The sequence below is a fragment of the Pyxicephalus adspersus genome, chromosome 1 (assembly GCF_032062135.1).
Source record: "Pyxicephalus adspersus chromosome 1, UCB_Pads_2.0, whole genome shotgun sequence".
NCBI lineage: Eukaryota > Metazoa > Chordata > Amphibia > Anura > Pyxicephalidae > Pyxicephalus > Pyxicephalus adspersus.
This window is the reverse complement of record NC_092858.1, coordinates 26373935-26446023: the sequence shown is the minus strand read 5'-3', so window position 1 is coordinate 26446023 and position 72089 is coordinate 26373935. Positions and strand designations below refer to the sequence as shown.

The 72089-nt window shown below is 39.7% G+C and overlaps 1 protein-coding gene across 1 annotated transcript; it reads left to right on the top strand.

Annotated features, from left to right (window-relative positions):
- The first annotated feature begins 47132 nt into the window (after positions 1–47132).
- On the top strand, positions 47133–63176 carry MEDAG (mesenteric estrogen dependent adipogenesis). Its single transcript, XM_072404438.1, has 5 exons — positions 47133–47521; positions 54898–55004; positions 57679–57791; positions 59206–59497; positions 60321–63176. Exons 1-5 carry the CDS (start codon positions 47214–47216, stop codon positions 60395–60397), a joined length of 897 nt encoding a protein of 298 aa, XP_072260539.1. The 5' UTR covers positions 47133–47213; the 3' UTR covers positions 60398–63176.
- Positions 63177–72089: the final 8913 nt, after the last annotated feature.

Genomic DNA, 72089 nt, shown 5'->3' with positions numbered 1-72089 from the left:
GCAAGGAGTAAAATTCACTTGTCAGTGAATTTCAGACTAATGGACAGGGGAATCATTCTGGAGTATGAAAATATTATTGATAATATGACAAATAAATCCTGATCCAAAATTCAGCCTCAGTTTATTATATCAATAGAAAAATGTTCTCTATGGCAAGTAATCAGATTCTAATACTGATGATGCACAAATCAGCATTCATGAATACGTCTTTATCGATAAAAATATTCCCCTAAATTAGGCTAAAGCTAGATGTCATATAAATGGCACCCGATGTCTTGAGTAAAAATCAGGCATGCATACAGCGGTTCTCTGATGCCACTTCTCAGTCCAACATGGCGGGTTGATGAATGATCACTTGGGAAAGACAGCTGTGATGTCCTATGGAGGAGAGAAGATTGGGGTGCCACTCACTCCTAACCCCCCCTCCATAAGACTGAATGGTGTTGTATGTACAGCGCTCGTTCATTCATCTGTCACCGGAAACAATCACAAAACATAATTTCTGGTGACAGTGATCTGACATCTATACAAGGATTTAGTATTGCTCCAGGTAGATATCTTTATTTGCTATGCAAATGTGTTTGGCTTTTGACTTTAGAAAAACTAGGGAGGAGGGAGGACAATAGAGAATAGATATTTATTTCACTCCAATACATGGACTATTGGAATATTGTTCCCTCACTTGTGGTCTGAGAAATATAACACTGAAAGAGTTTTGTGTTATGTCTTTTTAATAAGGGCATATATATATATAGCTTTGATCAAAAGAGATATTTAGGATTTTTTTCTACATTTTAAAACAAGATATACACATTGCATAATGTCCTGTAGGAATAGGCTCAAAGACAGAAGTATCATTTCTGCAGTACAGAAGGCTGCTCTAAGATTTGTAGGCTGATTTACGATATGTTGGTCCATTAGGTCCTGCTCATTTGTATGTCTGGTGATAAACAAAATTTAAAATATATATTTATACAGTGGTACCTTGGTATAAGTCCTAAATCCGTTCCAGATCCTTGGACTTATACCAAACAAATATTTCCCATAAGAAATAAAAGGAAAATGATTAATCTGTTCCCATAAAAAAAATCCTATTGTTATTGGCATATTATACATTGATAAGGCTGTATGAAATAATTTAAACACTGCCTAATACTGAAATACATAAATACAAAAGCAATTAGATGAAATAAATTAAAATTTTCCTCACTTTACCTTGCTAAGAAGAGTCGAGTGCCTACTAGGATGGTGCTGAGAATGGAGGAGGAGGAGATGTTATGTAATTCACAGAGAGTTATAGCGCGGGCTGTTCACTGAATGGTAGCAACTGGCGTACTGACGCTCGTGGGCAGTCGTGGCTTTGTCTCAAGAGAGGTAAATAAGGGGAGCGCGCGGTGTTATGACTCATTTTGACCCATACAAGTTCTAGCGCAAAGGTTGTATACCAAGCAAAGGTTGTATACTAAGCAAAATTTTTTGTGTACAAACAAGACTTATACCGAGTTAGACTTATTCCAAAGCAGACTTATACCGAGGTACCATTGTATATATATATATATATATATATATATATATATATTGCAGCACTGGATCCCAGGTTCGAATCTTGGCCAGGACATTATTTGCGTGGAGTTTGCAGGTTCACCCCGTGTTTGCGTGGCTTTCCTCAAGGTACTCCATTTTTGTAAAAACACATTCCAAAAACATGCAGTTAGGTTAATTGGCTTCCTCCTAAAATTGACCTTAGACTGTATTAAAGACATTTGATTATGGTAGGGACTTTGGATTATGAGCACCTTTGAGGGACTGCTAATGACATGACCATGGACTTTTGTAAAGTGCTGCTTTATATGTTGGTGATATATAAATACCATGTAGTAATACTAATAATGATAAAAAAACATGGATAAGAGCTTCAAAAATATTATCTCATAGGGAGACTTGTCATTGTATAATAATTTTGAAGGTAATGAGAAACAGCCATGTGAGGAAAATTCAGTGACAACTTAAGGTCCAAAAGACCCTCAAGCTTCAGACAAATTGATTCTTCACACAACAATGTAGTAATATCAGAAAACAGCTGCTTACAAAATCCTGCAGTGGTGACACCAGGCACATCAGTAACAGACCTGCTAAAACATTTTTATATTTGTCTAACATGTTTGCAATATTTCTGTGAAGATTCTCATTTATCCACGTCAATCTATATCTAGTAGTAGTAGTCACATTCAACTGGACTTGTTCTTGTAATGTTAAAAGCATTTTACAGCTTATCAAAACTTCAAAACAGAAGAAGCAGCTTGGATAAGCTGCGAAACGTTTCCATGTTTTATTATTGAAGAATGGAAAATATTGTGGTGGCCAACAGGTGGCGCCATAAGAGGGTAAATGTACAAAGATGATTTTCATTAAATTTTGCAATAAACAGTAACAAAAAACATAAAGACTAGACCTGAATAATGACAAATTGATGACCCTGACAAACGTACATACAGTATAGCAGACCTTACACAAAAATACACTTGAAGGACACAGTGCAGAATAAACTGTAATGTAAAAAGTCTGTTAATTAATGGAGAAACAGGCTGCTGGCCAGAAAAATGTGTTAAAAATGGTATTTCTGATCACCAGATTTATTTAGTGTGCTGTCCACCACCTTTACTTTTCAAGCAGCATTCATCACCACCACCCTGATGTAGTAGCAGAAGTGGCCACAGGGGGCCGCTAATGTTACACGTAAGTATATGGTCTTATTAGAAGTCAATGGGCTCTGACACTCACTAGTTTTAGAAATTGCAATAAAGCTGAACATAATTGTGATTAATACTCCATTCAGCTGAATGTGATTTTAGATGGTCAATTTACAGTAATTACAGTATGGTGATTACTCACTGATGACCAAAAAATGATCTCCCTAATATATAGCATTATGAAAGTGAAGATCAGAAAACAATATGGGAAATGTGTCAATGTTTCATCCAATTGCCATTTTTAATAAAGAATATGGGTCACTAGGGTGAGTGCAGAAAATTCTGTTTGTTGTGCCCCCCCCCCCTCCCCCCACTGTGTCTTCTGCAAAAAAACTTACCTGCTTACCAATTTTTTCTATAATGTACACTAAGCTGCACATTCATGGATCAGAGTTAGATCCTGGCATAGCTGGGCAGGGGAATGAAAGATCTCCCATGTGTATGCACACAGGTTAGGTCATCTCAGCTTGGCCAGTTAAGATGGCTGAAGATCTTGAACCCAGATGAAGATCCTGACAACAGCAAAAAGTTTGGTTAACAAAATTTTGGACAGACAAGTAAGTTTATTTTATTGCAGAAGAGACATAGGCTGTCCGTTTTGTATAAAACCAACCTACTTGCCCCTGAGCATTTGATCTATTATGCGTCAAGGGGGAACCAGTTATACCCAGAAAAGGGCAAACTACGACCCGTGGGCCGTATACAGCCCAATGGGGATGTTTCTCTGGCCCTTTGGGTGTTTCACCGCTCTGGCCGGTGCCACCCCAAGCACGGTCAGGAGAAGGACCACGCTGAAACACGTCCCCAGATCTAGGCCTGCGATGGGAGAGTGCACGGGTTGTGTGCAGTGACACAGCCAGCCCGCTCTCCCATCGCAAGCTCAGATCTGCGATGGGAGAGTGGGCGGGGTTTTCGAATCATGATGTCACGTTCAGGAGTGTCATGATGGCATAACCCCGCCCACTCTATCATCGACCTGGCCCCTCTGGCAAATTGTTTTTCAGATTGTGGCCCCTGGGTAAAAAAATTTGCCCACCCCTGAGTTAGACACACGGTCTCCTATTTATATACAACTCCTAATGAGTCATGTTCCACAGACCAAATTAGGTACAGGAGGTTGTGGGAAGTGGCCTTGCAAACTGACTTCTCAGACACACAATGGCAAAATTTGTGTACAATTGCACACAAATGTTCAGTCAGTTCCAAAATTCAGGAAATCTCCTACAAGATCTCAACCTACTTGTATGCAACTCGTATTCGTACTCGTACTCGTACATAAATAGTACCCCGAATCTTCTTTTCGGTGTTGGAGATGCCAGGCAGCCCAGGGCACAATGCTTCATATCTGGTGGTCGTGTCAACAGACCTATTGGCAACAAATAGGCGAAATTGGTAGGCAAATAGTTAGACTCATATAAATCTTCACTAATGCTACATCTTCTCAATGAAGTCCATAGTGTAATAACATTGTATTGGAAGTCAGCCACAATTCCCCCTATTTGACGGTGGCTGGCCAGGGTGCAAGATAGGTACCTGATGGAGAAATCCAGATACATTTCCATTGATAGGTCGGATAAGTTCATGCAAACATGGGCCATGTGGGTAGAATTTTACTATTCAGATGTATACAAAGATCCAACATGTTAATTATCCTGAGGTCTCATTATCAGGTTAATGTGTTTTGAGTGATAATGTGGGTAGTCATGTACAATTTCTGCTACATAGTGTGCACTATGTTTATTGTTTTCTGTATGATACATTGTATTTGTTTATTTTCAACTGTTTATATTGTATTTTTGAATTTTTTTTTCAATAAAGCCTGAAGTGTGAAAAAAATTACCTGCATGCAATCTTTGTACTTTTAGGTTTCTTTCTGCTTAATATGGCTGAACCCTTGAAAAAACGTTCAGGTCTCAGTGAATTCTATTCTAATTTATTAATGATATCCTTGTATCCACAATCCTTATACCAAGTCAAAGATATAACAATAAAAATAAGGAATCAGGTGCACTTAGAATTAATGACAGCTGTGGCTACTTTATATGACAACATTATTTTTTATTATTAGTAAGGAAATTAAATAAAAAACATTAATGGCAAAAAAGAACTCAGACAGAGAATTGTGCAGTGGTGCCTCACATTGACATTCAATTGAAAAAAGACTCTTCACAATGATGGCCATTTTGGAAGTTTCCTCATGCACTGGTTGTCAAAGGTGGGCTCTACTAAGTAGGTAATGGGAAGAATGTCCCATACTTTGGTGATCAGTGGGAAGCATGCCCCCCTCCCTTTCATAATCAATATCTGAAAGGACCATTGGCATGGAGTGGCAGGCAACTGTCATTACTCCAGGATCCCGAAATCACCTCTGGTGGAACCTTAGAGTTCCATAGAAAACTGCTTCAGAAGGTGTGATGTATATTTTGTAGCAATGCAGGTACCCTGCTGTTCTTATGGATTGTTTTATTGCTTAACTTTTTGTAAATTTTGTAAAATTGTAAATACTTTCCTAAGAATGGCCACAGGATGGCAACAAAAGCAAACGCTACTATGGTTTATGCCATGAACACTGCAGAGTAATGAAGAAATATTTCACACAGTAAATATGAAGTAATAAAAACACAGTCACCTACAAAATATATTAAAATGTTTTATTTTCTTTTTTGTTTATGTTCAAGATTGTTGTAACACATAAAAAAAATGTGCACACTAGTTAGACCAGCTTTGACCATAATACCATGTAATTTTCAGATCTTAGAACCGGCGTAGTTACTAAATCCACAGCTTACAGTATATTGGTGTGGTGGTCAGTAGGAAGAATGCCTCTTGCATTGATGCCAATTGGGAGGAATGCCATCCTTACAAATAGCCATGAAGATCATTGGGGTCAGGTAAACTTACCTGTGGGTAACAAATTGCTCATTGTCAAGGAACCCCTAGGAATCTCTGGAGGAACCCTGGTTGGGACACAATGAGTTAGGCTAGGATCAGACTGGTGGTGAGTTTTAAGTACGGTTACGGCTTCCCCCATGCCAGTGAACTGCTGCATCAGAGAAGCCACTAAACGTAACTTCTATCCAAGGCAGTCTAACAGAAAATTTTAAAAATGGCAGTCAAAGCTGCCCACTCTCAAATCTACAAACCATGGTTCTTTAAGATCCAGTGCCGTGGTGCGAGTGGCCAAACAGCCAGCAATGTGCCAGCCACCGGGTGCTTTGTGGGAACGTTGCTCCTGGTTGCTCTGAAGCTGCATTTACAATGAATAAAGGACTGTACAACATAAGGGTAATGATTTCTGTTTCTAGCTTATTATGTATTTAAATCAGATAAGATAACATTATAAAGTAATTGTCTATGAGCAAAACAAAAAGAAACAAAACACAAACATATTTACCCTTCACTGTTAATTAGCATAAATGGCCCTCACTGTCCTTATAATTTTTTGGTTGTATTGTGGTAATTAGGATGACCCTCATCTGCTCTTAAACATTTGCAAGCTGATTTACCTGTATTAAATTTTGTCTGGGCCTGCAAATACCATCGCTTGTCCAGATCTGTTTTGTGTTCTCAGACAAAAAGCAGGGGTCTAGAAATGCCAGACTTTCCTAAACTTTATCATGCAAGGCATTGGTGCCAGCTGGCTTTCTGGTCCACCCTGAGCTTTGGAGAGCCTGCTTATCCAAACTCAATGCTTTGGCGGCCCTCCTATTCAGTAGTGATCCCCTACCCTATGCAGTTTACTAAACACATCTGGCCCGGTTGTAAGATTAAATATAAGGTAGCAATCCCTAAATCCTCCATGACCTATTCCTGTTAACAATTTCCAGACAATGGGCCTTATTTATTAAAGCTCTCCAAGGCTGCAGAGGATCCCGCAAACCAGGAATGGATTTCTTTAAAGTAATTTGCTATTTGCTAGCAAATGTTTTGAATCATGGACCAGATCTATTCCAGGTTTGCTGGATCACCCAGCTTCACTGATGAAAGTGTATCCTTTGTCTACAGGAATCCAGGAATTGCACCTTTTTTGAAATCAAGGTCACCAAGCTTATTTTTTTAGAAACTCGCTAATTGTGAACCACTAAACAAAAACTCTGGTGCTCAAAAACACACACCACAAAAAAAAATGCACTAGGGTGTTATTGTGATCCCTTCTCTAAAAAGGAAGGGCCATCCAGATTCCCCAGGGCGCAATGCTCCTGACAGGGGCTGGGTACTAAGACCACCCAGCCAAAGCCAAGTGGGCCTACTAGCCCACCTGACTGGAATCAGACAGGTTACATTCTCTGTGGGCTTGGGCTAAGCCTACCCACCAGATACTAGGCTGGGAGCTCTCCCAAAGAGAAATTTACAGTAAGGGAGAGCACTCGACCATAAGGCCAAAGCACTTCCCAGACTTCAGGGACAACCCATAGAGGAAAAGCACCCTCTATTGTCAGTGGCAAACAAAACCACACCAGTGACAGTGACAAAACATAAAATTACATAAAGAATAAGTTCTCAGTCCATAACACACTGGGCAAAGGGTAAAAATTTGCTCATCTGCACAAGCTAATGCAGAATGACAGCTGTGCTAATTCAGCATAAAAGTGACGTGCCTGTGTACCAAAAACATTCAGGGGGGACGAAACTTAGCAAGATACAACAGCTCTTCAGACCTGAGGGCCAGACCAAGGTTTCCCCCCTCCTAACCAGCGGGACGGACTGCTTTCTGTGAGCTCCTTATCAGGACAGGCCCCATGCCTCTCTCCCGCCCGGACCATACTAAACCAATTAGCATAGGACGGCCCCTTACAGAGCATCACCATCAAGCTCTCCATCCTAACCGGTGTACTAGTTCACTGCATTCTTTCCAGGAATACACTGCCGTTCCACTCCTGCACACTGGAAGGATTTGGTACCACACCTGGTCTTAGCCAAAAGGCTGAGAAGCAAAAGACCAGGTCACCCAGCTCATCCTTGTGCCAATTCCACTAGGTCCATTAACTCATTTACATTGGTCTTTCCCCACAGGGTCTTTCAAAGATGTAGGTTAAGTGTATTATACATATTTTGAGGGTTGCTAGGTATTTAAGGTACCCTTAATTGGAAGTCAACACAACCCCCTACAAGACTATCGCTATATAGACAGGTCAGAGATGTTCAACTAATGGAACAACCTACAGCTCAGCTCGATGACTTCATTATTTAGATAACCATAACAAGATTTTGCCATAATAGTACAAATACGTACTTAAGTATCCAGTTATGTGATAAAAGGGAGAGTCTATATTGATGTCATTATATTTGATATTGCCTTATACGTCCTCTGCTCCTGTTAAAGATTCCTGAGTGGACGTTAAGTAGAATAACTAAGATTTACCTCAAGTGCTCTTTACAGCATTTCTCTGTGTGTTTTTTCTTTCTTTCTTTTTTCTTTGTCCATTATTTCTAACCTTGTTATAGTTTACCAATCGATATCCAATGGAATCCTGTCTACATTCCCACAGTCATTGTAAATCAGGTTAACTGTATCAATAAAACTGTTTTATTTACATATACTGTGGGAATTTTCTGGCTTTTAGGTAAATCCTTTTCTTCTTGCTTTTTCAATGTATACAGATGTAATATTTTCAGTGTCGAGCATTGGGTTAAAGTCTATAGTATATTTGGGTCAGTTGCCAGCTTGTTTCAAGTCAGTTTGGGATCAGTGTTTATAGATAGAGAACTGAAACCTGGAACATACCCTTCATATTTTCAAGGGGAAAAATAAGTTTAGTCTGGAAACAAGTTTAGCCTGGATAGTTTAGCAATTTAAAAAAGAAAAAATACCAGATTGGTATGATATGCTGATGTATGATTTTCCCTTCGTTTGTTGACTTGTTTGTTCAAATCTTTATTTCTCCAAAGTTTACATTTATCTATATTGTACTTTTTTCATGTTTGTCCATAACGGATCAGTGTTATTAGGTGGAGGAGCATGGATGAGGATGACAACCCTGGAACATACCCCCTATAATTTCAAGAAGAAAAATAAGTTTAGCCTGGATAGTTCTGGGTCTAACACCACTTGGCAGAGTCAGCGACCATAAACCCATGATGTGTTTAGCTGCCTGTAAGGGTGGCATGCTGACTACCACTGTGGCAAGGACATTCTTCCCACTGATTAATTAATTAATTTAGCAATTTCCTCAACAATTCTGATGTCAGCAATTTCCTTCCTGACATCAATTTTCCAGGGGGTAAAGTTAAAAAATAGTTTCTGAAAATATCATCTAAAAATTTCCATGCTGAGCAGGTTTTGAGCATGTTTTGTAAAGTGTAGTTATGAAGGCACTCCTCTATTTCTTATCAACAGGAATCCCCCTGAAGCCTTCCCCAGGTAAATCTAAAAGAAGCCGCACATGTAGTCATCAAATAGTGAATGTGGAGTCTTAGTGGGAGCAAAGGTGTGTAAGGAACATGACAATTTCAAAAAGTAGCATACCGTATTTACACAAGTTGAGATCATAAACTCCTATAATTGGAAGGAGCCTATTCAGTTAGCTCTGGCCATGTACACTACTTTTATAAAGTGGCCATTGCACAAAAGGGCGGATCAGAGGGATATTAGTAGAGTGTACTAATCTCTGTTTTTTCCTATGGGAAGAGCTACTATCAAAATAGAGATGTCTGTAAGCCCTTATGTAGTGACAATTGTTGCTGTGATTGCAGTTATATAAATATGCCAGATTGTGAAGGTTTTGGAAAATAATAATAATCATTAACAATTTATTCACAATCTGAGAAGAAACTGGGGATATGCCACTAAGCTAAAGAACTTTAGCTTAGTGACATATCCTAAAAAACAGGGGTCAGAAAACTTTTTGGACTACTAGGCCATTTCAGGAGGTCAAGAAGACACACTAGGCCAGAAGAAACAAGGTGTCCAAGGAAAGGTTTTTTCCAACCGTTACTGCAAGCGAGCAGCCTCAGTCTTCCGCCCATCCGCGGTGTAGTCCCTGTACATGTGGGCGTGCTTGGAATCCAAATGCCCCTTGAGATTCCACCTCTTGAAAGTGCTGTTGGTGTCGTTGCATACCAAACACAGGGCTTTATTGCCGCGTTTGACAAAGAATAATTCGTCAGTCCATTCGAGGTTGAAGACACAACGTTCGAGGTCAACCTTCCGGAGACTGGTAGCTGCGCATTGCTTTTGCTCTTTAGGCATAGTAATTGGGGTTACTGTGCGGGAACTCGATGATATCATAGGAACTTGCGATAACGCAACAATTCAATTAGGCCAGATCCAACAATAAATAACTAGGGGAGTGTTAGGCCAGACTGGAATACTGGCTAGGCCGCATCCGTCCTAAAGGTCAGAGTTTGCCTACCTCTGCTTTAAAAGGTGAAAATTTACTTTGCTAAGAGTACAGCTTATATTCCAATAGAGCCATCTGTACTCTTGGGTCCTGGAATAAAGTTTACAGATCGATTTGTATGCTTCTTGAAAACATGAGAGGTAAATTATTGAAAAAGTCTGTTCAACTATCCACAGCATTGCATCAATTTTTCTCTTTGCATGTGAAAAAAATAACAAATTAAACTAATATTTATTAGCTCTTTAGTATCATAATTTGATAAAGGTATTATATTATTTAAGAACTATTCAACAAATAGTCACAAGGAAATTTATATTGGACTGTTGTTTGGTCTAAAAAATATCAACTTTCATTGCTTACCTGGGGTGGTAAAAGAAGCAGAATTCAAAAAGATACTCTCTATGTGCCTCGTTCTCATGGAGGCCTGGGAGTCCCTCATTTCTCCCACTAATACAGAGCAGCCCAACTGGCTTAAATCTTCCTGGGCAATATTATGGCTCCCAAGCCCCAGTAGATCGAATTGGTCTGGCGTGCCAACCAATCTTGCTATCTGGATTTCCAAAAAAATCCAGACCATTGATAGAATTCCCAACCCTAGCTCACTCTGCCTGTCTGGGACAAACTTAAAACTCATTCTCCCTGTCTGGGACAAACTTAAAACTCATTCTCCCTGTCTGGGACAAACTTAAAACTCATTTACCTCTATCTCCCCTATGGGATAACCCAGAACTCTCTCTGGGAAGAAACAAAGGAAGCTTTAGATGGTGGATAGACAAAGGCTTCATAAAAATAAAGGATGTCATAGATGTGAGGGCAATGTTCAGCTTCGAATACTTGGTATGAAAAAAATAAATTCCTACCACTGAATATTTCAGATATAGACAAATCAAATCTTTTGAATGTGCAAAACTCAGGCTGGTGGTGCCCCCATATAGATCCACATCCTTCGAGAGCTCTTGCTGCTCCATAGCAGACACTAAAGGTCAGATCTCCATGCTATATTTGGTACTAGCGGCTGCAGACAATAAACCTAAATAAATGGAACAATGGGGTCTGACTTAGCTATAAGCTGGGATCAGGGTGAATAGAATGAGGTATCCATGGCGCTCTCAAACGTTTCCCTAAACTCTGGAATAGTTGAAGCCAATTACAAATTTGTACCTGGTGGTACCTGGTCCTAGAGCATAGTGCTAAATACAAACCATCATCCTCTCCATTATGTTTCGGAGGTTGTATAGAAATACAAGGTACAATGAGGTACAATGAAACATATCTGGTGGTCCTGCCCAAAGGCACAAACTTTTGGAACAGCGGTTTTTAAATTATTCTCGGATGTGGTATCAACTAAGATGGATAAATTACCCGAAACAGCTCTATATAGTAAAAATGGATCAACCTCTTCCCTCTAATTCTAAAAAAATACTAGATTAATACAATTAGATGCAATTGGCAGAGTGAGTGAGCCTAAACCAACAATGTGCCTAGCCGCCTGTAGGGGTGGCATGCTGACTACCACTGTGAGAAGGACATTCTTCCCACTGACCTCCAATTAATTAATTTAGCAGTTTCATTAAAACTTGAAAATGATTTCAAGGGTTCCTCTGCAGTAAAAATGTTAAGAAAGACTGCCCTAGACTCACATAAAATTCAGTGTTGTTTCTTTCTAAGATTTTTTCCAGGGGGTAAAGGTAAAAAATAGTTTCAGAAATCGTCATCTAAAAATGTCCATGCTGAGCAGGTTTTGAGCATGTTTTGCAAAGGGTAAATATGAAGGCACTCATGTCTTTCTTATCAACAGGAATCCCCCTGCAGCTTTCCCTTGTTAAATCTAAAAGAAGCCGCACATATAGTCATAAAACAGTAAATGTCAAGAATCTTATTGGGAGCAAAGATGTGTAAGCATAGTGAACCTGGTATAGACCGTGCACTGATTAGGTCAGTTCTAGCCTCAAGTATCAAAACTCAGCGTAAGCAGAATATGTATTATTATTATCACCTTGTATTTACTTAGTGCCAACATATGTCACTAGCTGTTCCTCAAAGGAGCTCACAATCTAATGTCCCAACCATAGTCATATGTAATTAACACAGTCTAAGGAAAATTTTCAGGGAAAGCCAATTAACCAGAGCACCAGGAGAAAGCCCAAGCAAACTGACAATCATTCATAAATGGGAGGTTCAGTTAATTGGCTTTTGAACTGAAATGCACCATCATTTTAGAACAACTAACAGCACTTTCGTGGAAATTCACCAGATCACCTATTTATAGTGTTGACTGGGAAGCATTTTTCTAGTTAAGGAGGAAATATTACAATGGCATTCACAGAATGGACACCCAAGGCACTGGTGCTTTGTGCTTTGTAGGAGCAATTGGCCTAAAGACAGCGGGGTTGCCTTACTAAAGGAATATACATTGTTCACTTACCAAAGTGAACTTTTCCCTTGCAAGGGATATTTCACTTAGTTAAGTGAATGAGGTGGTGCTATGCTGACTTAATCATCCAAACATTTGCAAGAAAAATCCTGTTTGCATTAGATTTGGTATTCTTTGCAAGTGAATGTTTACCACATTTAGCTTAGAGAAATATTATTTCCAAGGTGAACATTCATTTAAGAGAACAGCTTATATTCCAATAGAGCAGTCTGTACTCCTTGGTCCTGGAATAAAGTTTAGAGATTGATTTGTGTGCTTCTTGTAACACGAAAGGTATAATAATAAAAAAGTTAATTTTTGCTATATTTAGCAAACAAATTTGCTATATTAGCTGTCAAGCCAAAACTAGCCCTAGCAGATTATTTTTCTATCCTAGTGACCTTCTGGGGAGGTTTCCCTTTTCTTCCTACTCTGAGCAGTGAGCAGAATTCCCATGTTATGTAGTCATCAAATTACAAGTCGGAAATTACATTACAAAACAAGAACTGATGGGAATTTTAGGGTACACATCAGACAATAAAGTAAATAATGTTTTGGCTGAATGGGTCTACAGGACACCAATCAGAACAATCTGGCAACCTCTACCCAATCATATATATTGGTGGAATCTCTCTCTTTACAAAGATTGCCAATTTTTATCTTTGTAATACAATGGAAAAAAGTTGGCTATTGTACACCTTAAAAATCAAATCTTTTTCCATTTAGGTATTCATATGTATAGTGGGGATGTGGTGCTGGAATTTTTATGGAGGGGACAGAATAAAGTTTTGTTACAATTTTGGACTCTAACATGCTGATTACAACACTCCCAGAACTTCCTGGTTTAGTCCAAATAAAACAGCCTTCTCTTGCCTCCTATGTTTGTATATTTGCCAATAGTTCTGCCCTGCCCAGAAAGGGTCAATATAAAGCTGTGGGTGGTGGCCACCCCAGAAAACGTTGGATGGTCCCCAGGGATGTTTCTAGTGAAATGTTACTAAAAGGTTATGCATTAAACAAAGTACAATTTTAAAATAAATTTTACCATTTGTCTGTTTTTATTACAAATAGTTGCAATGTAGTTATTAAAATAATCCATCAAACAGAAAGCCTTAAGTACTAGTCTAAAGGAAAGAATCATGGTAAATATTATTGTTGAGTGAACTGATGCACAGCAAAACTGGAAAATGAGATCTAACTGTAACTGTATAACTGTAGTTATATGACATTATGATAGCATATGAAATATTTTCAAAGCTATAAAATGTTAAACTTTAAAACAAATGTAAAAGCTAATTAAAAAATGACATACAGTTAAGCATGTAGCCAATAAAACGTGTATTTAATACAGTTAACCTTACAGTAGTAGGTTTCATTGCTATTTTAAAGGCCACCATAAGTATTAGAGTTGGGGAGAAATGTCTCAAATTTTTTGTTGTGTCATAGTGAGGAAAACCTTCCAAAATCAGGACATTGGAAGCCATAAAATGTTTCTCAATTTATTCCTATTCTATTTATAAAAATTCCAATGAAAATAATAGTACAGCTGAAATTAGGTTTTAAAGTAAACATGACTAATATGTTAACATTCATACATTAAAATATTCTTTAAAAGCAGTAGATAAGCTTTAGGAAAAGCCCTCTGTAATTGCAGGCACTGTGAAGAAATTCACTGTGAAGGCTCTGAGATGTTGGTGTAAGGAAAAAGGCAAAATATATAATAGCTTTATAACATGTAACTCAGAGGTTCCAAGACTCTGACCTGCTGCTTGGCTTAAAACTAAACAACCAAACCCCTTTATTTCCCTAAGGAGGAGGTGTAGCATTTGTGGGTCACAATGGCAATAGCAGCCATTTATTACAAACAGTGAACCTGAACAATAAGTACCATAGCAGCAGAACATAGTAAATTCATGAAACATACAATATCCCAGCATCAGATAACATTGGGGAATAATTTTGAACACATTTTTTGTTGACTTCAATTTTTAAGCCTATTTACACTAAAATAGGTATGTGTCACGGTCCCTTCTGTGACTGAGGTTAGAAGATCTGTGAGACAAGCTGCATGTGATGGTATCTGACAGTTTCTTTGTTTTTACTTGTTTTGTGTTGTTGTTTGTAAGGACCACACCTCTTGTCTCAGCTGCAGCTGGTGGTCATTAGTGCTCCTCTATTTAGCCTGGCCTCACACTTCATGCTATGCGGTTGATATTCACTACTTGGATGTGGAAGATCTGGTGTGTTGTCATCTGCAGAATTCCTGCTCCTCCATTTGCTATTTAGGATAAGTTGTACTGCTCTTGGTGTTTTGTTGTTCTCTTGTGTTGTTGTTTACTAGGCCTCAGGGAGACGCTGGTTCCTTCATCAGGGAAGGAAGCAGTAGTCTCAAGCCCAGTCACTATTCCTAGGGTAATTCAGGGCTACTAGGGCCTAGGTTCCAGTGTATGAATATTCCCACCCTCAAGGGATATTCATACTGACAGGAGTCAGGGCTAGGTTAGGGTGTGCGTAGGGTGTGACCATTTCCCTCTCCCTAGCCTTTGAAAGCCTAGTCCCCTGTTATTATCCTTATGTGTTCATTCTGGTGAACCTTCCCCCCTCCCCATATTTCATGACAGTTTGCTGACACTGAAAGTGCAGTTAGTTTTCTTCTATCACGTCAGGTTTTTTTTCTACCACTTATGTTAATGCAATTACTGTAGCGTGGATTTGTATAGACTATTCATTTATACACAAGACAGTGTGGTCAGAGGTTGTGCGCTGCTCTACATAGTGAATAAGCAAAATGTATTTTTCCCCTTACACACGTATTTATTTTCTTTCAGATCATGTCTGGCTCTGCTGTTTCTCGTTGTAAGTGCCTAAACAACCCTGATTCATTTTGTTATATCTGTGGCAGTTTCACCATTCCCAGTCAAGGGGCGAACATCAGCACATTTGTAGAGCAAGCCTATTTGGCATATTTCAAAGTTAAACTTTATGATTAGGATAAGTCTTGGGCCCCTTATAAGGTGTGCAAACAGTGTGTCGAGAGTTTACAGATGTGGACAAAGGGGACACGTGATAAGATGCCATTTGGTATACATAATGTTTTGGCGAGAGCCAGGAGATCATTTCAGGGACTGTTCCTTTTGTATAGTGAAAACTTCAGGATATAACAAGAAAAATAAATGTAACATAGAGTATCCTAGTCTACTATCGGCTATACGCCCAGTGGCTCATTCAGATGAAATCCCAGTGCCGGTTTTCGTTACACTACCCTCTATTGAAGAACATGATTATGGTGATGAACTAGATGAGATCAATGATAAGGAGTTTGAAGTTGAAGAGGACTCTGTTCGTAAGGGATTTGATCAGCTAGAGTTGAGTGAATTGGCATGTCATTTGGGACTATTGAAGAAGGCTTCAGAACTCCTAGCTTCAAGACTGCATGAGAAAAACTTACTTGAAGAAGGAACGAAGGTATCGTACTTTCGAACCAGAGAAATTGCATTTCTGCAGTACTACAGAACTGACAGTGGCTTTGTGTATTGCCATAACATACCTGGTTTAGGAATTGGGAGTTCCAATCTATAACTCAACCGAATGGCGACTATTCATTGATAGTTTAAAGCGGAGTTTAAAGTGTGCCCTCGTTCACAATGGCAATATATTTGCGTCAATCCCGACTGGCAATTCAGTTTCTCTTTGTTCATCTGTATTGACCTTAAAATGGTATGCTTCCTTCTTGGTCAGCAACACAGATACACCAATTATCCCTGTTATCTGTGCATGTGGGACAGCAGAGCTCGTCAGAGGCATTGGGGGGAAAGGATTTGGCCCCCAAGTTCTGCCCTAAAACCAGGTGATCCAAACATTCTACATAAGCCACTTGTTGATAGAAAGAATATTATATTTCTGCCTCAGCACATGAAACTGGGTCTAATGAAGCAGTTCGTTAAAGCTTTGCCAACTGAAAGAGACTGTTTCAAGTACCTCATTTTAGCATTTCCTAGCCTGTCATTTGAAAAAATAAAGGCCGGTGTGTTTGATGGCCCACAGATTCAGCAGCTCATCAAAGATAAACATTTCATCGGGACAATGTCAAAAGTCAGAAAGAATGCTTGGTTATCATTCAAAGCCATTGTTAAGGACTTTCTTGGAAACACACAAGCAAATGATTACACAGAAATTGTCCAGAAACTCTTGGAGAGCTACAAAATGCTTGGCTGCAATATGAGCATCAAGGTGCGTTTTCTGCATAGCCATCTTTCTAACTTCCCGGAAACCTTGGTGCAGCCAGTGATGAGCAAGGTGAACGATTCCACCAAGATTTGAATATCATGGAAGGACGGTATCGAGGTAGATGGGATGTACATATGATGGCTGACTAATGGAGCATTAATTTCAAATGCTTTACTGTAAAAAAAATGGCATAGCGTAACAATAAATCTTTTTTATAAACAAAAGAAAATTCAATAAACAGTACATTCAAACCATTATTACATTATTTTTTTATTGTATGTAAAATTTGTATGTTGTTTGACAAAAATGGAGGGTACCCTGAATCGTAAAATCTGGATGTGATAGCAAAACACTGGGGTCATTTCTGGATTCACCACCCAAAAATTTGTAAAAAAAACTAGTGTAAGATCTAACTCAACAAAAAATGTGTTCCCCAGTGTAATTGATGATGGGTGGTTCTTAGTGTGAGTATTTTTCATATATTCATTATAACATCAAACCAGGTCATAGTCACACATGAGGTATTGTATTATTTGAGAGCAGGAACCCAATCTCTCTAAACCCAACTAAATCCAAAACTGAACAAGGCCAATTCCTAAAGCAATGTTGATTAGTGCAAATGATAAGTATTATCTATGCTTGGTCGTAGCTGTCCTTCTACCCACACTGTTAAGATCTCTTGCTTTTAGTTTTCTATGACAGAGTTCAGACAATTCTTACCTCCTACTTTTTGTGACTACAATTCTTGCCTCCCCTCATATACACTATGGGGGGGGGGAGTCTGTAAAAGGAGACATTGCAGAGTGGACCTTACTTTTTAGTGCAATGATGATACTTGCCTGAGAAATGGAATTTTTCATTTCCCCAAAGCTTGCATATGTAAAAATATTTGGTTAGCCAACATTCTCTTCAACAACTTTTTCTGATAATGTCTATGATTAACACAGCACCACATAATACTACTAGCAGCTTCAGTTGAAACTTCTTTAAATGGATGTAGTGGGGAAGACATACAGACGCCTCCTAGATACGAATGGGGCTTCCCTGCTTGATCCTGTTTGCATGACTTACAGAAGAAATATTTTGCTAATCACAGCTGAGGTTGTGGGTAATCTTATAAGCTGAGATGATCTGTAACATCTTGTACCCTTTAATGACCACGACAAACTCTGCAGTTGTTTCTTTTTGCATATCAAAGCACAGCTTGCTCCAGAAGTTAATGAATGTCTAGGCTCCATAAAGATTTTTTTTTTGCTTTGTTTGTGATTAGCCCACGCTACTACTACTTACTACTACTTACTACATGCTCCTACTTACCTACAAATTCAACTTAAGAACAAACCTACAGTCCCTATCTCGTATGTAACCCGGGGACTGCCTGTAACAATAAGGTTACCTATGGTACCACATACCTAATTCATAAGACATTGGACCAAAAAACCTTAATGGGACTTTTTAGGTAGAAAGAATAAAATCATAATTTTTTAATTATTCCATCAAACACCCAAAAACAAAATCAATCAACATACAATAAACAAAATGACATATACATTAGTGACTAAATGAACATAATTAGGTATTTAAGAAGTACTAATTATATAAATTGTTCCCTGATACCTTATCCCTTTTCTCCCTACATGTGTAATCTGTACACTCATTTCCCATGAGATATATTGCCTTGTATAAATCCACAGGTTATTACCGTCCTTCTAGCTAGTCGATATGTCAGTTAGATAACAATCACTAATAATTATTTTTGCCACCAGCTCCAAAGCTGTTCTACTGTCAGCTTTTTTCACCAAATGAATAGACAGATTATACTGATAAAAATGCACATTTATAATAATTCCCATTCATTACAACCATGCGTCTGAAACCAAAATGCAATAAATCAATATTAAACTATCACACCGTTCCAGTATTTTTTGGATGATTTGTAAAGCTGCCAGGATATTCAATAAAAACAAGAGAAATCATCGACCCAAGTCAGAATACACGGATTTACTTGTTTGTGTTTTTTCTGCCTTTTGGATGCACATTGAAAATATGCTATTGTCACTATAAAAATAATTTTTTGGGCAGGCTTACAACAATCTAAAAGTATTGCCAAAGTTTACTGAAACATACTAAAACCTGTAAGTATTTTGTCAAAAAGTGACAGTCAGTGCCCATTGGGAACCTGTTTAACCTTTATTACTGGAGCAAAAAGGTTCTTTAACCACCTACTATTTCTGTTGCTGTTCAACATTTAAAAAAATTCTTGATCACACAGGTCATTATTTAGGAAAAGAACAAGCATTGCCGTTCTGCCATGGTTCCTTATATCTGTCTGATCATTCTGGGAAACTAACAAAATTGCGCACGTCAGGATACCCAGCAATCCCAGATTCCCTTGAACTCCAGCACGCTTGTGCCCTGGCTGATCCAGATAGCTGAAGATCGTTTCCAGGAATAGAAGGAAGAAAATGGCGGCTCCTTGAGATGGGACAGGTGAGTATATTTTTTTCAGCTTTTGACCTCAGCAATTGGGTCATGAGATAACGGTCTTCAATGGGTACAGAGCACAAGCCCGAACCCTGTGCACATTTTCTGATGGAATCTTCAAGCACTGATTGGTAAATGCCAGTATGTACCCACAAAAGCAAGTCAGTGTGTAAAAAGGGTTCTTGCAGAGAATGTCACTAAAAACACATCTATGAATGGCTTCATTATAGTTACTTCTTCATGTAGATCCTATAAATAAAAAAGTGCAGATGATGTCACTTAAAAAACCTTAAAAGATTATTTAGTTAGGTTAACTTTTGTACCCTTTAGTTAATCCCTAAAGCCCCAATCATTTCCTTCCCTACCTTCACACCTTAGCATTTATATTTCTACTTTTATACCATTTTTATACCACCTTTTATACCATTTTAATATTTTCCCAGTTTTATTACTTTTGTTTGTTAGTTTTTCCAGTGTCACATAACAAAAAATGTGCACAGACCTTGCCACACATTGTTACAGAAGCATCATTGTATTTTTCTTTTCATGTCATCTTGTCATCTGAATTTATTGACAAATTATAGACAAAATGTATACTTTTTATTTGCAGGAAAATTCCTTTTTTTGTAAATTGAACACTGCTCAAGCATAAAATCATTCAGTTTTGTAACATATTTTCATCTATAGTTTCCATGGCAAACAAAAAACATTTTTTTTTTTTTTACAAAACAATACTGTCAAAAGAAAGTCTGGTTTGAAAAAAATGCAGGTATTAATTTGCTATCCTCAATTATGAAAAATAATCATTAAAAAGGCCCATTGTGGGAATGTCTATAAAAGTTATACGGACACAAAAGTGGAACTTGGTAATTGCAGCCAAAAGCTTCTTGAAGCTGGCTGAAATCTTTGCTAAGCTTTCCGATGTCAATCCACAAAACAACCCACATTTTATATACTTAATAATATAAGGTAAATTATACTCAGTACAATATTGTTCCAGGATCATAATCCAATATACTGCCTTAAAGAACAACATGCAGAATGTACACTTATCACACCACACAATTATTAAACAGTATTTATATAGCGCTGACATATTACACAGAACTTTACAAAGTCCATAGTCATTTCACTAGCTGTCCCTCAATGGAGCTCACAATCTAATGTCCCTACCATAGTCATATGTCATTAATACAGTCTAAGTTCAACTTTGGGGGAAGCCAATTACCTAACTGCATGTGTTTGGAATGTGGGGGGAAACCCATGCAAGAGAGGGAGAACCTGCAAACTTTATGCAGGTTGAGATTCAAACCTTGGACCTAGCTAACCTCTGAGCCTCCATGCTGCACAATATAAATAATAAAGGGAAAGTGCTGCTGAGAAAGATTTGTAGGCTGCCATTGTAGCCTATGTGTAATGATGTTAATCACTGACTAACCCGGAACAAATTGTTATAGATTATAAAACTGACACTCAATAAATAAATCTTGATCTGAATGATTGTCTCAGGCCAGTGACCTAGGTCACTGTATTGAAGCCCTTAAATAAGATTTCCAGTCTGGGTTTGTCCAATGGAAAGTTGTCCCATCACAGCCCATATAGCAAAAGGCTCAACTCACCTTTTCAAAAAAGCCACTGTAATTATACCATAAATACTTTCATGTATGATGCATTGAGGACATTTTTATTAAGGATAGTCCCAATGGTAACCCTACTGGGATCAGAATATTCCTACCATGATAGAAAGCAAGATTTTATTGTTTTATGTAGTGGCATAATAAACATTTATATTATTATTGTACCCTCAGGAGCCTAAGCATTAGACCAAACCAACCACAGTGTAAATAAAGGATACTACCACCATGCTGGTGAGAATAACCATTAACATAGCAATTTGTGTCCCTTAAGTTGTAAAGAAATCAGGGCACCATGAGGTTGATAGTCCTGATAAGGGGTTCTAAGGTAGATCCTTTCTTAAGGGCTCGGGTTTGCAATTTTAGGTACAATAAAAACAGAAACAATCATGATACAAGATAGGGTCTGCAGAAATTTCCAGTTGGACAGTGATAAAGAGCCGGTCTGATCACTGAATCACATAGTCCTGATAATTTTTTAATGGACTTTCGATAATTTTGTCATGCTCTCATTTCTTTCTATTCAAAGTCTTTATTTTCAAGGTTTCCAACCTGTGGCTCTTTGGTACTTGTATGGTCATAGGACCCAAGCAATCAGTAGTGTAAGCTTTTTAAATGGGCAGTAATGATATTGTACTGGTTCATTCTAGTGCACTCTATTGGTTCCATGTCTTTGACTGCTTCCTGCACCTTGTTTTCAGTCACCAACTACATGGTCCCTGACCATTTCTAGTAAAGTGGCAGTCTCTGACAGTCTTCTATAGCATTACATATCTTGAATATTTATATATAAATATATATATTTATATAGCTATAATAAAAATTGAAACCATTGGTCTTTTTTTTTTTTATTAAGACCATGGTGAAAAAGAGAGCTGCCTGTATCCTAGATTTAAAAAAATAAAATCTTACAGCTTTCTTGGCCGATCAATCAAGACAATTAGACAACACTACTTTATTTATTTCATTGTTATACCCTAAAACCAAGTGCTATTAGTACTGTGACGGGAAACCTATGCATAAACTTGAGTGTACCATTATAATAATGTATAGCATTGCCTGGGGGAGCACAAACTACATGTGTAACATGTACACCAACATTCCTGAATGTGTTGCTCAGGCAATTGGATATTTACTCTAAAAGTAATGTAAGTTCATGCTTTACCTGATAGTTTTCTGACGTATGCATTTTTAAGTGATTCATATTTGTTAAAGGAATGTTAGAAAAAATAATCCTATTTAGTTTCAAAGTAATATTATTCTTTATATAAAATGTATTTTCAAAGCATTGTAAATAGGATTTCATCATATTTTAAGCTGCTCATTGTATACTTTTACCATATACAGTACATATTCCGTTACCATGCTGTGCACATTGGCACCCATCCAATCCCACTTATCTTCTCTTACCTTTAAATCTAATAAATAAACTCTCGAATACAATGTGAAGTGACAATGTAACTTTAACAGTCTTTTTAAATCCTAATTTTAAATCAATCTGCAGCTTTTAAAAAAAATGAAACTGCCGATCATGTCATTAGTGTGGACCTTTAGTAAGAGGTAAGCTGCCATTTCTGAACTGCCTGGATGTAAAGCTGATTTTTTCAGTAGTTTTGATCAGGCATCTGAAACAAGCATGCAGATAAATGCATAACTTAACTACTAAGCATTAAAGGCAAATTATCAGAACACCAACCCGGTGAGTGGTATTTTTTGACAAAGGAATCAGCATGAGAAGTTTACATAATCTTTCAGTATAGATCCACTCAGAAGGGAATGGATTTCTTCAAAGTAATTTGCTATTTGCCAGCAAATGTTTTGAATCCTGAACTAGCTCCATTCCAGGTTTGCTGGATCACCCAGCTTCACCGATGAAAGTGTTTCCTCCCCAGCCTTGGAGAGCTTTAATAAATCAGGCCCAGTGTAAGAGTGCATATAAAGAACCAGTACAATAGGTTTTCGTGGTTTTGCTATTAGGTCCTGTCTCACATAGTCCTGTTGTGTATGATTTGCATGCAAAAGAAAGCAATATAAATTATAACTGAAAAGTGGATGATAAGTGTATTGTGCCGATTGCATGCTCTCCTTTCTAAATCTCCAGAAACTGAGAGAGAAGTGCAATGTTACCATTGGCTCACTGTTCCCATAATTAGTTTTTACTTTATAAATAGGCTGCTCAGAGTTGTTTTACCCCTGGGACATACATGAGGTCTACACAAGGTTTTGCCACATCAAGTGTTTAAATGAGCTGGCAGTGTATGAAAGAGAAGGTAAATCAGGGAAGTATGTTCATTTTTTTATTACACCCAAAAAACCCTGCCTAATTCTTACAACAACACACTGCAGCAAAAAGTTGTCAAAACAATGGGCACATGCAAAAACTTTTTGCAGCAATGTGATCTTATGGGGGTGTCTTACTAGTGGTGCTCTCCAAAACTCTACTAGTCTGACAGGTAACAAATATTTTAACATTTCCTTTTACATAGCTTGATTCGTAATTGACCCATATGTTTATTATGTTTTAAGGCAATTAAGTGAATATTAAGCCATAGCATGATATGTAAAGACCCTATAAGCTCCATGGTAAATATTTTACATATTGAACTTTTCTTACTGTTGAGCATACAGAACAGTAAACATGTTTTTTACATGTTGAAGTTGTTAAAATACCTGTGGTTAGTAAATAGAAAAGGAATTATGTGCACCGAAAGAATGGTTTATTTCCAGTCAACTCCCTACAAACAGCTGAAACAAAGATAGACAACACCCCTTACTGACAAAGTACACACAAGATAAGTAACAATAGTGACAGGAGGGTGTGATACTGAGGATGTAGTGTAATGCTTTTAGAGTTCAACAAGCATAAGTCAACCGTTTCAATGATTGCTTCACAGAATTCTTTCATGGTTTTATTTTTTTAGTGTTCTGTGTACACCCAAAATATTTAAAGGGAAAGCAGAGGATTGAATTGTGAATGGATTATTTAGTGATAAAGCTATAAAGGTTATATAGTCTGTTGGTGTGTTCTATTTACACTTCTTTTGTGATATCATTCAAGATGAGCAGACTTTTATTTATCTGTTATCCCAAGGAATTTGCCTGGTCCACATATAGTTAAATTTGTTAGTATCTTTTCTAATGGCTTATTTTTTAAACAATTCCCTTTTTCAACAAAACATAAATAAAACAGAAGTTCACTAAAGTTGCTACTCTTAATGGGAATTAAAACTGGCCTTATAAACACTTTGCTATTAATTACATTGAGAACAGAGCCCATTTTTGCCAAGCCTAAGCTCCCCAGTCAATATGCCTCCCAACACCCTGTAAGTATTTCAAGTTGTAGTGATAAAACCTCCAGGCTAGTGTTGAAAGGTCGTTCATAGCAAGAAACTCCGTGCGTGAGAAAACTTTGGTGGTCCCCAGCTCTCGCTGGTGCGCTCCCTCCAAGCAGGGTTCTTTTCCTGACCCCACTCGGGGGAGCACCAGCCGGAGCCACTGACTATGGCCCCCGTACAGAACACGGGCTCAGGGAAGTGGGTTGCTTGTCTCTGGCATTATGACATCACTATAGGGGAAGTTCCTTCCCCTTTGAGCGATACCCGGCCCCCGCACATGTGCAGTCCGGAGCCAGTAAATTTTGTGGTCCATGGGTCCAAAAAGGTTGGCAACCACTGCTGTAGAGCACTGCCATGTTGTGTGCAAGTCATGTCAATCATGAGCAGAGCTCATCAGCAGATGGACGGAAATGAACATCACACTGCACAGGGATGCCAATACAAGGTGAATCCACACTGACACAGGTAAATGTGCATTGAATTCTGCTACCTGACCTAGATGAGTGGCCTGGTAACATTTAGGGTTTGGAACAGGAAAATCCTCTAGCTTTTCATTATAGAAGATGAAACATCACTCTTGTTATGGTTGTCTATGGTTGTTTTTACCTCATTGTTAGATTTGCATACAGTTACCGGCAGCTTTAAGAAAACAGATGACATTCAATAAATACAAAAACAATGACAAGTGTCAGAGCGGAATAATTCATCTTTTATCCTTCACTGTTCTCTTTCTGCAAGAAACTGGTCTTGTTTTTCCTTTTTGACTATTATTATTATTATTATTATTATTATTATTATTAATAATAATAAATAGCGCCAACATATTACACAGCACTGTACATTAAATAGGGGTTGCAAATGACAGACTAATACAGAAGGAGAGGACCCTGCCCCGAAGAGCTTACAATCCAGTAGGTGAGGGAATTTACACACAATAGGAGGGGGATATGTATTGGTTGGAAGTAGTGATGGTTTCATAAGGCAGAAGAAGATGGGTAGGCAAGTTTGAAAAAATAGGTTTTGAGTGCTCTTTTAAATGAGCAGAAGGTAGGAGCAAGCCGAATAGGATGAGGAAGACCATTCCAGAGAGTTGGGGCAGCTCTAGAAAAGTCTTGTAACCGTGCATGTGATGAGGTTATGAGTGAGAAAGTCATTAGTAGGTCATTGGAGGAGCTGAGAGAGTGGCTGGGGGAGTATTTTTTTTACCAGGTCAGAAATGTAAGTGGGACAATACCTGTGGAGGGATTTGAAGGCAAAGCATTGAGATGTTGCGTAGGTGAAAGTGACAGGACCTGGAATTGTTCTGAATATGGGTGGTAAATGAGAGGGCCGAGTCAAAGGTGATATGGCTGACAGGCAGCATGAGCAGGTGTGGGATTTAGGAGGGAGTCAATTGTTGAGAAGAGGTTGCGTGGGTTGGAAGCTTGAGAGAAAATGACTGCGGAGAAATAATTTTGTTTGGTGACAGTGAGCTCTGTGTTAAAACTTTGAAGCTTGGCTTTGTAGTCCATGAAGTCAGCGCTGAGGCCAGATTTCCTCCACCTGCGCTCAGCTGCACGAACAGTCTTTTGTAGTTGTTTGGTGTGATTGTTGTGCCAGGGTCGGGGGTTGGCAGGGCGGGGAAAGCAAAAGGTGGCAAGGGCTATTTTATCCAAAGCCAAGGAAAGAGAGTGGTTTAACATGGTGGCAGCTTCATCAGGGGGTGTGATTTTGGAGAGGGCAGGGGTAGGGATGCAAGGCAGTTTGAGAAAAGGTTGTGGTCAAGGTTACGGATATCTCTCTGCCATTGACCAAGTCTGGGATGTGGCAAGGGAGAGCAAGAGTTCGATAGGTTGAAGGTGTTAAGGTTGTGATCAGAAAGGGGAAATGATGAGTTGACAAGGAGGGTGAGGTTGCAAAGTTTAGAAAATACCAGGTCTTTATACATACAGTTTCTTTATATGATTTCTTTATACATACAGTATCATAAATGTGATATAAACCTTAGCTATATGTTTGGTCCATGTTTAGTTCCACAGTAGGAACTTTTGATTTGTGCCTAAAATTCTTAAACAGGCACATGGGCCATCACTTTTTAGGCAAGCTTGGAATACTTCTTCATAACAAAGAGCAACTAGAAAGAAAACTTCATCCTTTGAATAAAGGGAAGCCCAAGGTGAGTCAGAGAAGACAGGAAACCCTTATTGCACTCACACCTTTTTAAAGGTACACATCAGTCAAATCCAGGATAACCTAGAGATCCATACCACAAGCAAACCTTATTCCTCAAGTCCACCACAGTCCCTTTTGGTAATAATCTGGAAATTTTGGAACCCCAGCGTGTGATCAAAGAAAGCTTTTTCTAAAGCCACCACCAAATTTACCTTGAACTCCCTCACATGTGGAAAACCATATTTAAGAACACGGTAGACAACATTTTCATTAAAACTAGAGTTGCATATAAGTAAACCTTCAAGTAAATGCTTCAATAATATACATATAAATAAATATATATATATATATATATATATATATATATATATATATATATATAACGATACAGGAAGCAATGAGGACCTGATACAACCAAGACTTCGGGAAGTAAAATCCTAGTGGCCTTATTGGCTGCGTCCTGTATTCTGGCTTTTCTGTATTCTGAGAATTACAAAAAAAAATGGAGATCATGGTAAGTTGAGTGAACTTCTTTTAGCATTTGCTGAATCAATTAATAGTTTTCTGTTGCTTTGAATTACTCCTTTAAAGAAAACTGCATGGCTGGTTGTCTTTGCCTTATTATTCCCCTGACCCTGATTTAGCATGCCACTTGGAAAGTCAGACTTCCTTATCTAAATACTTGTTCTGGGTCAAGTATTGAAGATGTACAGTTGGGCAAATTTAGATTTCTATGATATGTGTAAAATATGTTTAATGTGTAATATGTGTAAAATAATTCTTTAATAAATAAATATGAATTTATTAAAGAATCTACAACACTGCATGTTCTATGTACTTTCAGTTTTTCATGGATTGTCATGTTCAGCAATAGTAGTCAATGTATTTTCTCACTTTTCTTTATATTGATTTCTCAATCTTTATATTGATTTCCTTCAATATACTGGTACATGTAGTGAAGGCATTTAGTCCTTAATTTTAATATTTTTTTTAACTTAGCAGGTAGAAGATTAAAGAGGAACTAAAACCAAAAGTGCCTAAAACAAAAAAAATTCACCTACCTTCAATCCCGCAGGGCAGTCCGATCCATCCGGAGGTCTCTGCTGTCGGGTCCCACGTTGTCCCGGCATCCGTCCGCGAGCCGGCGTGCCAGGCTCTGCCATTTTCCTCTCTTATTCCGGGTTGTTCATTCTACGACACCTGACCCAGGCGCAAGATCGGGTGACGTAGGATTTGAGATCGGCAATTTTTTTTTCCCACAAAAAAGGCTCCTCGGGCATGCACAGAAGGAGCACCCAAGAGCCTCCCAGGATGCCTGACATAGGTATCCCGGGAGGCTTTGCAGTCCCATTAATTCTCAATCACCTAGGCAGTCATAAATTAGAGGCCTGTGCCGCACTTAAAAAAAAAAACAACAGAATTTTTACTTTACATTAAAGGGTTGTCTACCCTTTTATGTAAAGTGAAATTTCTGAATTTAGGTACGCTTTAAGGCTGCATACACACTTCAAATCAATGTTGGCAAACACGGACATCCTCTGTTGTTTAATGAGTTTAGGCTGTTCAGTTAGGTAAGTATAAACCTTATTTTGAGTAAATCATGTTCTTGCACATCTATCTCTTCACCCGCAAATTTACTACATAACAAATTTTACCTATTGAAGCCACTAACTAGCATTAAATTGCATGCAGGCTAGCATTCAGGAAGAATAAGGCCAACATGTTTACATCCCTCCTATGGTAGTACCAGGACCAACAATAGGGTGGATTGGGGTATTCAAACCCAAACCATATTGAAGGTATGCAGTGCCCTGGCTAAGAGAGTTTACCCAGCCCTAGCTTGGTATGTGCTTTCAAGCAGGGCATGTGTATATACGCACAGGAACGCACTATATGGCTTCAATGTGTACAGCTGATTAAGTAGGATTACAGCAACAAATCAGCTAGTTAGCCATAAAGTATCTGGAACACAGTTTTTTCATTGTTTACTGGTGTTTTGTTCCTTTTCGCTGGGCAAATAGTAACAAAAGTGAGTATAGTTCTTAACTTTTATTAATTATTTATGTCTATATATAAGCTTTAAAACCTGTCTTGTCATGCAAAGTCTTTCATCTGTGTTGTTTCTGCACAAACAAAATAAAAGGTATAGAATGTGCAGCTTATTCTGGATGAAATGGCATTAGGTGTTTTCATTTTCATTTCTCTGCTTAATGGTGCATGTCTGTTATCTCTGAAGATAAAGAAACGAACAGGTAGTAAACTGAACTCATGAGAACAGAAATATGGGTGTTGCTGTTGGGTAGATTTTACATTTGCATTGCTTGGGACCAAAAGTATCAATATTAGTCAAGAAAAAGCCTAGTATAAAAATTTTGTAAAGTGCAAGAAAGGAGTCATGCGGCTTGCATTTATGAATGTAAAAGAAGATGGTTGTTCCCCTTGCTAGTATATCAATAGGGTTGAGCCACCTCTCACAGTGGTCAATAGAGAATCGGAGAAAGAAAAGGAGAGAGGTTTGTGGCTCACGCTTTGGTTTTAAAAATAATTTGTGTATTGAGTACAAATACTGAAAATACATACATACAATTCAATGACCATTCCTGTTAAGTAGTTCACAGGACATGGTTTTGTTTAGTGCTACCATGTTTCCCCGAAAATAAGACACTGTCTTATATTTTTTTTTTGGCTCCCAAAAACACACTAGGTCTTATTTTCAGGGGATGTCTTATTTTTCCATGAAGAAGACTACAGTACACATTTATTTTTGAAAGTCACTCATGATCACTCATGTTCCATTGATTATCCCCTTCTGATCACTCTATGCCATTGACTGTCCCCTTCTGATCACTCTATGCCATGATTGTCCCCTTCTGATCACTATGAAATGATTGTCCCCTTCTGATCACTATGAAATGATTGTCCCCTTCTGATCACTATGAAATGATTGTCCCCTTCTGATCACTATGAAATGATTGTCCCCTTCTGATCACTTACCCGTAATTAAGTGCAGGGATCTCCGTTAGGGCAGGGATCAGCAGCTTGCTTCCTTGTTCAGTGCAGGCTTTTTACTTTCAGTTTGGCTCAGGAATAGACACGCCCTGCAGCCAGCATCAAAGACACACACGCTGCAGCCAGCATAAAGGACACACACGCAGGATCAGATATCTGGAGCTGTCTCGGTGAGTACTTTTTTAATTTACCGGTATGTATGCTTTTATTTTCTTTTTCTCCTAGGTCTTATTTTCGGGGTAGGTCTTATATTAGGGCAGGTTTACAAAATAGTGCTAGGTCTTACTTTCGGGGTAGGTCTTATTTTCGGGGAAACACGGCATACAGATATGCTTCTAACAAGATAACAAATTCAATCAGTCAAGAAAGTATATGTAAAAACTGTGTTACAAGCTGTATAAAATCCAACGCGTTTCGCCACAGATAGGCTTCTTCAGGGATATGGTAATATACAAGTTTTGCGGTCTGTGTACATGCATAAGTAATATAAAGAAAAGTCAATAAAATGCAGTTATGAACATTTCAGCACAAAGGTGAGTATATATGTATATGCACGAAGGTGAATTCTCCCAACCTCTATGGAGTGTATGTGCTCATTAATTCTTTGCTTTAATGGTCGTTTGGTCTTTCCTATGTAAAAGGAGCCACAAACACATGTAATCATGTATATGACCCCTGTTGTTTTACAATTGATGTGATGGTTGGGCCTATGATTAATTTCATTAGGTAGGACCATTGTTAGGGATTCCTTAATCCATAGACATTGTTTACAATTTCCACATTTATGGTGCCAGGAGTTTTGTCTAATTCAGAGTCATCTTTGTCCTCATGGTAATGGCTTGATACTGGATGATCTTTTAATGATCGGGATTTTTTAAAGGTGATGAGTGGTTTATTGCTAATAAGTTTGTTGACCTTGGGGTCTGACTGTAGAATGTGCCAATGTTGCGTTAAGACTTTGTATATGAATTTGTGATTTTGATTGAACATAGTGATAAGTCTAGTAGTAGTTTGAGGACTGGTGTTTGGTTGATCCTTTTTGAAAAGTAAATCTTCTCTTTGGTAGTTTAAAGCTTTCCTATAGGGTTGTTTCAAAATGTGTTTAAAATATCCTCTATGAAGGAGTCTCTCTTGTAGTAATTTTGCTTCATGTTTTAAATCTGAGGTACAGCGGCAATTTCTTTTAAGTCTCAAATATTGACTAAATGGTATGCTGTTCTTAAGGGCTTGTGGGTAGGCGCTTTTGGCATGGAGGATTGTGTTTCCTGAGGTGGGTTTACGAAATAGTGTAGTGGTAATAGTGTGGTTGGAGTCAATCCTAATGAATAAATCTAGGAAGGGTAATTGGGTTTTGCTTTTATCCATAGTGAATTTAAGGTTAATTTCGTTGAGCTGGATATGTTCAAAGAATTCCTTTAAAAGTGATTCAGAGCCTGTCCAGAACAGGAGTACATCATCAATGTACCTTTTCCTGTACTGGATAGATGATTTAAATCTTTCTGAGGAGGGGTTGGAGAAGAGATTTTCCCACTCACCCAAAAATAAATTTGCATAGATGGGAGCACATCTCGTTACCATGGCAGATAAAAGTGTTTTTGGTTAGAATGAATGCCAGACGTGCAGTAATGAAACTGTTTTGGTCTTCCACCATGGGGTATGTTCTTTTAAGGCATTCAGAGATGGTATGTATTCCTAACGTGTGTGGTATACTGCTGTAAAGAGACTCAACGTCGATTGTGACGATCCATGTGTTGGGTGGCACCTCCATATTATGTGTAAATTTCAGGACATCTATGGTGTCCTGTAGGTATGAGGGTAGGTTAGTAACCAGTGGGGAGGAGAAAACCGTCCACCAGTTCACTGGCATTAGCAGTAAGAGAACCTATACCTGATATAATGGGGCGGCCAGTGGGACGTAAAAGGTTTTTGTGTCTTTTAGGCAGAGCATCAAATGTTGGGAGAATGGGGTATATGACAGTTAGAAAGTCTTTGGTTTTGGAGTCTTTAGTGTGGTTTAGATATGATTGTCCAATCAGTTCCAGGTATTGTTGTTTGTGTTGAGTAAGTACGTTTTCAGAAATTAAACAGTACATTCCTTATTTTTTAAAATGTCAAGACATATTTGTTTGTAATGTTCCTTATTTAATATCACTATATTTCCTCCTCTGCCTGATGGTTTAATAATTATGTCTTTTTGCTGTTTAAGTTTCGCCAGGGCTAAATGATGTGATTTAGTAAAGTTGGTATCTTGGTGTTCAGTATCCAGGTTGCTTTTTAGGATTTGACTAGTGATAGTGTCTATGAAGGTTTGTATGTGGTGATTTAAGGATAGGGAGGGTAATAGGAGGATTTGGGGTTTTTGAATAAAGGAACTGTTGGATTTGTTTCACTTATAGGAGGAGATTCTGTTATGTCTGGAGAGAGCTCGTCTTCATTCTTCATTAATATTAGATCTAGGTCTTTCAGGATTCTGAAATCCTGAGTATTGAAGTTCTGATAAGGAAAAGATGTGGGATGGGGGAGTCCCTGGAGTGTTTTATCAAACATTTATTTCAAGGTTAGATTTCTAGCAAAGAGATTCAGATCTTTTATGAGTTCAAATTCGTTTTGTGAGAGACAAAAGGAAAGGCCCATTTTAAGGACCTGTATTTGATCGTGAGATAATTTATATGATGAAAGGTTGATCATTTCCATTTGGTTTGTGTTTTCTTGGATGGTATCAGAAATTTGTCCAATCTGTTGGTGGGATTCGTGGGAGATGCAATGTGTTCCTGGAGTGGCTCTAAAAAGATTTGTGAAGCTTGGGAATAACATCTGCGTGTTTGTAATTGGCACATGTTGCCCCAATGGTGGATTTAGCTTTGGTACTGATTGATGGCTTGGGTTGATCAAGTGGGTTTTTGTAGTACCTGATGTGGGTTGACCTGCAATGTCAGCAGGTATGGTTTGGAGGGGGGTTACTTGATGATGTAGGGTTTTTAAAAATGCTATCCAAATTAGGGGGAGTGGGGGAAGAGTATTATAGAGACTAGTAGGTGTTGGAGAAGTAGTGGGGGGTACCCTTTAAGGGTCTTGTAAGGAGTCAGGTGTGTCACTTAAGACCCTTTTCTAAGTTTTTCTTGAGATATGTTAAGGGATTTATTTGTTGATTCAGAGATTCTGTTGGTGGTGGTATTGAGGGTGCCTCCTGTTGTTTATTGGTAGTTATAGGATCTTTACTGTTCGTGTTAAAAAAAGTGGTTTTCTCCCATTTGTGGGCTCTTTTATTATTAAAGGCCAATTTGTCTCTTTGTAGTTTTTTATCTTTTTTGATAATAATGTTAGTATTAAATTTCTCTAATTTGTAAATCATTGAACTTTTAAGAATGAGCTGATGAGTTTATAGTATGTAAATGATGAGATTGTAACTGATGTAATTCATGATCACATGCTTTGTACTTCATCTTCATAGTAATGAATAAGAATTTTCATTAAATCTTCCGAACATTTATTCAAGGTTTGTTCCCCCGGGTGCTTTAATCTTTACTATATTTTTAACATTCAGGAAGAGTTGTATCCTTAAACCAAAAGGGTTACAACCTTCCTTAATGTATTTGTGCCTATACTATAGTTTATAAGGCAGCAATTCCTATTTGTGTTGTAAAGCTGCGTACACACTTGCAATTTTTGTCGTTGGAAAGGATCTTTCACGATCCTTTTCAACGACAAGGGGCTGCAAGATGCATGAACGATGCTGTACATACAGCACCGTTCATGCTCTATGGAGAGGGGAGGGGGAGAGCGACGGAGCGGCACCCTGCTGCGCGCTCTCCCCTTCCCTTTCATTACGATCGGCTGTCGTCCATCGTCCGTGGATCCGGCAGGTCGGTCGTCCGGACGATGGACGACACCGACTGTACACACGGCAGATTTTCGCCCGATAATTGGCCGATGCCGATTATCGGGCGATAAAAATCTGCCGTGTGTACGTAGCTTTAGAGAGCTGTCTGTTGACAAGTTGTTCTATAGTGCTGGTAAGAATAAAGAGAACTGCAGTGCAGTGGTGTGAACGTAGCCAAGTGACCTTTATGTTGAGCAACTCTTACAATCAATTATAATGCAATCTTGGCACACTGTGTGACCATGGTGTAATATATTTGCATAAAGTCAAGAGATACTTGAGTATTTCAACAGTCAGTTTTGATGGAATGAATACATTCCAGTGATATGAATAAACATGTCTTTTTTGAAAAAAACAACTTAAACAAAGACAGAAATGTTTGCCCATATTATATTGAACATAGGAAATAGCAGGTGACGGATTTGTACTTTTGTTCCCCTAAGCTAGCTGCGAATATGGGAGGGCAGCCATGATGAGTGCAGGGTCATTGATGGGAACCATGATGGTAGAGAGAATGATGATGGGCAGAATAGCTCTATGGAATGTATTTTTAAGTATTAAAATGGTAATATTACAGCCATGATAGTAGTACAAGTGCCCACCTAATGGCTTTGGTACCCCAGACAGCGGCCTAGGTGGACTTGTGAGAAATGCAACCCTGCCAAAAAGCTAAAGCACACTCTCTTCAACCATTTGCATATGACTGCAGTAAAACAGTAAACAGTCAAACAAATCAATGCTCTATTCTTTATTCATCTCAACAAATGGGCAACTGGGCAACTGGGCAGCACAGTGGCGCAGAGGTTAGCACCCTGGCCTTTGTAGTGCTGGGTCCCAGGTTCAAATCTCAGCCAGGACACTATCTGCATGGAGTTTTCAGGTTTCCTCTGGGTGCTCCGGTTTCCTTCCACATTCCATAAACATGCAGTTAGGTTAATTGGCTTCCCCTCAAAATTGACCTTTGACTATATTAAAGACATCTTACTATGGTAGAGACATTGTGAGCTCCTTTGAGAGACAGCTAGTGACATGACTTTGGACTTTGTACAGGGCTGTGTGATATGTTGGCTCTACATACATACTGTATAATAATAATGATGCATTTACCCAATTGCTAAGTTTAGCTGTAGTATTACCTCCAGGACCCCATCAGAAATTTCTGGGTCCTATCCTAGGTAAACTTCCGGGCCCACTTACCCTGTGTCTAAAAGTTTCAACATTGCACAAGTCAAGCTCTTTTAATCAGGGACCGGTACAGAAGTAGCCCATTTCTTCCCCCCTTGATTGATTGTCAATGAGTTTTTAGAGAGTAGGATATGATTACTTGTGATTACTGATGGGCCTGTGCATTTGCAGCTGGTTTTGGTGAGATTTCTGATGAACAGAAGCCTAAGTGGGGTTCAGCCGATTTGGTAAGTAAAATGGTAAAATTGTGGAAATATGGTGTAGCCTATGTAATGTCCAATAATAGGCTTGTGTAGATAGGCAAATGTAACATGTATTCAGATCAGCTTGAGATGTGCCTGAGATTGTCAGCTTGATGTCCCTTCATGGTTACATCGACTTTCGATCTGAATGCCTACTAAACTGCTGTAAGAGGATTTTTGCCTGTTACAGTGAAAATAATAATTTGGACATGAACAAAAGTCCATCTACCCAAATCCTAAAACATATACGGCAATATAATAACACTAAATAATGTGCTATGGCGCCTACAGGCCTCTATGGAACTTTGCAATGCCAGGCTTAAAAATAAATCACGCAAAACATTTTTCCAGTGCACTGTAGCATGGAAGTGTGGATAAGCTTTGTAAAAATCATTTTTTTTAATTGCCTAGATGGGGATCAGCAATGTGATAAAGTTTTAACACACAGAGTACTGGGCAAGTATATATATGGCATTGTTCAAAGTTAGATTTTAGGTTTCTACCCTTTAGAGTGACTTTATTCCTATCACCATTAATATGTCAAGAAAGTTGGCCTGGAGCTTGAATAGAGCGGAGGGACGCATGACAGGGTGAGTAGAATGACATGCAGTAAGGGGTTAAAAAAAAAAAAAAAAAGTGCGGGAAAAGAAGGGCGGGAAATTTGAATAAAATGCGGGAAAAAGGGAATTAATGATTGGTGGAAAAGTTGTTATGGGAGGGGGAAATTACTGTATAAAAGAAAGAGGTTGGGGGGCGAGGGGGTCAGTTTTACCTTGAATTTAGCGGTCTCGGGACGTGAGAGCAGGATGGCAGAGCTGGAGTCCCTATTGAGCCAGATGAAGGAAGCAGCGGAATCCAGGGGAATCGGCTGGCTGCGGGAACAAGTTTCTTCTTTGATGGAGGGGGCTGGCGGGAGTGCTGAGCCTGAACAGACTCCCCCGTTACGTGCGCGGCGGTCACGGCCGCCAGAGCGCTGGAGCCCAGACATGCCCCCAAGGGTCCAGCGCCGCTCTAGGAGCCCCAGGCGGGACCCTCCGTCTCTCCCCGCCAAGACTCCAGGCAGATCTGCCGGCAGGGGGCGCGGGAGGAATCCTCATCCGAGGCGGGACCCTTCTTCCACCGGTGCCGGACGGGATCTGATGGCTGGTCGGGCGGTGCGGCGTGGGAGTGGACCGGAAGCCAGGGGGCGCCTGACGCGGGGCATCGTTGGCGGCGCTGCCCGTGGGAGCGGTGGACCGGACAGCAGAGGGACCACGGAAGTTGCATTGCGGATCCGGGAGCCGGATCCTGTCGTCGGGGTGCCTGCTCGAGGAGGGCGGAGGTCAGCGGAGATGAGGCGGTCTGCTGGGATTTCCGGAAGTGCGTCAGCTGGGCAGAGTCGCGAGAGGAGAGGCAGCCGGGAGCGGGTGACGACTTCCGGTTTGAGTACGGCGCCCGGAAGTGACGTCATCAATCACCACGGAGAAGATGTGGAAGTGCAGGGAAGAGATGTCCGGGCTGTGGAAGGACCCCTTTCTGATGAGGGCAGCCAGTGGTCAGAGGGATCGGCGACGTCCGGACGTGCAGGCGGTACAGCGGCTGAGGGGCCCAGTGGCATCCGGCAGCCTGGTGAGTACCTGGGGGTATGGGATCCGGGTATGAGGGTTAGGGGTCAAAATGTATGTGTAGAAATGTCCAATTTAGAAGGGAGGAATGCTGCAGTGAGGCATAATGTTTTATCGTGTCAAGATTCAAGTTGCATTGATAAGGGTTTGTCAGGGGCGGGCTCTGGAGGGAGTGATTTATTGCAAAGTTTGCGGGCCCTGGTATGTCAATTTGAAAGGTGTAATAGTGGAATGTCTAGGCCGGAATTCAATCAGGGGGGGAGTACTCTGTGTCCAGTGGGTGGGCAAAAGGATGTCCCGGGAGGAGGGGCGGAAGATGTATTAGCAAGAGGAGTTAGCGGGCATTCTACCCCGCACTCTGGAGGGTCAGTAGCATTGGGGGCTGGAGGAATGCAGGAAGGTGAGGTACAAAAAAGCAACAGTGAGGGCATTGGCAGCGGAATAACGGATGGTGCAAGAGGTGAAGTATATGTATGCTTTGAGGGGCCACTAGGTGCACATTTGACGTTAGAAGTAAGGGAAAAAATTTGGAAAGGGGATTATGTTGAAATTTTTTCATTGTTGCCAGTGGAGCGTTTTGGTGTTCGGGAAGGTAAGGCCGGTGACTTTAAAAGGCCTGGCGAAGACAAAGGGTTTTGGCGCCACATTCCCCGCACATTCCAGAATTGGTTGCAAGCTTTTGCGATTTTAGTGAGTATTGTGGGGGAACGGGCGCCCGAACATTGTTCAGCCCTTTTCTGTTATTTGGATGCCATAAGTGAGGCTTATCGGGTCTATGGGGGGGTGGCCTGGCTCAGGTATGACGAGCAATTTAGGCAACGTAAGGCTTTACGCCCGGGTATGAGATGGGACCACCGGGACATTAGTTTATGGATGCGGCTTATGACTTCAGCCAGGTTGCCCACGCAGTCGTTTCATGGAAGTGCCGGGGGCGCAGGAGCCGCGGGGACCCTGGCAGGTAAGAAAAGAGGGCTCTGTTGGTTGTTCAAAGAAGGAACATGCAAGTTTGGGGCGACTTGTCGGTTCAAACATGAATGTTCATCTTGCGGGGGAGGTCACGCAGGAGACCGCTGCCTGGTTAAAGGAAAGAGTAGGCCCAGCGAGCCTGCTGCAAAAAGGGATGACTCTGGTGAGGGTGGAAAAAATGCTCCATTTTCTAGGTAAGTACCCAAATAGAGAGGTGGCGCAGCTATTGGAAAGGGGTTTTTCGGAGGGTTTTAGGATTCCATGTAATTTGGTAAATGTGCCCAAGGGTTCTAAGAATTTACGGTCTGCATTGGCTCATCCAGAGGTGGTCACTGCCAAGTTGGAAAAAGAAGTGGCCCTAGGTCGCATGGCAGGGCCTTTTGCAAAACCCCCTCTGGTTGACTTGGTGATTTCGCCCTTGGGGGTGGTTCCAAAACGGGAACCGAACAAATTTAGATTGATTCATCATTTGTCTTATCCCAGGGGTGCATCGGTTAATGACTACATTGATCCGTTACTTTGTAGAGTTGTGTATTCTTCATTTGATGATGCAGTAGCTTTAGTGAGAAGGGCGGGTAGAGGATGCTTAATGGCAAAAGCAGACATAGAGGCGGCGTTCTGCTTGTTGCCGGTCCATCCGGAAAGCTTTTGGCTCTTGGGTTGTGAATGGCAAGGGGCCAGATTTGTTGATAAATGTTTACCTATGGGATGCTCGCTGTCTTGTTCGTTATTCGAGGTTTTCAGTACTTTTCTAGAATGGACGGTCCGAGACGTGGCAGGGGTGCGGTCCATTATTCATTATTTAGATGATTTTTTGTGTGTGGGCCCTAGAGACTCGTTGGTTTGTGCTAATTTATTGGGAACATTAGAACATGTGGCTGAGCTGTTTGGTGTACCTTTGGCGGCTGAAAAAACGGTGGGTCCTACGTCAGTTATTTGTTTTTTAGGCATTATTTTGGATACGGTGCGGATGGAATGCAGGCTTCCTGAAGATAAGCTGATACAATTGAAAGAGACAATTATTAGTACTGTAGGTAAGAAAAAGATCTGTTTGAGGGACATGCAGTCCCTCCTGGGAGGTTGAATTTTGCGTGTCGTATTATGCCCATGGGCCTCATATAACGGTCGTTCCTTGTGGTTACATCCATTAGTGGATAACATGACTCTAGACTTAGTGACAGATGCGGCGGGTGCTCACGGTTATGGGGCTTATTTTGCAGGAAAGTGGAGTGCAGCGGAATGGCCCGAGGTATGGAAAGAGCAGGGACTTTGTAAAAATTTAGTCCTGCTGAAGTTGTTTCCAATAGTAGTGGCAGTGGTTTTGTGGGGCGAGCTGCTGGCCAATAAGCATGTGCGTTTTCATTGTGACAACATGGGCGTAGTAGAGGTCATTAACAATAACACGGCCTCGTCTGCACCGGTTGTTTCCCTTTTACGTTATTTGGTGTTGCTGTGTTTACAGAAGAACATTGTTATAAGAGCAGTACATGTTCCAGGTTGTGAAAATGTAATTGCTGATTCGCTTTCTCGATTTCAGTGGTCGCATAGGGTCCATGAAAGGGTTAAAGTTGTTGGAGAGAAAAAATTAAAGTGGGGTGAGGCACGGCAGTATTTGAGCCTATGGGTACAGGGTGGGCCTCGCACGACACTCGGTTGTCGTGGGGGCCAGGTGGTTAGATGTGTGCATCCGCTTATTATCCCTGAGGCGGCGTGAGGGCGGCTGGGGGCCGGTTTTAATGAGCGGAAGTAATGGTTAATAAATTAAATGTTTTCATGGACCTATAAAGAAATGATTTAGTGTCTGAAAATGTTATAAAGTTATGTTTGATGTTTTTTGGTTAACTTATATATATGGATATTTGTGTAAATGTTTTAATAAATGGGGCTGCCATGGCCAATTTAAATCCAACGAAAAAACTGGTCTAGTGTGTTTTAATTGTCTTAGAAAAATGTGGGGTGTGTTGAGTGGGGTCATGGCTAGCAGCATGGAGGTCTCTGCTCTACCCTGGTCAAGATGTTGATTGTCCAGGAAGATGATGTGAGGTATTAAAGTTTGTGAAATAACCCATTTCAATTAAAAATCCCATTGCAATGGTGCCATGATCTTGAATAGGTGTTTAAAGTCCATGGGTTGAAAGTGTAGTAGCTGTCAAAGTACCAGAGAAGAAATAATAAAATGGTACCATATGTGTGTGACAGATAGGTAAAGCCCAGACAGGGTATGAGTAAGTAGAAATTTATGATGTGCAAACGTGGAACAGGTTATGTAATCAGGTTAGGTTTGCCCAAAGTTCAACAAAGTTTTCCCAAGATAACATTCTAAATCATAAATGTTGTTGGTGTTAGTCAGACTAGCTGGAAGATATTCCATAATAATCAATACAATGTTATTACTCTTCCAGAAGACAACTGTGTAAGGGGAGATTTTACATCTATTTAAAAGCTACATTTAGGTACATTTGGTACATGCTAGTATTTAGCAGCAGTAATTATGTGCATAGTCAGGGTGTTCTTATATTTAGAAAGGGAAGAGAGTGGCAACCCTAGCAGTGCAGTGGAGAAAGCAGAAATTATGTATTAATTACCTTTGTAACTAATAGGATCAATAGATATGTGGAACTAATAGCTAAATCAGCGGTGTTAGCTTAATCCACTGGCTTTATGTAAACTTTTGGCCTGGAATGTTTATATTCTTGTATCCTTTGCTATGTTTTTTTACTTAAGGCACATCCAATTTATGTGAAAGTGATCAGCACTTAGTGCCATGGGTGCCATAGACGTGCAACACTAGGGATATATAATATCATAATTTAGGAAGGAGTGGCCAGAAAAATAAGGAAATAGACCATGTCTTACATAGGGAGTGACATATATAATGCAGTAAGCTTAGCTTCACAATCAGTGACATCCCCAATTCAAAGACCAACCCAAAATTGTAAAATAAGTCTCAAAGAGATATGGTCCAACATTTAGTATTGGTGGCACCAAGAGTAAAGAACAATAGGGCACTAGTTGCCATTTGGTTATAAGATCTTTCCAGGATTTTAGAACAATAACCCAAAATCAAATGTTTGTAATAGCCACAGGAAAGCAGTGAGTATTACTACTGTAAGAATGTCTTAAAGTAAAACTCAAAAATGGATCTTGGTTTGGCTTTGATAATGGTTTCCATCATGGTAGTACAGGGATGTCAAAAACCTAGACCTGAGCCATAAGTAAGTAGGTCTTGTGACACCCGCAGAGTTAAAGGTTTCCCATATTTCCCAGTTTTGTTGCTGTTTTATTTCATTAAAAAATTCTAACTGGTATTACACTAATTTTTCAGGTATATTGTTTTATTTGCTATGCTGCGGGATGAAATTAAAAAAAAATGTCAAAACACTTCCTTTGAAATCATCAACACAAACAGTTTATTCATGCACCTGTCCATGCATGTTGTGTAAATACCCAAAGACCTGAGACAGTTGCTAGGTGCCATCTTGGATGTGGTGTCAGCAGCCTCAGGAAACTCAAAGCATGCACAAGTAACTCTGTGGAGGAGAGGGCTATGTTGTGCAAGCACTGAAAGGGCTGTGTTAGGGAATTGACTATGTACATTTGCAATCAAATTTAGAACAATGCAGGTTAACAAAAAGTTTTTACAAAAAAAAAGGTTAAGAATACCCAATTTTTCGGTGCCTTTATCTGTAATTTTTTTATACTGGTAATGAGACCTCTTTATTGACAGTTAAAATACTACCCCAGCATCTTATCCTGGACAGTTTTACACCATTAGTAGTGTAACAATCTCTAAGATGTGTATTATTCACAGCAATGCACACCTTCAGTAATTTCCCTTAACACCTGTCCAGTCTACATGGCACCATTGTCATTGGGTTAGGATGATAGAAATAAATCACAAATCACATAAGTTAAATACAAGACAACCACAGTACAGTTTTGACTTAGAAATTGTAAGGCATTCCTTGGGGCTTGGGGCGTCCTTGGGGCTCGCAGGCAGCAAGGGAGACGCCGCTGTAGCAGGTAACGTGGCTGAGGCTGCTGCCCTGCTCGCAGAGTGTCTCTCACTGCCGGTGGAGGGATCCGTTCTGGCCGAACTACCGATTCCAGGCGGAATCCCCAGCATACCTATGGACGTGAACAGGGATGTTCTTGTTCTCAGCAGACGTGCAAAGTAGGGCACGTCCCAGGGGTGCTGTGGTAAAAGGTGCGCACGCTACCACGCATGCCTCTTGTACCCCCCAGGGGTGAGGCACTCGGCTGCCTCGCCGCAGGGCAGGACATAGTTTGAATTCAGTTTGGATTAGTTTGGATTCAGTCATTCTCCAAACAAATGGCGCCAGGTGGCGCAAGATTATTGGGCACTCTGCCCATTTAAGGAGAACCTGTTCTGAATACCATTGCCCACTATAAGCCTTTGTGTGTACAGTGTGCTTGGGTGCGTTCTATATGTGTTGGTTCACATTACCTCTGTGCGTGTCATTACCAATTGGGACCCGGTCTGATATCTGATTCTGCCTGAACTCTGCCTGCCCTGACTTTGGATTGTTTCTGACTACTCTTGCCTGCTGCCTGCCCTGACCTCGGATGGTTTCTGACCTGCCTTTGCCTTATCCATCTGTACCACGCTTATCGGACTGATCTTCTGTGAATGACCTTTGCATTGTTTTATGACTACGCAATAAAAGCTTGACAAAAGGTTTCCTGGAGTTGGCTGTGGTTTGTGTGCCCAGGCGCATTACAGAAATGTTCTCCATAGGAAAAAAAGCCTAAGGCAAAAACTGATTAGTGCCCGTTTACACTTGGCAGTCTTTCTGCATTAAACATTGATTTTACTGCATGTAAAAAGATTTTACGGAGTAATCTCATCCATTACTATATAGCAGGGGTGTCAAACTTAGTCAAACTTCTGAGTTAAATTTCAATGGTAACCTTTTTGCACAGGCTAACAATAATAATAACAATATTCTTCTATGAAAATCCAACCATTCGAGTCCATGCCTTGGAGTAGCAAGGACAAGTGCGGCTGAGGGGGAGTGCTGGACATGCCAGACGCTGCCAATGTGGAGCTAAATCCCATGAGTGGAATGCCGGTGAAACTCCCTCTTCATTGAAATAGCGCCACTACTAAAATTCCCGGCATTATTTGCGTCCATAAAACAGTCCAATGCGGGGCCACGCATAAAGGCGTAAGGAGTATGTAAGCAAGTAAAGAGTTATGTGGCAAACAAAAAGTTTATAAAACATTATATTCATGTGCAGCGTTAAAAAACAGTAGGTTTTTGAACCAGATAAGTATCAAACTAACACATAACAAACAATAAAATCGTAGCTGTGCTTCAGAGATAGGCAGGTGCAAATTCAGATAGGGGACCCACAGCCCTTGTCTATACCCAATGTAAGAAAGTTTCCCAAACCCACATAGTAAAGCTGCGTACACACTTCCAATTTTTATCGTTGAAAATGAACGACGAACGATCGATTGGGCAAAAATCGTTCGTAAAAAAAGTAACCAACGACGCCGACGAACGAGAATAGTCGCTGGAAATGAACGACCGGACCAGCGGATCGGATTGGACGATGATCGTTTACCATCTATCGTGTGTACAGTCGTTCATTGATCGTCCATGGTCTGAGCATGTGTGATGAACGAACGTTCGCTCAATACATACTTTATTGTGTATATGAGTGTATGTGTGTGTGTCGTTACCTGCATGTACAAGATCGGTGCTATACGATCGTTCGCAGATATCGTGCAGGATCGTTCGTCGTTCGTTTACCAACGATAATTATTGGAAGTGTGTACGTAGCTTAAGTCCTTACTGATAAACATTTTAATTACATTGTTACATTTCTGTTGTGTGTGTTGTATGAAAGTTGTATAAATGGTTCTGTGTTTAATTCATAGGCCATCTGTTTCAAAATGGAATAATCTCCTTTATCCACTAAGCACCTGTCAGAGGATAATGCTGTCCACGTTGTGGCAATTCAAGTTTTGTTTCTCCAGTATCATAGTTTTCAGAACAGACTAGTCTTAAGGTTCAAGTTTGTTTTTACAGTTGAGTATTTGTTCATGCTTGTTTATACACACCCACCCTCAAAACATGAGTGTCAGAAAGAAAGGCAATGAATCATATTGTTATTTATCATCTACATACATATCTGTCATCCTAAGGATAAGTTATATCAGCACCACAATAAATGAACATGCAATCCAACATTGGTTCACACAAATTTACACAAAAAGTATGCAACTTTTTTAATTGCTAACAAAGTTAATGATTTATTTACTATGGTTGTGCCCAGGTTCAATGATTTAATAGTTTTAATTGCACTTGTGGTTATCGATCTCTAAATGACTGTTATATTTTATGCAAATTATAGTAATGATAAAGTAATTAAACAACTATAAACCATTAGTTTTATTCAGAACAAATAGTACTTGAAAAGGGAGGGACCAGTCAGCTGTCTCACCATGGATTCAAGGAGGCTGAAGGGGGGGGGGGGGGTTCTGTTATTAGTGTATACAACACTGTCCCAATATGTACTGTCCCAATATGTCCAGATACCATATGACCATCTGACATTTTTATCTGCCGGAAAGCCTGCAATTATTCCCATCAGGAGGTCTGTGTAGGTAAAACAGTTTTGACACAGCAAAATGTATCTAGCATTACCCTCAAAGGGTTCACTCCTAAAAAATGTATTTAAAAAGGTTCTGCAAGGTTTTGGGCCGAACCCCCATCCCCACCACCACTAGTAAAAAGAGTAGTATTTTCTGTGGCCATTTGATGGCTTACTATGCTTTGTTCCACATAGTGGGGCTGATTTATTAAAGTTCTCCAAGGCTGGGGAGGATACACTTTCGCCAGTGAGCCTGGGTGTTTCAGAAAACCTGGAATGGATCTGGTTCAGAATTGAAAACATTTGCTAACAAATAGACATCCATTCCAGGTTTGCTAGATCATTGGTGGAAAGTGTATCTTCTCCAGCATTGGAGAGCTTTCATAAATCAAACCCTCTGAGTGAGTGTGGTCATCATGGTAGAGAAGACTTTGCCCCATTGCTGATGAACGGTGATTCATTACCAGGTGGGGTAACATTTAAGAACAAGGTCAGACTGGGTACCTAGGGCCCACCAGAGAAAGTCAGAAGGAGGCCCTTTTGTAGGGCAAAATGGGCCGAAGACCTACCAGAGGGCCAGATGGCTATCCTGTTACCCCCTAGATGGCATGGAGGGCAAGTCCGACCCTTCAAAAAGCAGCAGCAGATGTAGAAGAAACCAGATCCATAGAATGAATAAAGCAGAATCAGGGAGATAATTGAATTGTTACTTTTAGCATTTCAGTAAGTTTTTCAGCTCCTGCCTCTTCCCCAGGCACGGTAGTCACATCAACAAATGTAGGCAAAGCCCTTCTAAAGCACAATTAGCATTTGTTCCTTACAGAGATGCAAACCTTAACTTCTAACTAATGCTCACTCTAACCCCCTGCATCTGTAAGAACATACAGTTCGAAAGAACCTCCATCACATTTACCAAAGCCAAAAAATCGGAGGCATGCAACTTTTATGCAATATGGAAGACATATATTTTAGTAATAGTCCTTTAATTTTCCAATATAGATGCTCTTCAGGAGGAACAAGGACCTGGCTACAAAAGTCCAACTGGTTAAACATAACAAGTCTATATTCTTTATTAGGCTGTGACAAAGAGACTTACAATACATAATATTCCTACTATTTGTGTTCAAATATTTTTACAAATTTGTTACATCCTGCCTAATCCTTCCACATACCTATTGTACATTCTGTACATAGCTGCGTAATATGTTGGCGCTATATAAATCCTGTTTTTTATTATTATTATTATTATTAATAATAATAATAATAATAATATTAATAATAATAATAATAATAATGCTCCTCTGATAGCTACAGGGCATATGCAAAAGGAAACATTCCCTGAAGTCTCTTCTGTACAAAGTGTATGCTTAGCAAAAAGACTAATCTCTATTATATTCAGCACAGCTTTCAAATACATGTAAAATTTTCTATGTATCCTTAAATATCTGCTAGTACTGGAACCTACCTGATAACCCTGCCAGAAATACACTCAGCTCCTAACTGGACAAGGTTAATGGTATCTGGGATTTTAGAGAAGTGGTGGCAATGTTGTCCACCAACCACCCTAAGGGGCTTAGTGCATATCTGGCAGGTATTTTTCAGTACATATAAAAAGGAGAATGAGTGGCCCTACCCATGATTTCTAAGGATAGTCTGCCAAACCCCATTGTGATACCAAATATTAAAAATAAAGAGAACAGACATGGTTAAAAGGAAAAGCTAGATATATTATTTACATAAACAATAAATTCAATTATTCACGACAAATTGTCATAATCTCAGAGAAAACAAAAATAACTAAGAATATAGTCCTAAGGAAGGCAACCCTAGGTGTCACTTTGGTGTGGGTATGCCTTGCTTACTAGACAGTCAGTTATCTGACTAAGTATTGCAACAAATGTGAGCAGCTCAAATTATGTAACCCGACGCGTTTCGCCATCGGGCTTCATCAGGGGATGCATATATAAGTAGTTGTAAAGGTGAATAAATAGGCGTAATTTAGGGTTGGTGAGAAGACTGCAGTACTGCGGCAGAAGCCAGATGCAGAAGACATCAGCTAAGTTTAAATTGAAGATATGAGAACAAAATGTCTCCAGGACGACTTATACTGGAGCTGGATACCAAAAGAGGCTGCAAGGATGGTACTAGGAGAAGACCTGATAAGGTGCTTGGTGTTGTCCGCATGGAAAAAAAACACTCTTTTTCAATGCGGACAATTCCAAGGTATTGGAGATCTGGGCAGAATAAACCTGCAGTCCCTATCTCATATGTTACCTGGGGACTATCTGTACATACTGTAAGGATAATAATCCCCATCAATGAAAAATAATTTCCCCATATGTAAAGACCCAATATCCACATGGTAGGTGAATCATCCTCCTAAGATATGATATATAAGTATACCAGGGGGCTGCAGGATTTGCAGTAAAGATGGAAGGGGAGGGGACCTATCTAAAATAAATGTTTAAATATATTTTATAAAATACCATTTTTTCCATTTTATGAAACTGATAGCGGCCTTTTGATATAATGTTAGAAATGTCATGATAGCTCCGCTTTAATACATTAGCATACCTGTGGGGGTAAAATAGTATTATATCATGATCCTCATCTATCAGAGAAATACACCAAACCCCATGGGGTCATCACTCCCACAATCATTTCACCATTGTCCAGAATTTAGAATTAAGAATGATTGACAGATGAAAGTCATGTGACCTTGTTAATGATTGCTACATACAAGGACTTGCCGCGTAATCCGAGCTGCCGAGAAACGACTTGACATTCCAGATCTTCAGCATAACTCTGTGAATAATGTTTATGCTGGCAGATTCCCTCCCTGCATTGTGTACCAGCTGAAGATTTACTGTACGAGACACCTGCGGGCTGAGGTCAGGTGAGACAGACAGGTAAACTTTAGCTCCTCCCACTTTGACTGTCCAGCCACTCCTAGTGGGTTGGGCCTGTCTTCTATGCTCTGCCTACAAAGTTGGTGTTTTGTTCTGCGCACCTCCCACTAGGACCGCCTTCTCCTCGCTTTTTTTTACTACACGCCCAATAGGACGGCCTCTCTATCATAACCCCGCCCACTAGGACCGCCTTCCCCTCGCTCTTCTATAGTAAGAGCGCTTTCGCCGCGCCCAATAGGACGGCCTCTCTACCATAACCCCGCCCGCTAGGCCCGCCTACTCCTCGCTCTTTCGTAGTAAGAGCGCTCTCGCCACGCTCAATAGGGCGGCCGCTCTACCGTAACCCCGCCCACTAGGACGCCCAGCCCTTATTCACCCTGGCTCGGGGATCTCCGCTCTCAGTGCTCCGTCAGCAGTGGTCGGTGTTAGCCCAGTTTGTTCTCCCATTTCTGTGCATTCCATGCAGACTATCGTTACCATGGCCGTCGCCGATCCTGTCAACATAACCCGGGAGGACCGGCTGTCCAGCACCCGATCTAACATGAGTATGGCCTCAGTTTCCTCGGACGTGGTGGCCACAATGACCACTGCTAACTGTGAGATGGCTTTGCTGCCCCTGAGGCTTCTTCTGGATCTACAGCCCAACTACCTGAGCCTGGAGAACAATGTCCTCACCTCCCACAACCAGAGAGGAGGCTTCAATGTGTTCAGCGATGGGATGGCCGGCATAGATGGGGAGCAATGTAAAGTCATCAACTACATCCAGAGGTGAGCAGACTGCACCCCCTCCCCCTATCATATACCTATGGGGCCCCATTCATAGACCAGCCATGGTCATAGTCATCATAAACTTCCTGGGCCCCAAGTGTAAAAGTTCCAGCATGGCAAAAGTCAAACTGTTTTGATTTGGTGCCCCATACAGAATAACTTCTTGATGGTAGTCCTCGTCATGGCGCTCCAGTTGAGTACGGTTCATTCTTGGTAATGGTTGAGCCCATGGTGTGCCCAGAAGGGAGATAACCTGGCACGGCAAAGGTCCCATTCACAATATATTAGCATCTGTTACCATAAGGCTGCCCATTGGTTCGATTGTACCCCCAATTCACCAAACATGAGGTGCGTTAGAGTGCCATCACATCATTGCACATTTATGCTATAAATGGAAACGGCAGTGCACCAGTGTGATCATGGCCAGGAAGGGGCTGAGACTGGAGTAAATACGGTGAATGTGTGTTCACTTCAATACTCTAATCATATGGTATGATCATATGCATGAAAAATCGTTCATTATACTACATTCACATAGAGCATATTCCAGATCGGAATCGATCTGCTAGACCAGTTTTTCCCATTCCGGTTTCCTAAGAGATTGCTAGCGGAGTGATGAGAAATTTGTGCCTCTCAGGTTAGTTTAGCACTGAAACTGATGATCTTTTCGGCTAACTGTAAGCGTGGCCACCATGCTAATGTACTGTGGATATAGTAATTATAGTCGGGGTTCCTTTGGATCTGAAAGTTATGTCAAGGGTTCCTCCATTTGAAAAAGGTTGAAGAGCACAGTGCTAGGCTTTCATAGCTACTTCAAATCCTGCAAAAGTTCAGTACCGCACCCGGGCACATAGGGTTTGACGGTTGGTGCCCAGGGACAGTAAATACAGCTAGTATAAGCCCAGCCTTTGTTCTCTGAAATATTCAATATAATGAGGCCATTAGCAGAAAAGTATGTTGTGTAGTCAAATCACCTGGATTTTACTAAATAAAGAAATAAACATATATATATGTATCACCAAGATTTAGAGGGACCAAAAACATGTTTATTTGGATTGGCCAAGCATGGGTGCTCCTGTTTTGGAGATGGTTGGGGACTCCCAGCAGTCTAATCCAACACAAAAAGTCCCCAATTCCCCTATGATATCTTGCCTGGTCTTTTTATCCAATTTAAAGAATTCTGCCAAACTGGGCAGCAATCATCTCATGGAGCAGCAATAATCAAGCAGTGTAAAGCGGAGCACGGTAGCCTAGTATTATACAAATCACATACTTCTATTGAGCCCCAGCCTGTAAATGAACACTGAAAGCACAGTGATAACTCTTCTCACCCTTCCTTCCCAGCACAAGATATAAGATCAGTGGAACAGTGACAGAACAGTTAAAATGCATTTAAAACTTTTTTTAGATAGAGATGGGAAGGGTTAAACCCCTGACAGTTGACATTTTGCTGTCTGGAAACAACACTTTTAATGTTTTATAACTTTATTACTTTTTTCTGGTGGGAATGTTCCCCGGGGCAAATTGAGAGTTTTACCTAGCGGGGGCTAAACCTCAATAAAACCTTAATCATCAATTAGATCCTTTCTTAATTTACATACGGCTGAGGCAGTCATAAAGGTGGGAGAGATCTGGTTATATCGCTTAGTAAGGTTGGAGAAACGTAGCACTTCCAAATGTTAACAATGTTTTCTTAATGCATGACACTGTATAGGAATATTCTACTAACATTTTGGGGTATGGAGATCCCCCTATTAAGGTCCAGGACATCTGGCTATAGAAGGGCATTACCACCATCTCTTTCTCATATCAGATGGAATATTTGCCTATATTTTCTTTTTTGATTGTCTTAAGTCTCTCTTTTCTTATTTCAGTGTAGTCACATCTGTGGGACATTGCACTGAAAAGCCAAGGCTGGAATAAGACTCTCCATAAGTCCGGTTCTGCTTTAGGAAAGATCTTAACATTCTTTAGGCTTATAGTGGCTAATTAATTAGATGTGTGGACCTCATGACATTATCAAAGGGACGCTGATCATTTTCTGTGTATGTAAGCCTACACAAATTGGTCAAAGGTGGCAGACATGCTGGAGGGGTGATTGGAGATTGGGGACATATTGCAGGAGAGGTTGGAGACTGGGGACATGTTGCAGGAGAGGTTGGAGATTGGGGACATATTACAGCCCCTTTATAAGTCAGATTCCCCCAGAACCCACCTATGTCTGTAGGTAAGCAACTAGAAAAGGAAAATCCAAACTACTGGCTGATTGGGCCCCTGGGCATCCCAAAGGACCCTCTGGCCACAGGTTGGACACCATGGTTCTAAGCTTGCAGGACTTAGAGTAAACCCGTAACTTTTGGTGACCTCCTTTATGCTAGAGACTGTTAGGATGATGCAGCATTTTCACTGACCTGGATCAAGATACTAGACACTATAAAAGTCATCTAATCCTTATCTATTTCCTTATTCTCGGCCTGTGACTCATACTATAAAACAAGAAAACCAGTGACTGGCATTTTACTGATGACCATTTCTCTTTAGGGCTTGTTATATTACCAATGTTGCAATGATAGGCAGTACCGGTAAATGCTCACGTCACTCCAAGCATGTCCTGTGCACACGTTAATACATTGGGGTGCTATAGATTTTTATTAGTACCACAAGGCACTTCTAGAACAAATTTGCAGTAAAAAGTTTAAATTTATTAAAATCTGAGGTTGCATATTAATTGATATGTGAGCAAAAATGTTTGCATGAATCTTTTTCACCAAAGCATTGACTTAGTTCTGCCTGACTGTGCAGCCAAATGGCGACTGACTATTTTCTCTCCTCTGCCGCAACTGCGAGCGCCCGCTTTGTGAGTCAGTTTTTTTATACCTCTGTTGCAAAATAAGGAGGTGCTGAGGAACACTTATTAAACGATTGCAGATATTCTAATACAGCCGAACTCAACCAGGCGTCCATGGAACTGTAAGGTTCCTCCAGAAATTAACAGGGGTTCCCTAAGCTGTGGCTGGTGGACCTCCTATCTGCATAGTTCTTAGTCAAAAGCCACTTGTTAGGGCTACCTGCATGACACTGGTGATATTTTTAGCATGTTGATCACCTTTATTAGGGGGAATTCTATACTAGTCCAAAATGAATTCGTTTTAGCAGGGGTTTGCAAAAATATATTCATGGCTGAAAAGATTCTTTTCTGTTCTAATGTTACAGAATGGGCAACATCCCAAAGCACACCTCAAGAACTTGTGTTCACTGGGGCGCATTGCTTTCTGACTCTTTAAAATAGTAAAAACAGCACTGCCCTGAAAACCTTTGTAGCCCCTCTGAGATTCTATGGGGTCTATTAATAAAGCAGGGAACCTGCCATTTACTGAAAGATTCCCTGGTGGAGAATCTTCCAGGTCCCTGTTTTTCAATGTTAGTCTTTGATTCTCCATCATGGAGTGCTTTATAAATAACAACCTATAGTTATCTTTGTGGCTGTACCTATTCTAATGAACATTCTTGTATCCCTTTGTAACCAAAATTAATTAAAAAATGGGGACATGTGTAAAGAAATTCCTAAGTTTTTCCTATAGAAGTTGGGCACCAAGCACCCGGCTTGTAGGACTTCCATTGAACCTGTTACAAGGAAAAAAATGGAGGTTGCAATCGATGATTATAAATCGCTAGGGGCTGTTGGACTGATGCAGCGTTTTCACTGTTCTGGAGCAAGTATCGGCGTTATAAAAGTCAGCTAGTCCTTATCTACATCTTTATTCCCGGTCAGTGACTCATACTATGAAGCAAGATGGCCTGACAACTGGGTCAGAATTGTCAGGTTCTGCGCTTCAGCATGAAAGATTTTCTTTTGGGTTTGTTCACATTACCCACTATGCAGTAAAATGATTTTACCACCCCAAGCATATACTATGCGTACATTGTGGTGCTATACATTTTGAATAGAACCCCACAGCACAATTCTGCAATACAAAGTATCTCGCCACAACGGGGGACATTTGTTAAAGTATTAGGTGGCATAATATTTGTAAGCATAAATGTTAGCATGAATCTTTATGACCGAATTGTTGACTTGTGCATGTTTGCACAACCAAATGGAAACCGTCTGACTATTTTCTCGCCTCCGCAACTGCGAGCACCTCCTTTGTGTATCAACTTTATTACACCTCTGTTGCAGAAATAGAAGTTGCTAAGGAGCACTTCTTAAATAATTGCGGATATTCCAATACAGCCATTCTGAACCAGGGGTCTTCTTAGGTTGTTAGGGGTTCCTCAAGCTGTGGACTTTCCATCTGATGTTGGCTGCCTTGTTCTGGGTGCAGGGCCACTTGGTAGAGCCACCGTCATGACACTGGTGATATCTTTAGCCATCTGTGAGGGTGGGGTTTTGATCACCACTGTAAAGCTGCGTACACACTTCCAATTTTTGTCGTTGGAAAGGATCTTTCACGATCCTTTCCAACGACAAGGGAGTGCACGATGCATGAACGGTGCTGTACATACAGCACCGTTCATTCTCTATGGAGAGGGGAGGGGGAGAGCGACGGAGCGGCACCCTGCTGCGCGCTCTCCCCTTCCCTTTCATTAGGATCGGCTGTCGTCCATCGTCCGTGGATCCGGCAGGTCGGTCGTCCGGACGATGGACGACACCGACTGTACACACGGCAGATTTTCGCCCGATAATTGGCCGATGCCGATTATCGGGCGATAAAAATCTGACGTGTGTACGTAGCTTAACAGAAGTTTCCCCCACTGACACCAAATTATTTGTTTTAGCATGGATTCCTCCTGGGCTAGAAGGTTGGGAAATACTGTTCTAATGTACTCAACATTCTGCATACAGATAACAAATCTGTCTCTTACTAACAAAATACAAGATTCAACAGAATAGCCATCACAAAGGAAGAACTTATAAATGTTCCCCAGGTTTGATCTGCAAAATAATTCCGCAGAAGTACCTTTATCTTCTTGTGCTGGGGTTGTTACAGAATAGGCTGCCTAATGCAACATGCCGCAATACACTCATGAAAATACCTAGAAATTGTCTTAAGCGGGGTGGGAAAATTTTTACAGTTGCTGTATTGAGACCCAACTCTTCAGTAACCACCCAAAAACAGCTAGGTGATACTGAACAGGGTCGGGTGGTGCACCCAGCTAAAAGGGTCTGGGGAGAACACTGAAATGCATTCACTAGTGCGCATTGCTTTCAGGTATAATGGGCTTTTAGAATAAAAAAAAACAGCACTACCTAGTAAAAGGAGAGACTATGGGGTCTATTTATAAAGCAGCGAATCTGACATTCACTGGTGGAGAATTTTCCAAGTACATGTGTTTCAAAGGCAGTAATGTATTATATGTCATATTTCTGCCTTACAAATAGGTCCATGTATGTGTTTTTCCCCGGCAAAGACTTACTTTCCTTTCCTCCTATTCTAATGACTATTCTTGTAACCCCTTATGACTAAAATAAATCTACTTTCTGCGGAAACTTAGGGGCGTCTTTAGTTTACTGCTATCTTTATAGGCTTGGAAAACTTGGAATTGAGTGGTGATGTGTTGGCATCAGCTGCTGTGCCGTGGCACAGAAAAGTGTTAAGAATCATTGCCATCGCCAGCCAGTGTTGTGTCTAGCTAGACCAAAATGTGTGACAAATGTTCCTTCACTTTTGGGGAAGTTTGGTGTGTCTCTTGGGGTGACGTCATTTCTCCCTCTGTGGTCAGGATACAGCCCGCCTGTAATGTCTTTTGGACCGCTGACTGCCGGTATTAGCATGACATCATTTCCAAATGGTAAATCTATGCCTGAATGTCCGGACTGTAAAATATCACAGCATTCATTGACAGGCAAGTGTAGAACAAGTTATTGGTTTACTAAAGCTGTGAAAAGAGCTTGTTTACAGCGCTTCTCTCTGATGTCAGCTTCCTTCATGGCAGCAGTTCATTTCACACATCATACTTGGCAGATTACTTCCAAATGAAATCACTTTAAAATATCAGTCACTGGAATAAGTGAAACATTTCCAAAACCTCCAACCAATCCACTTCTACCCTATAAAAACCTACAACTGTAAACCTATATGTTTTTTTTAAACAAAAGAAGTTTTAAAAGCAGTCCATTAAAGGGAAAGGATAATGATATTGTATGTGTTATGCTACATACACACAATAGATGATTGTTATCCGAGATGAATTATCATGATTGTAAATGTGATCACGTTGGGTGAAAATCTAGAATGTGTACTGCTGTCCTCTGATGTCATTCATCCGTCCGCCCTGATAGATGCGGGAATGACCACTGTATATTCTTATGTAGGAGAGCACAGCAGGGTGCTGCTCGCTCCTCCTTCCTTTGCTGTAAACAGCTCTTTTCACAGCTTTAGATAACCAATAATTTGTTCTACACTTGCTTGTAAATGAGTGCTGTGATATTTTACAGTCCGGATATTCAGGCATAGACAGTGCTGTGTTTACAGCGCTCATTCCCTCTCCTGTCACTGAAAATGAAGGATCATTTCCAGCAACAGTCATCTGAAGTTTATCTGACACCTGTTCAGGACTTTACACTTTCAATAAAAGTATCAGCTTGATGTGAATAAAGTATATGTGGGCAGGCATATTTTGTTATAGCTTATGCACACCCTTTATCCTGGTTTGCAGTTCTCCACAGTTTGAATCTGGGAGTTGGCCAACTGATTGAAAACAATGCACTCCCTAGGTGGCTGATACCAAAGAGAAGATTGAGAATTTTTACTTAGGGTGCAATTAGGTTAAAAATGTGATCATTCAGGTCGTTGCAGATAGGACAAGCAATGTCTCCTCAAAAAAGTTACCTGCATGTTTGCAATTTTTTAAGTATTCCCCTATCATCACTCTGAAGTTCTCTTCTAGGTTAAGCCATCTTGATTGGCCAGGGCATGGGTCCAGCTTCTAGGAGTAGCGGGATCACTCAATCCCGAGACAGGTCTGGACTTAGCTTTAATATATGGTGCACCCTTTACTTGACTTTTCTAAGCATTATGATGGACACGGCATAAGTTGTTTGCTTTCAGTCTCTCTCTCTCTCTGTCCAGAGCAGCAAGAAATGATCATATCATTCTCTTACTCTTTGTGCTTTTCTCTTACTTGCGGTGTGTTTAATCTGTTTCAAGTATTGAGCTTCTTTCTTCCACAAACCAATTAAGATTAGAGACATAAAGCCCAGAGCTCTGCACTTTTTCTTCCTCTTGTGTTTCAAAAGATAATAAATTAGGACAACTTGTGGACAGTCAGTTTAGCCATTCATTAGTTTAGAAATGTTCTTGAAATCTGGCACATTGCGTTTATGTATCATGACATGCATAGCACATTGTAATATATTCTTCTTTTCTGTTTAGGAAAGTCACTCTAAAGAGCCACGCTGACTACAAAGATTACCGAGAAACAGTGCTTTCAAAACCAATGTTGTTTCTAACCAACGTACAAAAAGTCAACTCCAACTCAGGTATGGTGGGATTTTACCAAGCCCTATGTCTGTATTGCTGAGCTCAGTGTTCTCCCCGGCCCCTTTTAGCAGGGCGTACCACCCGGAACATTTCAGTAACCACCTGGCTGTTATCGAGTGCTTACTGAAGATTTGGGTCACAATACGGGGACTGACACCAGCCTACAATTTCTTCCCACACGGGAACAAATTCTGGGATGAGCATGTGAGCTGTAACCTTAAGTAAATCTTGTTGACTCAGAAAACCAAATCAAACTTCGACCTTTTTGTCATGAGTAAATAAAAAGCTTAATGTCTGTAATGTGTTCAGGAAGGAATGACAACATTCTAGGCGATCGGAGTGCTGGATGTACTGTGCACTTCACATTTCAGAGCCAACAAGTTATACACAGCGATTAGATGATGGTAAGAACAAAACAGATGAGTTTTACATAAAAGCAGAAATATTCCATGTGTGTAATGGTAGTAAATACCCGTACGTCATGTTCAGTGTTAGGTCGTTTTAGGTTTTCTATTTTATCACTTCTTTATATTGTAATCCATGCATTGTACGTATCTCTACACCTAGTCATATGTGACTTTTTTTTGGGGTGGGAAAGCAGTGAGGTCACAAATTTAAAGTTGGCATTTTGACATTTTCACTTCTGTGTTCATTGTGATTATTTTCCTTTGCGCAAAATAAAGTAAAATGTACAAAGTTCTTAGATGGGATACATAATTCATATTCTCATACTTACAATTATTCCACTTGTGAGTGAGTAAGCTAGAATATTTATATTTATAATAAAAACATTTATCAGAAGGTGAGGGTTGTAACAAGTAAAAGGATAAATAGATTAGGGCTGATTAATTAAAAGTTAACAGTCAGGGCAGGTTTCAGGCAAAATAGTAATTGGGACAGAAAGAACACCCAACCCACCATAGTCAGGCACTGGATTGTGATAATCATGGGGCACCCCTGGGCACTTTTAGGAAAATAATAATACATAGCATGCTGGGCCAAATGGTGGGTGTCCCCATACTGCTTTGAAAGGGGAGAGGGCATTTTAAGGGTTTTTAAAGGCATTTTAATAGTTAAATAGATCCTGAGCCTACTTAGTATCAACACAACTTACATATGCCAAAGTCCTTATACCCATAGCTCATCTGTACTGCCTGCACACAGTTTACCTGCATCAATTGTACATATATCTTTGAACACAGCTCACCTACTCCCCTTGTACTTGCTCACCTGTACTCTCTGCATACAGGTCATCTGCACCCCTTGTACATAGCTCACCTGTACACCCTGTATACAGGTCATCTGCACCTCTTGTACATTTCTCATCTGTACTCCCTGCAAACCAGTCATCTGCACCCCTTGTACACAGCTCACCTGTACTCCCTGCATACAGGTCATCTGCAACCTTGTACATTGCTCACCTGTACTCCCTACACACAGTTCACCTGCATCAATTGTACATATCTCTCTGAACACAGCTCACCTACTCCCCTTGTACACAGCTCACCTGTTCTCCCTGCATACAGGTCATCTGCACCCCTTGTACATTGCTCATCTGTACTCCCTGCATACAGGTCATCTGCACCCCTTGTGCATAGCTCACCTGTACTCCCTGCAAACCAGTCGTCTGCACCCTTTGTACATAGCTCACCTGTACTCCCTGCAGACCAGTCGTCTGCACCCTTTGTACATAGCTCACCTGTACTCCCTGCAGACCAGTCGTCTGCACCCTTTGTACATAGCTTATCTGTACACCCTGCATACTGGTCATCTTCACCCCTTTTACATAGCTCACCTGTACTCCCTGCATACTGGTCATCTGCATGCCTTGTACATAGTTTACTTTAACTCCTTTTACACCACATACTAACTACATCTATTAGGGAGAATGTCAGAGCTTATTTGGCGTTTAAAGAGTTCCAGCAGAGAACTTAAATCTGTATTTGGTACTTGTTTGCTTAGCATTCACTTCTTCTGGCACACCTCAAACACACGTTGGAAGCATTTCTAAAATTTACATATCCCGGCTTCCCCTGCGGCTGTCAGGAGTTGCATCATCCTGGCCGCAATGAACTCGGGACAGTGTATTTTAAAAATTAGGATTAGCATGTAAATGTATTTTACGTTAAGTTACTTCTTTAAAGGACCTTGCAATTTTTTTTAATCAACTGTTATAGCAAAGTATCTTGACACTCATTGTAGCTGTTCCATTGCAATCCAAAGCCACGTTTATATCATGTTTCTGTTTGAAGTATGTGGAGACCAAACTATAGCTGTGCACCTACCAAATATTCGGCAGTGATGTATGGTTTAGGGAATAAAAACATGGTCTATGGATGAGGGTTTCCAATATTCCGGGAGGTGTTGCATGCAAAACAGACGCATCCAGCAGTATGAAACATAACTCACTGGAGATGGTAGTATAACAGCTTGTGATCTGCAGTTTTTATCTTTGATTTTGTAAGCTCACCAGGTCACTTTTAGTACCAGGCAGAGGCTGGCAAGGCTCATAAAGGACTGGTAATGACACTTCTCACCATCTGACTTTATCACTTGCCAAAGCTATAGGATTAACTTTGGGTTAAACATAATGTAATGTGGTGATCTTTTTCCTATAAATTTTGTAGAACTAAACATTAATTGTTTTGTAATAATATTCTTTTGATTTTTCAGCTAAAACATTTGCATTTATTGTGAACACGCGGCATCCACAGATTAGGGCCAAAGTGGAGAGTGCTATGAATAACGCCATCTCTTCAGTTATGGGAGAAAACTACTTATTACAGGTAAGATAATAAAATGTTGCTGGTTATATACTGGTGCTGTTTTCCTTTATTGAGTGTGATGTTGTTATAACTATTATTATTTAACTATTATTATGAAGGAAAGCTCCCCCTCTTGCTGTATACTCCCTTTGTATCCCATTTGTTTTGTCCATGTATTTAGATACAAAGCACCATCATATAAAAAAGGATCAGCTTTCATACCAATAAAAGAATTTCAAATAATTGCGTTTTCCTAAGAATAGTTGTTTCTGTTTGTCTCTGGTTTTAATATTTTTCATAATCACCCAGCAGCCTGGAAATTAAAATTTTTAGGACAGTATATTTGCGATACATAAAGTATTCAAGTTATTAGATCAGTGTCACAGCTAAGATTTATTGTGGTGAGATATATTTTAGGGCACCTACTGACAAAATAGCCATCTCCAAATTTACGCTATGTTATCGCCAAGTCCAGGTTTCTGCTGCAATAATTGATTATCACATGTCTGTTAAAATTGGTTTGTAATGGTCACAGCAATCCACTGGACAACTAATATTAAACTGCAGGGGGGTACTAATTTGAGCATATGTGTTTGTGCAAACTTTGAATGTTAAATGTATCAATAGATATGATAAACTGATGAAACATATACTTTATATGGGCCCTGTTATAATAGCCAATATATTTTATTGCCCATGCAGCCCTAAGAGCTGCAGCCTCGTTAGGCATTAGGGCCAAGTTGGTGATCTAACTTTATTCAGGTGCATTTAAGCAATACAGTCAACAACCCTAGCCTGTGATTGGATAATGGAAGAACAGATGTAGACAGTTGAGCTCATCCATCTGCTCCTTCAACTTTTTGTTAGAACATGTGCATACAACATACATGCTTAGTTTAGCTTCTTCCATTCTGAGTTCTACACTATCCTGAATTACAAAACTTAAAAAAATACATTTAATGTCTAAGAATTACACAGTAAACATATTTTTTTCCAGTATCAATTTGCCTTTCACAGTTTTTGTATGGGGTGTTCTAGTGGTGTGTTTTTTGGTTTTGTGTCACTGCTGACATTTATGTCCTGCACCTTTGTGTACTTGGCAATACTGAATGTACTCAGACTGTCAGAACAAGTCAATCTGCACATTGTTGCAGTTACAGTTTGTGCGTTTGTTGTAGCTCTTATGACTAAGTAAATAATAAAAGTACTTTCGTGTAGTGAGAGGCTCAGGCTTGACGGAAGTGACAGTTTATTAACCTCTGATGCAGAGTTTATATGTAAAATACGAGTTGTAACTGAGTGGCCCTTACTAATGTGGAAGAAAATTGTGCATAGTGAGCAGGTGATTTAGGTGACCTAAACCTAAAGGGTTTACTTTATTTTAATATACTTTTTCTGTAATGTAATTACCTTTGTTTTTACATTTCTTTTTTAGTTTAATTTGCAAAGTTCATTGAAAGACTACCTTGGAAGGCAAAACTTTGAAATGACGGAAGACAACCTGAACTTTTCGTTCACGTTCAAGCTTGATGTGTTGATTGATATCTTCTACTTTCTGGGCCTCAGCAAAAAGAGCAGTGACGTGACCGGGAGGATTCTGAACTTGAACTGCTCCAACAAGGAGAAGCAAGAGAAAGTTAAGGTGTTTCTGTCAAAAATGACCAGCCCACTGATCAGAATGGGCAGCACCTTTGATCATGACAGAAGGCCCAGTGCTTATTCTCTTGGTAAGCCTCCATGAGAGGGACATTTTTCTGTGTACATTTAAAAGGTCATTGCACTCAAAACTTATAAAGGAAAATTGTACAGTATTTTAGGTGAGGTTATGGACCCTTATGGTTCAGTGGAACTGAACTTATTGGTTTGGTTGAACTTATACCATTATTAATAATATTATTAGGTTGTATTTATATAGCACCAACATATTACACAGTACTTTATAAAGTCTATAGTCATGTCACTAGCTGTCCCTCAAAGGGACTCACAACCTAATGTCCCCACCATAGTCATATGTCTTTAATACAGTCTAAGGACAATTTGGGGGTAAGCCAATCAACCTAACTGCATGTAGGAGGAAATCCACACAGACACGGGTAAAAAATGCAAATTCCATCATAGTGTCCTGGCCAAAATTCAAACCTGGGACCTAGCGCCGCAAAGGCCGGAGGGCTAACCTCTTGGCCACCATTCTGCCTTAGCACAGCCTGCTTGCTGATCATGGCACAAATATACCTGTTTTCATTGAACCTGACACTACAGCATCCCATAAAGCCACCATCTTCACCACGGACTCCACAGCAGACTTTGGCTCCACAGCAGTTATCTTTAGTCATCGGATGGTCACTAATGATGAAACTGTTGTGCATGTGGTTGACTTTATATACTCCGAGCGTTCACAATCATATAAACATTGCATTGGATTCATTCTGCAACTTCCCTATAGCATGTAACTGCACAGCTGCTCTATATAAATGTTCTGTATGTATTAGTTTACAGTAGGCTTTTCTTTTGTAAAAACAACATACCTAAAATTGAATTATGTTTTTTTAGATGTAATTGTGGAAGATCCATTTCCAGCTGAGGAAACTGTCAAGGATACTGAACAAGTCCTGCCACTGAGTCCCTGAAACATGTCTATTGGAAGACTTTGCATTCTAAACAGCCTAAAATTAAACCACATAAAAAGGGGATTTCTGAGACTTGTCTTTTGAAACAACAGAAGATGCTGGATAAAACTCGCCTTTTTTTTTGTGGAAAGAAGTTTTTCCCAAACCTGTATGAGGTCTGATTTTGTGCCTTCCGATTAAACCCGCACTTGTTCAAGCAACTGGACTGCACTTTTGATACAGCGGAGAACTGCTAAAGAATAATGTTTTCTAATGCTGCGCTGGGTTCCAGCCCAGCTGTGGTTTTCTGTGGGTAAATGGAATAATATACCAGTAGTTTAAATAAGGTAAAAACAGTTAAAATGGAAATATGCTTGGTATAGGTAAACAGAAAGAGTTATGGACTAATCACTTTAGAGGAGCTGGTGAACTCCCTAAGTACAATTTATGGTTTGGGAAATCACCCCATGTGACTTTTCAGAAAATTGTTAGAGATGAGGTACACAAATATTTATATACTATCATGTAATATATACCAACTTTTTCAAACTATCCACAAGGCAACATGAAATATTGCAAGTTTGCAATTTCGTGTTAATGGGTCAATTGAACCAAAAGTAATATTTAAATTTTAGGAGGTGGAACATGGGGGGGGGGGGGGGTTGAGTCGGAGTTTGGCTTTTTCTATAGTTTTTGATACACCAACATTGAGGTCTCCTTGTATTAATTCCTGTTTGTGTTTATGAGTATTTCATTCGTTTTAGGTATTCTGTCCTATCTTTTAATGTTCGGTCTCCATTTGTTGTATTCTGCATGTTGTAAATGAAATATCCAACTTGGAGAGTTGGAGCTTCTTATGTGGGCCACAGAGACTCATGATCTAAGCCAGAGATATCTCACCAAAGAGTCCCAGAAACATATGAGACTGTCACTTTTACCCACCGACAACTACTAGTTTGGGCCAGGCTGACTATTTTATCCATGCACCTTATGATAACCCTTATAGGCCATGGGAGACTATTGCTATTGGCATTATCATAACACTCAAAATGGCTGAATTCAAGGCAAATGGCTTAATACAGAGATGACATAAAATACATAACATGTTTTATGTATTTCTACCCATCCAGTCCTACATTTTGTACACTCTTGTCTAGCAGCAGATGCTAAACATTTCATTTTACAGGTTCCCTTTATACCCATACACTAAGAAGGTTATCTCAGTTACATATTTCTTTCCTCTTATCACATGATTTGGGTGCTATCTCATCCTTTTCCCCCCAAACAGTGGACTGGAAGATACCGCTCCAAAGTCAAATCAAGGCACTTCCAATGCTTGCGTTATTAAATCCATTTATTGATAAATTCATGAAAAGAGCGCTGCATTTGTTTTGTGCCTGGAGATCAGCTTAAACAAAGCTAACCAATATTTGCACTTGTTTTTCGCATAATAACTTATATTTACGTCTAGAAAATTCATTGTCGGCTTTATTCCTAATTCCCATGGTAAACATTCCCGTACATTGAATTTATTACTTGTAAGCCGCGTTTAAATAGCTTGTAAATATTATTTTAGAGCTGCAGATTTGTATTAGATTTGCTTTCCTGGGTCTCTGTCCCCGCATACACCACATCACACTGGCTGACAGCTCATTGCTTATATGATTGAATGATGGGAGTCAGATCTTGTTTTTCTTGTTCCAAACTTGCTTAATAGCAGTGTCACAAACTTCTGTGTATGCCGCAGGCAGTTTACATGATTGTTGGTGCATAAAATATTGAAATGTTAAAAAAACTTGTATGAATGATGGGAAATTCCAGTAGTTGTATATACAGAAAAGATGCTTATCTGATAATGGTGACTAAGATAAAGTTTTTGTGTTAAGGAGGTAACACTCCTACCATGGATCTAATTCATGGGCCTGATTTACCTGCTGTGAACACAAAACCCCCCAAATGTCATACAGATGAAAGGGATTTTGTTAGCCTGTTTTGGATATTACAAGTATCTTGGTTACAGAGAAAAGTTTCTTTAGGTATGCAGGCTGTTCATTGTTTCAGCAGGTGCTAGCTCAGATCATTGTTTTGTTGTGGATTTATAGGTGCTGAAGACAGAATTCCAGGTGTGTTGGATACCAAGTTCCCATTGTATTTCCACGTCAGCTGTCACTACTGGGTCCTGCACTGGTATAGGGGTCTGTGTATAACACCACAGCACATGGTGGGGGATGCCGGCATCCAACAATCCCACAAAAGAGTCCGAGGCTGCCACAAAGGTGTGAATGGACTTCTTCTGTAGGGACCATGCTTCAAAGAACATTTTCCTAGTGAAGGTTCATTACAATGCACTTTAATTCATTTCATACCTTTAGCAAAGTGGGTTCAGTGGTTGAAAGTCATGCACAAAAATGGCTGAAATGTGATATCGTTGGTTCAGCTTGCCAACAAATGTTGAAAATGCTAAGCACCAGAATTCATCATGAACACTTTTTGCAATATTTTAGCAGTTGCCTTTACAAATAAAAACTGCTAGGCTGAAGTACAATATCCATGTTCCATATAACAATGCTGCTTTTACAGTTATCTGCGGTATTTCACATGTTTGATAACCAGACAACACAGGCTGCCATAGTATTCCTGGTATTTAAAGACGCGCAATAAAACTTCAGTAAACGTCAGATTTGTTTATTGGGTACAAACTATGTGGATATATTCATGGATGATCTGTAGAAATCATCTGTTGTATGTAAAATGTAAATCTCATTAGTCTTGCATTTTTGTATTAAAAAAAAAAGTTTTTTTTGTTGTTTCTTCTGAGCTGTTCAACTTTTTAGACGCATATAACCAGATTTCTTTTAGTGACTTGTTACACCCATATACAATTCTGCACACTACATGAACATATATACATAAAATATGTAAATACAAATACACTCCGTTATGAACATTCATATAGATGCTCTTCTCTATCTTCTCTCTAGTCCCTAGCTGGACACAGTTAGGATTCCCTTTGGGAGAATGTGTGCAAAGTCCCCATGCTCCTACAGATATGTCAACCTTTGGAGATTAGGTAAAGACCCCCAATTAGAGGTCATATCAGCCTAAATTCTTCCAACTGTAGGCATGTTTAGATGTTTGACACTACATGGGGCAATAGGCTCCAAAGCAGCACCTTCTACAGCTAAAAGACAGAAGCTTACTAGTCCGGGTTTTGGTAAAAAGGGGCCTAAAGGAACCCAATGACAAATCTTTTTACCTGACTTCAGCCTCATTATCCAAACTAAGTTTTGGTTTTGTAATGGAAGTGTAAGGGCCCATTTACACTTTACAATTTTCCTGCAGTAAAACTTACATTTTACTAAAAAAACAAAAAAATAAAAGAAACATCTAATTACACTACACTTCTTGTGTGTTTATTAGGCAGGTTTCTTAAGAAGAATGTTCTTTGTGCATTTTTAGTGCTGTTGCACAATGGGAAATAGCTTTTCTAAATGCTCATTCCATCAATCTGCCTAATATATGTACAAAAAACATGTGAATAGAACAAATGTTGCTACATATACAGAAAGTGTAAAAGGGCCCTCGTTACCTTCTGTTCTAGGAAGGCAAAGCTGTACTTAACAATTAAGGAAGTCCTTTTTTTTACACTTTTTTTTATACTTTTTCTTTTTTATTACTTTAGCAGGCAGTTTTTGATATTTTTGATATATATTATTTAATTCACCTGTTCTTGCCTGTTATTAGCTTTTTTTTTTATAATATAGAATATGTTTTTGGCACAGGGAACCTTGTTTGTCTAATTAATTTACTGTCTGTTGAACTTCTTTCTGTGCTTTTATTTCCAGACAAAACTCTTGTTCATGATAATGTCTCAATAAACTTATCAAAAAAATTATGTTGTTGCCAATCCTTGGATGTTTTTGATTATCTGTAGCATGCCAACCTAACTCCAATCTGACATTGTAACACTGCCAAGTTTAGGACACTGCCAAGTTCAAAGTAAACTTACTAACCCTTGCTAAAAAAACATACAAACATACAAAGAGTTCAACTACTCATTAAATTGCCAACCCCGTAATAACAAAAACAAAAATGTATATGTAGTTTTAATCCCTACTAAAATTGAGAAGGATGGAACCAGCATTTTTTTTTTTCTGGGCAAAGTTAAATTTAATTACAAAGTGCTGAAAAAGTGAAAGCTAGACTAAGCTTAATTGATACATAGGGAGTGTCAAGACAGAAGCTAGACAAAGTTCAGCTGATGTATAAAACTTGGCCAGGGTGTGTGTTCAGCAGATGACGCAATGGTAGTGAGGTCTTGTTCCAACGCGTTTCGCTGTGAGGCTTTTTCAGGGCATGATGCGACACTAATGAGGAGCTTTCCAGAGACCCAATTTCTGTTCCCCTGGGAGGACAGCTACCACCTGCTACCAGTACCACCATTTACTGGAAAACCTTAGCTTGCCCTCTTTCACCTGAGTCTACCTTTCACATCCTTAACAGCCCTTGGATGCATCCTACATTGTATTTGTCTCATCACGGTGAAACGCGGTGGGGCGAGACTTTTTCTATTATTGCGTCATCTGCTGAATGCACACCCTGGCCAACACTTGTTCTGGGGTCAACTGTCTCAAAGTGAAATTCTCTGCACTTTGAGAGATTTCCAATAATTTCTAAAGAAATTTTAATCAATGGTACACACACAGCAAAAAAAAAAGAACCTTAGGTTTTACCTTCTCTTTATTACCAAAACTACAAAAACAAATGCTGCTTTTTCCTTCACTTCAATACTACTGCACAGTTTGAGTCAGCTCAGACACATACAATTTATTGAACACAGTACAATGTCTTGGTGCCTTCTACACTTTTTCAGTAATCGTTTAGACATCAAAGGTCACTAGATAAAGTTCATTCTTGTACACCAAATGCCTTTGTGAACCCGGATGTTACTTTGTAAAATGCAGAATTGACACCATGTCTATGCAACACTTGGCATGTACAGAAACCAGCTATGATTAGGATCCAGCAGGTCCATCCTCTGCAGGCTCCCTACTGACACTGCACACTGACACTGGATGGATACAAGTGGATCAGAGGATCAAGGTGCAGAAATTGTTTCATACTGGATCACAGCACTGATTTGTAAGAAATAATGAAGAAAAGAATGTATAGCAGCAAAAATACTTATAACTTGACAGGTGCATCAGAAACTGCTGTAGACTGCTACCGTCTCCCATTATAAATCAGGATGAACTGGATTATGCTGAACTCTTGGCTCCTTAACCTTTAATGCAGATATTCATTATATTTTCTTTGTAGTAATACTGTAAAGCTTTGAGAAATTTCTGCTTCAGGACAAATGTGGCTTCACCCAAGTGCAAAATGACAAGACAGTACTTATTTAGGACTGGTTTGACAGGCATTTATGTCTACTCTGGCCATTAAATTAGACGTTTGACTTACACACAGCAGCATTGTAAGTCTAAACAAGAACACAATACTGTAGGATTGGTCTGTGTCATATATTAATCAAATTGGGATACATAGCATAAATATAGTAAATGCGGTTAAAAGATATGAATACCTTTCAAGGTAAATGGTCACTGTTGTTTTCTAAACCTAGATCCTCAAAATAGCAGAGCCGGGTTTTATTGCTCCTTCAATTGCTATTCTCCACAATATGATTCCCACCCTGTCCCTCCATGGAACAAAGAACTTTATAGCTTCACCAAACCCTGAAACCTTTCCCGAGTAAAAAGGAAAAATGACATTAAAGCATCGTAGGTGCTAACTTTCCATATTTTATTTAGCTGAACAATTACAAGCCAAACTAGGTTAGCTTTATTACAAATTTTTAATTTCCTTCACAATCAAATTCATCCAATTTACATTTGTCAATTTGTGAGTGTAGCCATAAATGAGCCATCATCTTTGTTACCCTGATGGGAGGGGAGACATCTATTCCACCCTAAACAGATAGCTCCAGTAACAGAATCTCAAGTGATTTTTACCCAGTTTAGGAATACCTTAGGACACCCACCTGTGCCATAGCCTATGTACCATTGGTGGTTAGGCAGCTTCCCATAAAAGGTGGAAATACAGCAATCTGATGTAGGGCTTCATGCACATGATCACAATATTCTAAACCAGGTTAGGACCAGTAATATATGGAAATGTTTGGTAAAGAAATGGACCCTATGGGGGGATGGGGGACTGATTAAGCTGTTAAGCCTACAAACTTGCCTAAAGCACATCCAGTCCATTCTTTGCCCAGCTGTACCCCCGACCTACTTGTATTACTCATCACTCATTATAACACCTACAACACAGAAAGGCAGCATGATCGTCACATGTAATGCCTATATTATGGGGCATTGTCTGCAGCCATTGTACTTTTGATGGCAAGACTGATGTGATGCATTTTTTTCAGTTATATTTCATTGGTACATGTAGTCCCCGAGTTATTGACATCTGACATATGGATGACTTCTAGATACAAAAAGGGCTTCCCTGCTCACTTGTGTGCAGAATGGAGGCTTGATTTTGCTAAACACAGCTGAGGTTGTGGGTGATCTTAGGGGGGTGATCTCTTCTGCCTCTTGTAACTTTTTAATGACCAAGACAAACTCTGAATTTTTTTTGGCATATCAAACCATAGCTAGCTCTAGAAGTTAATGAATGTCTAGGATCCATATAGTTTTTTGTTTTTTCTTGCTTTGTTTATTATTTTTACAGTTACTGACACCACATTGCCTAATATTATGTTGACAAACATCTGTCCTAATTGCATTTATTAAAATAATGTACCTGTTCTGACTTACATACAAATTGAACTTAAGAACAAACCTACAGTCCCTATCCCCTATGTAACCCGGGGAATACCTGTATTCTTCTCTTTCCAATGATTCTTCATTATGGTGTGTCTAACGTAATTTGGTATTTATCAGTGATCTGTTCACCTTCGGTGTAAAAACAAGCATACACTTACCTGCTTATCATTATGGCAAAGGTTTTATAAAAATGTTTACTTGAACATGGTTCCTCTATCCAAGTATAAAATTAAAAGCCACATATGCCTTTGTTTAGTGAACAGCAAATAATATGAGATGATTTTCTTCCTGGTTGAAAGGCGTTCCTCGTTCAAGGCCACACTTTTTTTTTTCATGAGTCACTCTTATGACATTTTATTTACAGCCTCATTGGGAACACTGTACTTTAGAATAAAAGGTTACAGTTACACCTTATTATGCAATTGCAAGATAAATGCAGCAATTTGCTTTTAGAGAAACTTCCTCTTTAGCCTTGTATTCCATGTTGACTCTGTCTTTTTAATGCTTAAATGTGAAAGAAAACAACTGTGTTCGAAGGCCTTGGTAGAAGCAGCCATTCCCCAACTAGTTCCAGAACGTTACCTTAGTAAAGAGATCATCATCACTTGCCTGTAACCTATATATCATCATCTGCTCTATGGCCAATTGATTTTAAACTGAAGTTTTTTCTTGCTTTTCCCATGTAGGAGAAAACAACAGTTCCACCCAATTCCCTGCTCCCCCATCCCAATTACTTTTACTTAATTTCTTTTCACCTATTGGAGAGAATGTGATTTTTTTTATTAGTTTAGGAACATATGACCCCTCTATTGTAGGTTTGAAGCCACTGGCCAAAAACTCACCAGGAAGCAAAGATTTTTGGAACTCACCAGGAAGCAAAGATTTTTGGCATACAAAGTATCTTTTCTCAAAAACAGTTCCCTGGCTCCTGGGGTCCTGGAGTCTTGTTTTTAGCTTATACCACAGGATGCATACACCATGCTGTGCAGAGTCTTGCTCTATATTTGGCACGGCTGTAAGGTGACCTGGACACCAGGGGCAATGTAAATCCTGCATATACATAGGAGTTACATCATCAATGGTTGCAGTAGCAGACATAGCCAACAGTGGGCCTTCGTGCAGAACTGACATGGGGTCCTTTCTGCCCTCCATGCCCATGCCCCGTCACCCCACCCATCTAAAGAGTATCAATGTGGAACAAGAAGAATTGTCAGGATAGCTGCTTCAGGGTATGCAGCAGTGACAGGATGATGGACCTGTACTCTCTGCAGGGCACCTATAAAAAGGTACGCATGTGCCATAATTATCAGGTATGCTGTGCATACTTCATTATATCATAGGCCTCCCCATGCCATTGAAAATGTACTTCTATTTTAAGGGAGCAAGCCACTAGCCTGCTAGATGCCCTGTGTGAATTCAGATTCAGTAGCAGTAACCTACCAAGTTGCAGACCAAGTGGTGGGTCTACTGCACATAAAACAGTTTTTAATCATTGAATAGCATATTAAAGGGCCTCCTTTAAATGTATCTATTACACGATAATACAAAATGGTTTACATTCCATTTAGCCAGCCCATCTGACATTTCATACCATAGCACATTTCATAGCACATAGTGACATTTCAAAGCACATTAAATTTAAAACCCCAATGAAACTTAATTTCAATTTCTAGATGCAACATCCCTATGTAAGGACAAACAGTTGGCAGAGGCTCTAGTTCTCTATTTGGAGAAGGTAGGACCTCTAGTATTCTTTTATAGATATCTTTCATCGTTATCGTACCACCATTATTGATATATGCATGAAACAAATAGGGTGTTTTGTATTGAACCCCTGAAGAAGTAGACTAGAGCTGCGAAACGTGTAGAGTTACAAAGATACTCTTTTTTCCCCCCAATTTCCATTAGGTGAATTTGTGTTTAGGGAAACAACACTCATTTTCTGTAGTAGCGGACCTATGTCTTGTTAACTGAATAACCCTCAGTGGTCTAATCCTCCAACATTCCCCATAGTGGCAGACTTGTGTCTAGTAGCCTACATAAGCCTTTCAAATAAACTAGATTTTATGAATTTATTATCCTTGATATGAACACCCTCTTTTTTGTCGTGAATGTTTTTATTCAATGATGTGTAAATAAAGTTGCTTTGTATATGAAATTGTATCTTTAAAGTGCCTTAAAAATCTCATCATTTGGCCTATTTCCCTTTTGGAAGTCCTTCCTTCTCCAAATAGATAACTAGACCTTCTGCCTATTATATACAGTGACATTTCAGTTACAGGTAGTTTTCTGCGTTGATTCACCCCTTGGTTCTCTTCTTGAGATCACCTTACCTTAGTTCTGGAATTTTTTACTTTTGCGTTTTCACCCTTGGCCATATATTCTGCAATGTAAGGTGAATATTCATTAGGAAACATATTGCCCCTATGCCTCCAGGAGATAAAATGGACCTTTTGTTGTATGTATATTTCCAGCTTATACTAAAAAGTGAAATACTACTTTTGGATATACTGATCCTTTAAAATAAGTAGCAACTTGTCAATCAGACACACAAAACAGATACAGAAACTAGCAGCTATTAGGTGACTTGGACAAATGCAAATAACAAAGAGGCCATACCAATTTTACAGATGTTACAAACAGCTTTAATTTTTCTGCATGTTTATTGCTTGGATGCATAAATCCCTGGATGCTTGGCAGTCCTCTCCAGTCATGCTGTAAGAATTCATACAACTGCACCCACGGCCTGGAATTTATGCATAAACTACAAAATGTTAACTCCAATTTCCAATGTCTGAACACACCCTGAAGGTTTTAACTTTTAAAAGATCTTTTTTAAAGGATTTAACTTTTCATGTAGGAATTGTTTTAGTGTATCAGTGCACTTCACTTCCAAAGTTCTGTGTTTTCAAATAGTTTATTTTCCTGAGAGTACCATTCCCTCGTTCATTTTAATGTTTAGAGGGATATTCATAATTTAATCCCTTTGCCTCTCTGCAGAGTTAAAAGGCTGAATCATTTCGTAAATGATGTCATTTTCCAGATCCCTCTCCTGTCTGTTCATCTCCTTGTACTGACCTACAGCTGTTTAGACTTCTTAAGTGTTTTTGTGCCTAAGAATTAGGAATTTGATTAAGGTGTTACCTCCAGGTAAGCCGGATCTCATATTAATAATTCCTATATATATCTATGATTAGAAAGCACAGCTGCACTACAGTGAATGACTTTATTCTGTAGAGGTATCTTGCTGTGTCTTCATATATATTTGTTATTTGAGGGTTATAAACCCAAATTATTAAAAGGTAAAGCTTGCTTTTTGTCCTGGGGAAATTTATGTAAACTTCCTGATTTATGAGTAGTAGTTATAATGCCGTATTGACTTAGAAGTTCACTTTAAAATCGAAGTTTACATTGTTTAATTCATCTGCTAATACTCCCTCCCCATCAACATGCTAATGATTTAAAAAAAAATATTTCCAATTTTCCAATATTTTGTTTTTTTACATACATTACTTTACACTTGACAGTGACATCATCACAGTGTTAGTACTTCTCTATGCAATGCAGGCAGAATATGGCTGGTAGGAAGGGCAGGCAGGGTATGGTATATAACTTTCTGAAAACGGCAAACAGTTGTTAAACCACTGACAATGAAATCTTAAAATAGATTAAAATTCAAAGAGGGTGTTTGGCCAGGGTCAGTAATACTGAAGAGGAATAGCTGGATTAGCTGGAATAAAAGGACTAGCACTTTCTTTTTTGTTGCAGCTTTTAATTATTATTTTTTTTTATTACTTGCATTTATATAACGGCAATATATCACACAGCGATTTACAAAGCCCATAGTCACTAAGTAACTGTCCTTCAAAGGGACTCACAATCCAATGTCCCTATCATAGTAATATGTCATTAACAAAGTTTAATGTCAATTGGGAAGGGGGGGGGGGGGGGGAGCAATACACAGTATAAGAAGCTGACTGTGTGCAGGAAAATAAGATTTAAGGTAAGGTTGGGGTTTAGATTTAAGGTACCCATATCAGCTACCTCAGTCATTAAAATATTATGAGAACCTGGGCCTAGGTGCTAAGGGGAGCTTGTTTTAGTTTCCAAAGCACCCCAGAAGCCCCCTAACCTAGGACACCCAGTTTGCAAGAAGTTCCAACACGAAAACCAACACCACAATGCATGCAATTTAAGAGGGGGTCAGAACTTGGTGAGCTGAGCCCCTTCAATCAAATGGCTTTTATATCTGCATATACCTAAATCTGGATTCTCTGACATATGGATGGACAAGTTTACTTTGAAACGATATCAAGCAATACCTGGTATATGTCTTACAAACCTTTATGGGTCTCATTTACATACCTAAATCCCCCCATATATAATACCAAATAAAAAAAATGCAATCTAATAAAATCTTCATGAAAGATGATGAGGTAAGGACATTGTGTTATACAGATTATTGAATAGGGAAAGTTTAGGATTTAGACCTTCTCTGCTGTAAATGCAGGAAAAGCAAAAGCATCCCCACAAGTGTTCTAACCACATAAGGACAACTTTGTAAAAAATGTTGGTTGGCAGGTGAAGAACATTTATTCAAAATATATAAGCCGGTTTGTTTGTTGTGATAAGATGCTGAGGACATTGAGACAATAGAACCTGTCCAATTCATGGGGAAAGTCACATTCAAAATTGGAAAAAACAACCGTCAGTCTGATGATTGGATTAAGTTAATGTGTGCTCATGGTCTTAAGTGTTCTAAATGCTGTTTATTAACATGAGTCAGGCGCAGGGAGTGGTGGTAGTCTATACTGTACTAAATTTCATTTGTCAGGTTGGCAACATATTATTCTTATTTAGGGGACCCTGTCAGCCAGAAAAGG

Excerpts from the sequence above, each read along its gene's own strand:
- MEDAG (XM_072404438.1), top strand. The coding sequence starts at position 47,214 with ATGCAGACTATCGTTACCATGGCCGTCGCCGATCCTGTCAACATAACC. Across the intron at positions 57,792-59,205 it reads GAGAAAACTACTTATTACAG|TTTAATTTGCAAAGTTCATT; the intron begins GTAAGATAATAA and ends TTTCTTTTTTAG. Across the intron at positions 59,498-60,320 it reads GCCCAGTGCTTATTCTCTTG|ATGTAATTGTGGAAGATCCA; the intron begins GTAAGCCTCCAT and ends ATGTTTTTTTAG.